Source organism: Salmo trutta, chromosome 25 (genome assembly GCF_901001165.1).
Source record: "Salmo trutta chromosome 25, fSalTru1.1, whole genome shotgun sequence".
NCBI classification, from domain to species: domain Eukaryota; kingdom Metazoa; phylum Chordata; class Actinopteri; order Salmoniformes; family Salmonidae; genus Salmo; species Salmo trutta.
In genome coordinates, this window is record NC_042981.1 from 29,725,726 (window position 1) to 29,786,673 (window position 60,948).

General features: G+C 42.3%; 2 protein-coding genes and 2 pseudogenes across 3 annotated transcripts; 2 read left to right on the top strand and 2 right to left on the bottom strand.

Moving 5' to 3' along the window:
- Nucleotides 1-8,955: 8,955 nt before the first annotated feature.
- Nucleotides 8,956-12,460, bottom strand: LOC115162663 (acid phosphatase type 7-like; annotated as a pseudogene).
- Nucleotides 12,461-13,666: 1,206 nt separating this feature from the next.
- On the top strand, nt 13,667-17,098 carry LOC115162366 (KATNB1-like protein 1). 2 transcript variants are annotated; one of them, XM_029713597.1, is made up of 10 exons: nt 13,667-13,808; nt 14,472-14,598; nt 14,764-14,801; nt 15,293-15,560; nt 15,693-15,808; nt 15,899-15,949; nt 16,037-16,132; nt 16,213-16,311; nt 16,421-16,514; nt 16,613-17,098. In XM_029713597.1, the coding sequence occupies exons 1-10, from the start codon at nt 13,672-13,674 to the stop codon at nt 16,643-16,645; spliced, it is 1,059 nt and encodes a 352-aa protein (XP_029569457.1). In that variant the 5' UTR covers nt 13,667-13,671; the 3' UTR covers nt 16,646-17,098. The 2 variants fall into 2 exon arrangements, with proteins under 2 accessions (XP_029569457.1, XP_029569459.1); XM_029713599.1 differs by having other exon boundaries at nt 14,782-14,801.
- A 645-nt stretch (nt 17,099-17,743) lies between these two features.
- LOC115162367 (fibrinogen-like protein 1-like protein) lies at nt 17,744-28,576 on the top strand (annotated as a pseudogene).
- Nucleotides 28,577-30,429: 1,853 nt separating this feature from the next.
- Nucleotides 30,430-43,808, bottom strand: LOC115162729 (muscarinic acetylcholine receptor M5-like). The gene is made up of 2 exons (XM_029714190.1): nt 43,764-43,808; nt 30,430-32,340 (listed from the first exon to the last, which is right to left on the bottom strand). Exon 2 carries the CDS (start codon nt 32,248-32,250, stop codon nt 30,667-30,669), a length of 1,584 nt encoding a protein of 527 aa, XP_029570050.1. The 5' UTR covers nt 32,251-32,340; nt 43,764-43,808; the 3' UTR covers nt 30,430-30,666.
- Between the last annotated feature and the right edge of the window lie 17,140 nt (nt 43,809-60,948).

The following is a 60,948-nucleotide window of genomic DNA, read 5'->3' on the forward strand; positions in this document are numbered from 1 at the left end:
TTTCACTTATAATTCACTATATCACAATTCCAGTGGGCCAGAAGTTTACATACACTAAGTTGACTGTGCTTTTAAACAGCTTAGAAAATTCCTGAAAATGATGTCATGGCTTTAGAAGCTTCTGATAGGATAATTGACATAATTTGAGTCAATTAGAGGTGTACCTGTGGATGTATTTCAAGGCCTACCTTCAAACTCAGTGCCTCTTTGCTTGACACCATGGGAATATCAAAAGAAATCAGCCAAGAACTCAGAAAAAAAACTGTAGACCTCCACGAGTCTGGTTCATCCTTGGGAGCAATTTCCAAACGCCTGAAGGTACCACGTTCATCTGTACAAACAATAGTACGCAAGTATAAACACCATGGGACTATGCAGCCGTCATACCGCTCAGGAAGGAGACGCGATCTGTCTCCTAGAGATGAACGTGCTTTGGTGCGACAAGTGCAAATCAATCCCAGAATAACAGCAAAGGACCTTGTGAAGATGCTGGAGGAAACAGGTACAAAAGTATCTATATCCACAGTAAAATGAATCTTGTATTGACATAACCTAAAAGGCCTCTCAGCAATGAAGAAGCCACTGCTCCAAAACCGCCATAAAAAAAGCCAGACTACGGTTTGCAACTGCACATGGAGAAAAAGATCGTACTTTTGTAGAAATGTCCTCTGGTGGTCTGATGAAACAAAAGTAGAACTGTTTGGCCATAATGACCATCGTTATGTTTGGAGGAAAAAGGGGGAGGCTTGCAAGCCAAAGAACACCATCCCAACCGTGAAGCATGGGGGTGGCAGCATCATGTTGTGGGTGTGCTTTGCTGCAGGAGGGACTGGTGCACTTCACAAAATAGATGGCATCGTGAGTCAGGAAAATTCTGTGGATATATTGAAGCAACATCTCAAGACATCAGTCAGGAAGTTAAAGCTTGGTCGCAAATGGGTCTTCCAAATGTACAATGACCCCAAGCATATTTCCAAAGTTGTGGCAAAATGGCTTAAGGACAACAAAGTGAAGGTATTGGAGTGGCCATCACAAAGCTTTGACCTCAATCCTATAGAAATTTGTGGGCAGAACTGAAAAAGCGTGTGCGAGCAAGGAGGCCTACAAACCTGACTCAGTTACACCAGCTCTGTCAGGAGGAATGGGCCAAAATTCACCCAACTTATTGTGGGAAGCTTGTGGATGTCACGTCTGCTCCCCATCTTCCCACCCCTGGCACTTGAGGGCGCCAGGCTGCCCTGCATCACGAACTCCTGCCATCTATTACGCACACCTGCCTTCCCTCGTCACGCGCATCAGCGATATTGGACTCACCTGGACTCAGTCATCACCTGTTTATTTCCTCCCCTATATTTGTCAGTTCCCTTGCTCTGTTCCCTGCTGCGGCATTAATTGTTTTTTTGTCTATATTACTTGTTTGCTGATGCTGTTCCTGACTCGTTCCATGTCCGTTCTATATTAATGTTTGACTCCCCGTACTTGCTTCGTCTCTCCAGCATCATCCCATGTACTGGCATTCCGGTTGGTGGTGACATCGGCTCTGGGTCGCCGCCGATGGAACCGGGGGTGCCTAGCCAGCTCGTCGGGCTTCCATGCCCTAGCTGGCTCGAGAGGTTTCCTTGCCCTGGTTGGCTTGGATGGCGCACATCCCACCTCGGGCCTCAGCCGGATCGTCAGTTCTTGTTCGCCCTGCCGGTCCAGGAGTTTCTTTTGTTTTGTTGGTGACGTCGGGGTGGATTCTGCCACCGATGGAACCGGGAGTGCCTAAGTCAGCCCGTCAGGTTTCTACATCCTGGCTGGCTCGAGAGGTTTCCTCGCCTCGGTTGGCTCGGCGGTTTCCATTCCACGTCACACTCCACCGGATCTTCGGGCTCCCTCTCTGCAGCGGGATCGACCGGCGTCTTGCCTCAACAGGATTGTCGGGCTTCCATGCCTCAGCCGGCTCGCCAGGCTCCCACGCTCCTGCTGGTTCGTTGGGCTTCCACGCCCCAACCGGCTTGCCCAGCGCCCGTGTCTCGGCCGGTTCGTCCAGGCGGGATACCGGGTGGCACCCCTAGAGGGGGGGGGGGGGGTACTGTCACGTCTGCTCCCGCTCTTCCCCCCCAGCGCTTGAGGGCGCCAGGCTGCCCTGCATCACGCACTCCTGCCATCTATTACACACACCTGCCTTCCCTCGTCACGCGCATCAGTGATATTGGACTCACCTAGACTCAGTCATCACCTGTTTATTTCCTCCCCTCTATTTGTCAGTTCCCTTGTTCTGTTCCCTGCTGCTGCATTAATAGTTTTTTGTCTATATTACTCATTTGCTGACACTGTTCCTGTCTCGTTCCATGTCCGTTCTATATTAAATGTTTGACTCCCCGTACTTGATTCGTCTCTCCAGCGTCATCCCATGTGACAGTGGAAGGTTACCTGAAACATTTGACCCAAGTTAAACAATTTAGAGGCAATGCTACCAAATACTAATTGAGTGTATGTAAACTTATGACCCACTGGGAATGTGATGAAAGAAATAAAAGCTGAAATAAATAATTCTCTCTACTATTATTCTGACATTTCACATTCTTAAAATAAAGTGGTGATCCTAACTGACTTAAGACAGGGAATTTTTACTAGGATTAAATGTCAGGAATTGTGAAAAACTGAGTTTAAATGTATTTGGCTAAGGTGCATGTAAACTTCCGACTTCAACTGTATATCTCCACACTATGAGGTTGGAATAATACTGTGAAATTGTGAAAATTATGATAATGCCCTTTTAGAAATTTCAGCCTGTTTTGGTGGTGGGATGGAGATTTGGCTTGCCTGGCGACATCACCAGGTGCTAAATTAGTTAATAGACCAATAATAATGAGAGTTCCAAACCTCTCTGCCAATAACACCTAGTTTTGTAGTTTTCCCCTCCCCGCTCAGACCACTTGCAGACAGTCTGAGCAAAATTCTTGCTTGAGAAACTGCTCTTTGATAAGAAGCTATTATTGCTTATTTTTTTACCATTTAAATTTAAAACAATCACCATAAGGTACTTAATTGTTACCCAGAAAATATTTGATATTGAGATAAAAATGGCTGCATTGGCCCTTTAAGTACTTTATCTCAAGATCCTTTTTAAGCCACTCGTATCGCTTGAAGATGAGGTCTACGCCATAATCAAGAAATAAGTAGATTTCATATGTATGTAGTGTGCAATCTAGGTGCCTTAAATATCTCAGTGAGATAATTAGAGTCAGAGACATTCATTTTCTCTTTTCATTTTGTGGTCCTCTTGTCTGTACTCGTAAGCAAATCTAATCTTAGACAGCTATTCAGAATACATTCTGCAGAAAGATTCATTCTATAACACAATGAGACTGTTTTTGTAATTGCTAGACAATTGTGGTCGTTACCTCTCCCTCCCTCCCACCAATCCCACACTCACATTCGTCATGGAGATGACTATCTCTCCTAATGACTACAGAAGTAAAACATCTGCTTTAAACCTGCATGGAATACAGCCATTTATCAGACAGATGTCCACATAAACACTACACCAGTCCCCTGCTACAGCAAGGGGACTCCAGACAGGACAGGATGTGATCAACCGATATTTCCTGAAATGCTACCACCTCTACCGCTGGTAATTTATCAACACTATAGCACAAGACTCATCAGACCGGGACACACACAGATAGAACTGGTTCCTGTATTGAAAGAAGACCCAAACCTGTGCCTTGGAGAGCGTCAGTCCCAGGCGTGCTATCCACCCACCCAAACACGTGCCATTCCCTCAATATTTCAATTGGCCAAACCTGTGTTGACACGCAGCAGTAAAAAGACGGTTACTAACAACGGCAGGCCAAGCCAAGAGCTAGCCGTGTCTTTATTAGTTTAGAGATTTTAATTTCACCAATAAAACTGGGAGCCAATCTTCCTTCCAGTTAAAACAGTAAAGTACGTGGTGAGGTGATGGGGGAGTCTGATACCTCTCCTGGCTTATGTAAGAGGCAGACAGGGTCGAGCAGCCCACCAGGGGAGCCCTGAGTGAGTATGGGTGCTGGAGGTCAGCTGACAGGGTTATTTACCCTTTACCAATTGAGTTAACTGAGAACATACACTGTATTTATTTGACAGCAACAACCTGCGGAAGAGTTACAGAGGGGATGAATGACATCGCATCTTTGTATCTGTCCCATTATGGCGTCTGTGACTGCACAGGCAGCGCCATTAAGGCCATCTCCAGTTTGAAGTAGCCAATTGTCTTCTACTACTACGTCTATAAGTTAGCAAACAAACTGAAAGGGTGCATACTGCCACCTGGAGTGTGTTGTTTGAACAGGTATAAAGTCAAGGTTGGCGATTTAATGCCACCTGCAGTTATGGAATGTTCGCTCACAAGTATAATTAATTGGCTGATCCCTTCTGGTGACCTGGATGGAATTATGTGATCCTTCCTTAACCCATAAGAAGTCCCACCCAGTTGACTACTTCAAAATGGTTTAAGTCCTCAATGGTGCTGTCCAGTGTGCATGCTAAAACAGGCTTTTGGGTACTAGAGTCCACTATGGAACTTAGCCAGGACACCAGGGTTAAAACCCCTACTCTTATGATAAGTGCCATGGATCTTTAGTGACCCCAGAGAGTCAGGACACCTGTTTTAACATCACATTCTAAAGACAGCACCCTATGCAGGGCAATGTCCCCTTCACTGTCCTGGGCATTTGGGATCAGAGAGAAGAGTATCCCCTACTGGCCCTCCAACCCCACTTCCAGCAGTATCTGGTTTCCCATCCAAGGACTGACCAGGACCAACCCTGCTTTGCCTCAGAGGCAAGTCAGCAGTGGGATGCAGGATGGTATGCAGAGTTGGGTAACCAGAGACAGTTCCGGAAAGAGATTAAAAGGAAAGGTCAGGGTCAGGATAATAGAGGATCGCTAGTCAATGGGATAGTGCAACCTTGGGGTTAAGATTACATGGTCAAGGTAAAAGCTATGATAACTCAATAATTGGTGATTAAACAGTTTGTATCAAAAGACCAGTCTACCATTTGCAACAAAGATTCTGACATAATCCTCATTATGCTGTAACATACTTGATAATCACAAACCATCCTGTGTGAGTTAGAATGGGAGCCACAGTATGTGCAGCAGTATGAAGGAGCCTGTGAACCCCTGTGAGCAGCACAGTCTGAGTCAAAGGTACTGTACTTAGTCTGGTTAATACCCCCATCTTGTGGTGGCTAGTTAGGGAAGTCTGCTGGATGGACACGAGACCCAAGGTCTCCTTCTAGGACTCCACTTACCGCATACATCAAGCAATATACATTTTAGGAGACCCTGGACAATACAAATAAAAAAGCACTTCTGTTCAGTTCAATAACATATGGACTTGTTTTGGTCAAATAATAATAAGCAAGTCAGTTAAGAACAAATTCCTGCCTACAATGACGGCCTAGTTGTAACTAGACAGGCTGTTTTCCATGTGTGTTTAATTTACCTAGAAAATAATATCAAGATAAAAATCTGAGGGGAGATGTTCCAACTTTAACCTTGTCAAATGCAATGTGGATGGACTGATTCATAATCCTAATCAACGTTCCCCCCAACGTTAACTGTTTAAAAACCACACATACTAACCAATCTGCTCTGCCCTTTCATGTCACTGTTTCATGTCACTGATGAGACTGTGCTACAAAATGCCAACTTAATCCAGGCTCTTTGAAACGTTAAAGAAACAATTGCTGTCTGAATATCACCAGCTCACGTCATGGCTCATTGTTTTAAATGGCACCAGTTACATCCTATTGCCTCAGACGGGCCAGTGATCTATATGTGCAGAGGAACAAAGGCGCTCTTGATAGTGGCCTTAGCGTCTCATGTGGACACGCTGGTCTCATGCAGCTGGAATGCTAAGGACTCTTGCGGTCAGCCGGGCTTAATTGCCTTTTACTCTGTTGGTTTTGGGCGTAAAAAAAAAGCTGAAGCAAGCTGCCACGAGTTTAGGTTCTGACGAGCTCCACAGAAAAAAAACGCCGTGTTATCTGAGTGAGGGGGGAGGGTACTGATTTTTGATATCATGTTCCAATGTCTGGTGACAAGGCCAAGAAAAACAGGCTACAGTTAACAGTTCCTTAATTGAGGCCAGACAGTAGGCAGACTAGGCACGTTACACTGGGAAAGAGTAAACCAGGCCTGGGGACACAAGGAGCACAAACATTATGGTGCATGATTAGATGTTTTACATTCAATCACCCCTTATGCTAACACACTCACACCTGAAAGCACATTCTCGCATCTGCACACAGAAGAACAAACACAGACACACACGGTATAAGCGTTTGAGATGTGTTAGCAGCTGATCCTCTGGATGTGACACGTCTGAATGGCTGAGCCTGTAAATCTCTGCCCTTTTTATGCAGATCTCTCACTGAGCTAATAGCCTAAACCCAGATCCCAAGGACTTATGCTCTGGAACTCTAATATGTAAGGGGCATCAAGGTTGTCCATCAGGGTTACACAGAGTATGATTAGGCATACCGTTGAGTAATCTGACAAACATTTATCAATAGCTATTATTAACAATCAGGACACACGATCAGGACACACATAAAGAAATATCAAAACAAACTATGAACCAACTATATTAATTTGGGGACAGGTCAAAACACATTAAACATTTATGGCAATTTAGCTAGCTTGCTGTTGCTAACTAATTTGTCCTGGGAAATAATCATTGGGTTGTTATTTGACCTGAAATGCACAAGGTCCTCTATTCCGACAATTAATCCTCAGATAAAAGGGTAAACCGAGTTAGTTTCTAGTAATCTCTCCTCCTTCAGGCTTCTTCTTCTGTGGACTTTATATGGTGGTTGACAACCAACTTTAAGGTGCATTACCACCACCAACTGGACTGGAGTGTGGACCTCAGTTCATCTTTCAATCACCTACGTCGGTATATGCTCCTAAAAACCAATGAGGAGATGTGAGAGGCAGGACTTGCAGCGCATCAAGCATCACAAATAGAACCAAGTTCTATTTTAGCGCCTGGCTACGCAGACGCTCGTTGACGCGCATGAGAAGTGTGGGTGCAATGATTGAATAACATGTATGTATTTTGCAACGCTCGCGCACGAGACGCGGGCGGTATGGTCAGCATGTTAGTCCCCTCCTGAATTCCCTGTTCACCCATGACTGTGCGGCTGCGCACAACTCCAACACCATCATTAAGCTTGCTGATGACACAACGGTGGTAGGCCTGATCACTGATGACAATGAGACAGCCTATAGAGAGGAGGTCAGTGACCTGGCAGTGTGGTGCCAGGACAACAACCTCTCCCTCAACATCAGCAAGACAAAGGAGCTAATCGTGGACTACAGGAGGCCCCCCTCCACATTGACAGGGCTGTAGTGAAGCGCGTCTAAAGCTTAAAGTTCCTCGTTGTCCACATCCCTAAGAAATTCACATTGTCCACACACACCAACATAGTCGTGAAGAAGGCACGACAATGCCTCTTCCCCCTTAGGAGGCTGAAAAGATTTGCATGGACCCTCAGATCCTCAAAAGGTTCTACAGCTACACCATTGACAGCATCTTGACTGGCTGCATCATCGCTTGGTATGGCAACTGCTTGGCATCCGACCACAAGGCACTACAGACGGTAGTGTGTACGGCCCATTACATCACTGGGGCCGAGCTCCTTGTCATCCAGGACCTCTATATCAGGCGGTGTCAAAGACTTCAGCCACCCAAGTCATAGACTGTTCTCTCTGCTACCGCACGGCAAGCGGCACTGATGCAGCAAGTCTGGAACCAACAGGACCCTAAACAGCTTCTACACCGAAGCCATAAGACTACTAAATAGTTAACCAAATAGCTACCCAGACTATCTGCATTGACCTTCTTTGCACTAACTCTTTTGACTCATCACATACGCTACTGTTATTGTTTAGTATTTATCCGGTTGCCTGATCACTTTACCCCTACCTATATGAATATCTACCTCAATTACCTCCTACCCCTGCACATCGACTCAGTACTGGTACCCTGTGTATATAGCCAAGTTATCGTTACTAATTATGTATTTATTCCTTGTGTTATTATTTTTCTATATTTATCTCTCTGTATTGTTGGGAAGGGCTGATAAGTAAGCATTTCACTGTTAGTCTATACCTGTTGTTTATGAAGCATGGGACAAATACAATTTTATTTTATTTGAGCCCAGTAGACTTTGTCTGAGAGTCATTGTGGGGTAAATAGAGTTTCTGTCAGTTGTTTCCATTGGCTTAAACGCAAGATAGGAAACTGATCTGTCTCAGCCAGTGTTTATTTTGGACAAGGATTACTTGTTTAGATGTAGGTGGTTCTTGAACCAGCTCCAGACTTAGAAGCTGAAATAGCTCCCATATGTTCCAATGGCACAGTGGAGTTGACGAAAGTGTTTTCTACAGTGGAAAAGCTGTGGTTGCTCCACTCTGACCAAAAAGTTGTTTTTCTGAGATTCTACCCCTGCCTCACAGTACAGTACAGTAGCACATTATGGATACCAAGTCTGGGGAGGTCTGGCAGTCTGTCTCACCAATATGAAATGCAGCATGTACTGAGTTTTTACCCAAACCATGTAATAATAGCATTGATTAGATGTGACCTATACAGAATGCACCAAAATATGTACCAGGAGCGGAAAGCATTGGCTAATGGGGAGCAGAAAGTAAGCAGACTTGAACCATGTTGACTCACTGTTTATGAAGATTTCATAACACTGTCAGTTTTTATCATCAGTTTAACACTGAATGACTGGTGCCTGTGTGTGTGTGGGTGTGTGTGTGTGTGTGTGTGTGTGTGTGAGAGAGCGAAAGAGCGTTAGAGAGAGAGAGAGAGCACGAGAGAGCGCAAGAGAGAGAGAGAGAAAGAGAGAGAGAGAGTTAGAAAGAGAGAGGAGTAAACAAGTAGAGAGGGTCATGTTAAGGTCCTACTCACTATGCAGCCTCGTGGTTCCCAGGACAGGTCATATAGGGCACGTAGACAGCTATGGACTGGATCTGACGCATGAACTCATCTCCAATCCTACCGTTGTCCTGAAAAAGTTTGATTTAGTAATTTACCACAGCATAATACACAGTATTAGTGCTAATGAAGTCTGAAATAACGCTGACAGAATACATTTAAAAAGCACATTCAATTATCTAAAGCTAAAGTACTGTAAATCTTTCCAGACAACTTTAGGAATGTTCCATTTGCATACCAAACAAAACCCCAAGGAAACCAGAACTGTTAATTTCACAAATATTCTAATGGTGGCAATTGAGCTTATGTACACACTGCGGTGGATGTCATGGCCTTCTTCTGGTTTTCAGTTGCCATTGCCCTTAATGAGCTTTCAGACAGAATTTCTATTTCTGTTTTTCTATTTATAATATCAAGGAAGCCGCGGAACAGAGTCAGACATTCCAGTTCAAACTCGGCATGAATTGCAGTTATTAATTTTTGTGGTTGTCTGCTCATAATGTCCAGCATTTTTCTCCATGTTTGAGAAAAGTATGAAATGAGCCAACTTTGCTTTTTAATTTCAGGGAAACAGCAGCCGCTGAAACCATTGGGGATTAATACCTGTATATGTCATAGTAATTATGAAGAGCGCTGGCCAGTTAGGTTTAGGGAAACATGGCCTCTGTCTCGGCTGAATAGAGCCCTGGTGCTGTACTTCATAGGTGTTATGTCCCTAATTCCAGAGTTCAGCACAGGATTAAGGCATTTCACAGCTATGCAGGTCATTACAGCAGTGTGTCTTAACCATGGCCCAGGCTCTTAAGATCTGCTGATGGAAAGGGGAACAAAAGGGGAGCAGGGGCAGAGTGGCTCTATCTCATATATCATCATGGATCTAGACAGATACCCAGATGGCCTTTAGTGGTCTAGGCTCATGACGACAGAGCCCACTTTTACATCTTACCCTGAGGGTACCATAAGCTTTGAGTGTGCCCCTGTATGCCATAGTTTAACTTCATGAAAATCCCATGAGAAAGTGCTTAGCATAAATGGTATGTGTATCATTCTACCAACTGACCAGTGATGGACAAGCGTGTACAGAAAACAAAAATATTTTGATATTTTATCTCATGCATGTCATATGCAAAGTCCCCTAGAAAACAAAAAAGCACATGTTCGTCATGCTTTGCATAATTTTTCCAAAGTGTACTCCATATTTCACCTAAAGTATCAGGTTTCAGGTAAGACCCAAGTGCAGACTGTGTTGAAGTAACAATGTTTATTGCAACAACAGGGGCAGGCAAACGACAGGTCAAGGCAGGCAGGGGTCGATAATCCAGAGTAGTGTGGCCAAGGTACAGGACGGCAGGCAGGCCCAGGGTCAGGACAAGCAGAGGTCGGTAATCCAGAGTAGGGGCAAAGGCACAGGAAAGCAGGCAGGCTCAGAGTCAGGACAGGCAAGGGTCAAAATCAGGATGACGAGAAAAAGAGAGACTGGGGAAAAGCAGGAGCTGAGACAAAACACTGGTTGACTTGAACAAACAGGAGACAAACGGCTGTGAGACATGGGTTTAGATCTAGACAGATGAAAAGTAGGAAGTGTATGGAGGGTACGGGGAAACAGAGGGCGAACAGCAGAGGGGCTATTTATTTTGGAGCAAGGAGGAAAGGTCTCGGCTTCCAGGGGTATTGCCGCGGGGCTATAACGGCGTGCCAGCGCATCCGGCTTAACCTCCTTGGGTACCGGTTGGTGTTGTGGAAGCGAAGTGGCCTGGGCCTTACTGAACCCCTCCTGGAGGCATTGGTACTCCGCACGAAAGGCGGAGCGGTTCGTGGCAATTTCCAAGCCCCCAGGAAGACGTCCCGGGGCAGGCAGAGCTGATTTCAGGCAATGGGTATGGCAGAACGGGCTCCAGCCCACGATGGCACCAGTAGACCAGTCAATCGAGGGATTGTGTCGCTGGAGCCAAGAGAATCCCTATACCACGGGAATGTGCGGAGACTCAATTAGCAGGAATTGGATCGTCTCGCTGTGATTCCCCAACACTCGTAGGTTGATGGGGGTGGTATGGTGGGTGACCCGGCCTATAGAGCGCCCGTTCAGCGCTCTAACATCCATGGGAATGGAGAGGGGTTGAGTGGGGATGCCCAGCTCGGACGCCAGGGTAACATCCATAAGACTCATATCGGCCCCTGAGTTGATGAGTATCTGGAGAGACTTGGACTGGTCGCCCCACCACAGGGTGGCATAGAGAGTAGGGGGAGAAGCAACATTATCCTTAAGACCCACCAGAGTACTCATTCCTACCAATGAGCTAGGTCTCTTGAAGGGACAGTTAGACACATAATGACCGACAGTACCGCAATACAGACAACTCTGGGTGTTAAGTCTGCGTAGTACTCGTTCGGCTGCATTGGCTCGGGGCAAATCGTCAGTCTTCGGAGGCTCTTGGAGGAACTCGGGTAAGCTCGGATCCTCTTGGGGACGAAGACGCCAGGGACTTCCGGAGTTCATCAGATGCAAGGTGGGATCCTTGAGTGAGCGATTGGGACCGCAATCAGACCTCTTCTCCCTCCTACGTTCCCGTAGCCGACCATCGATCCGGATGGTCGAGATCCGTCGGTAGTTCCTGGGCTGCAAGCTCGTCCTTTACTTCCTCTGAAAATCCGTGCAGGAACGTGTCAAACAGCTCTTCCAGGTTCCAGGCACCCTTTTCAGTGTACCGACACATGTATATATATTTTTTTTACAATTTTAAAGGACAGGTGAAACAGATCAGGGTGTGACACAAAGTGAACCACAATTATATACCACTATGATTGAAGTTATTATGCAACGGCAACATTGATATGCTATTCACTTATGACAATCAGTCGGGAGTTAGCCGCATAACCACTTAGGATGAGATCATAAATGCTGCCGACCTGGGTCTACTACTGCAGTCTGGCCAGAGACTGAGGGTTCTCATTGCCCATGTCCCCATAGATGGCAAACCTGGAACCCCAGCTAGCACTCTCATTCAGAGCAGTAAAGGACAACACATCACTCCAGCCAGCCTCACTGCCACAGTGGTACACTGCAGTGAACACAGGAAAGAAAACACTGTTCTATCAATACTACGATGATGACCGAATGTGACAGGCCATAAACATCCATCATGCTAGTTCGGTGAACATGGAAACCTACCATAAGCAGAGGCAGGTCTCAGGACAGTGAGTGTGACCCCGTGTATGTGGATCTCCCTCCCTTCTGATCCCGTCCATAAAAAATCTGTCGTTCTGGCCCTGAACAAGGCAGTTAACCCACTGTTCCTAGGCCGTCATTAAAAATGAGAATTTGTTCTTAACTGACTTGCCTAGTTAAATAAAGGTAAAATAAAAATTTAAAAAAGGGTAGCGTTGCTCTTGGCGGTCAGCTCAAACAGTCCCCCCCCACAGGCCGTACTCCACGGTGCTCTCCTCTGTCTCATTGATGGTGGTCCAGGTGATCTCCATAGAGGCAGGGAGCCCTGGGGAGAAAAGCCCCAAAGTTATCCAGCGAGGGGGCCTGCTGATCAGACTGCTCACCCTGTCAACCTGGATAGAGTTACTGCCCTGGATACTTACTGATCCACTTACGTAAGCTGGGAGACACTCGCTCAAAAGGCTGATATTGTTCAATAACTCACAAGTCTGTGCTTTTGATCTCCCTGTAGACAGGATTTAATGAATTAAACATTTGGTTAAACTCAATGGACTCTGCTTCCTTTGAACGAAACCCAGCCTTTCAGGATCCAAATTATCTCAATTAGGCTTCAGAAAACTGTGCCAGATATGACTTGTTAGTACAGTAGTGCTAGTGTACTATACAGTAGTGCTAGTGTATTATACAGTAGTGCTAGTGTATTATACAGTAGTGCTAGTGTATTATACAATAGTGCTAGTGTACTATACAGTAGTGCTAGTGTATTATACAGTAGTGCTAATGGACTGTATAGTAGTGCTAGTGGATTATACAGTAGTGCTAGTGTACTATACTGTGGTGCTAGTGCACTATACAGTGGTGCTAGTGTGCTATACAGCAGTGCTAGTGTATTATACAGTAGTGCTAGTGTACTATATAGTATTGCTAGTGTACTATATAGTAGTGCTAGTGTATTATACAGTAGTGCCAGTGCACTATACAGTGGTGCTAGTGTTTTATACAGTAGTGCTAGAGCACTGCACACAGTCAGTCAATCAGTCAGTGTCTCTGATAAGGAAATCAGAATCAGTCTACCAAACTGATGAAACAGCAGCCTGTGGAGTTGACTGTGGAGTCAGCAAATGCAGTGTGGCAAGGCATGATGAGTCAATAAAAGCAGATGATGTTGGTTGTGATTGTTGATGTGTTCTCATTTAAAGGACAATTAATTCACTTTGAGTTAATATGTTCTTGCATTGGCTTTTTAACTGATGAGAACTGTATCACTTTGTGATTGCCTCCATACAATTATACAAGCAGCCTTAACGTTCTATTAAAAATAGTATTTTAGAGTGAAGCAGTGAAAGATCCAATCCACTACGAGAATAGGATGAACCTAAAAGTTACCAAAAATAGATCATTCATTCATTCTGTATTTGAAGCAGTTAAAATGTACATTTTGAATTGTAATGCACTAAACATGTTGAACACTAGGGGGTGCAAAACAATAGTCCAGTATTCCTATTGTACATCGAGTGCATTTATGAATCCCCAACAGTGTCTGGTCATAGTTGAGAAAAGTAACAGGGGCTCGGGTTGGGTTAAGAAACCAAGGCGAAAGGATAGCAAAACCAGCCTCGTGAGATCAGAACATCTTAGAAAGTCTATCAACACTGACAGGTAGGTGATTGCAGCTATAGCAAGCTAGCTATTACAGTAGGTTAGTTCGAGGAAGTTGTAGTTATCAAACAAGCAACGTTAATTGAGCTCATCTGTAGCTATCCTTCCACATGCTATTGCTGTCTCGAGCTCTCTTGCTGCAAATGTTAAAACTACAATGCCGGTTTTACTGGCTGATAACTTCAAGAGAGACATGTATCGTGACAACGGTAAACGGACATTAGCTTCCTATAAATTGAAATGCGCAACATAACCAAAAGTGGCACTAAACATAGCTAGCCAAACTTGCTCTCCTTTTCTGGCTACGTCATTATTAAAAAATAATAAACAACGTGCCCGCGAGGAATTCTGGGTAAAACACGTTTACCCAGCTACATGGTGTAGATAGATCTGTAATTACACATTCTTTCCCTATGCAAACATAGGCCCAAAGAAAGACCTGGGAATAATTTTGCCCCTTAATGTATCTCTGACTTTTTTAAGTGTATGTTCAATGTGATTTAATTCAGGTTCTCACTAGGCTGTCAACCCTTCAAACAGTTGTTGTTATACAGACAGCTGTACATTCTCTCTCTCTGGATATTCCCATACCATTTACAGAGCTTTGTGTTTGTGTGAGGAGTTTTGATGTATATTGATTGCAGTGTGTACTTCACCCCCCAGGATATTGATGATGGACTCGGAGGAGCCCGAGGAGCATGATAGTGACGAGGGAGAATATCAAAGCCTTGAAGAGCAGGACATGGTCCAGTACAGAGTATGCTACTCTCATCCAAAGTACACCAAGGAGGTAAGTTTCGGCAGGGAGGGGTTATGATTCTTCTCAATTGCAGTCTATTATATTACTGTAACAACACATTATAGACATTATAGAACTGTATCAACAATGTTTTGGTAACACCTCCATACAATTCATTGAAATTGATTTTGTAATATGTCTTTCTTTACCTTTGAGTTGGATTTCTGTAAAAAGGAAGACGTTAAGAAGAAGAGGTAGGTTTTTGCCTTTTCCAAAAGTACGGGTTTAAAGGGGCAATCAGCCGTTGCTACATTCATCTTTGTATGTATAAATTAATGATACTATGGATTCTTGAATAGTATAACTTATTTTTGCCTCGTGAGCTTAGTTCAACTATTTTACCCCATCAGAACCAAATATAAGCTTGTCTTACTCCAATGTTTGTAAACAAAGAAAATGTAACAAACACTATATAGCCTCAAAACATGGTTATAACTATAATTTTGATATCATGAAAGGTCAGTCATTGCATCCGTAGCTCTATGAATTTGAGAGTGGTTCAATTTCTCCAGCCCCATCCTGCTTTTTACCAAAACAGGGGCGGGGGTATTGTTCAACTGCTGATTGGCCACTAATGAAATCTCCAACTGGAACAACGTACACTACTGTTTTCATTGTTTCATATAATTTATGATTGAGTGTAGTATTTCTGAGTATTCAGCCATATTTCTGTTTCATACTGTAGATGTCCGGCAGGTCGTTCAGGGAACAACCCTGGGAGACAGAAGCGGGTTGTGTCGTGTAAGAGGAAGACCCACCATCTCAATATCTGTCGAAGGAAGCAGCCAGCCACATGGAAAACTTATGATGTGGCCAACAAGGAGAACGAAATGGCCTGTGTGCAGGACATGGAAGAGATATTCTATATGGACCCATGGGAGTTTCCACTCACTGTCCCTCATCCTAACAAGACTGATGAGGCTGGTTCAAAAAACAGTGACTACTTCACAGAGGTGTGAAATATCAGTAGTGTATTATATTTGTCTAATGTCTTTGGGGTGGGTTGTCTCATTATCTTATCATCGTGATATGCTTGTTGTCACAAATATTTGAATGTATTGCACCACCGCTCTGCTGTTTTTCAGTTGTCAAAAGACCACAACACAATGACAGAGGTGCTCTTTGGAAGAAATCTGAGACTGAGTGTAGCTTTGACCCTGTGGCAAAGAAATGTTGGAGAACTGCTTACGTATTTTTTAAGGTACAGTAGAACTTGTCAAGATTGAAATATCTGAGGCTTTATTGACACAAAGTTGTGATTGTATAATAGCAAAGCTCTTTTCTCCCTCAGGATCCAAGACACTGGTGTGTTTGTTGATTTTCTTCCAGTGATAACAAAAAGGTATATTTCTCATTTTATTTTTAGGGGTAAAAAGCAATGATTACAATTGAAGTTTCATGACATTTATTTTCTATCTTTCACCGATAGCCTTGATGGTGAGTCAGAGTCACCCAGCGTTTCCATTGGCTGTTGTGTTGACCTTTTCCCCCTAGTGAAAGAGGTCCTCACTACTCCATATGAAGAGTGAGTACCACTGTTAATGACACACTTTTCATTACAAATTCTTGAAAATCCAACTAAACTAATTCCATGTTGTCTTGCAGGCACCTGGTAGCTGGTTTACGATTGGTACAATCAGTATTAAGACATTGGTGGCCAGAGCTCTCAGCAAGTGAAGGACCTGACACACATTCTATGGATGGGTATGTTGACTCAACATGCTGACTGGAAGCTATGGAGATGTGTATTCTTTGTGGAGCAGGCACGCCCCATGTGTAACTAAAACTTCTCTGTTTTTCATGATCATTGCAGAAATATCCAAGTGTTCAAACAGCAGCTAAAGGAGTTTTGGAACCAGGAGCCTCATTTGAGTTCAGTTCCAGGAAGTGCAGGTGAAATAGCAAAGGTGGGTTCTAATTTACGGTACATGGTCATTTCAATATATCTAATACAAGTGCAAATAGTGTTAGTGACATTTCTGTTATCTTCGTTCTTGTTTTCTAGGTTATAGACTATTACCTGTTACAATTGCCCTGATCGCAATGGTGGCCCATGCCAAGCTGCAGTCCAGTCCTGATGACTTGTCATTGTAAAGTTGGAAACCACATAAGAACACAATAGACTTGTGATACAATGATCTGCACTACTTTACTTTTGATGTGGGGAAAAGCATTATAATTTGAGGGCTCCTAAACAGTGCCCAAAGAGTGCCTGCTGAAGAGTGCCAGAGAGCCACTCCAGACAATGATTGTGCCTTGTTATTTTTTAAGAATTTGAATTACAATTTGAGATGACCAACCTTTGTCCAAAATTGCTAACATGACTTCACCTCACTAAATTTCAATGGTATGAAATTAATCCAAAGGATGAAAGTGTGTGCAATTGATTGGTTACAGTAGAGAACCAATTGAAGTTGTGTTGGATGAATTAAAATGGTACTTGAAATTGTTTTATTGTAAATTAATAAATTATTTTGAAATTAAAATGCCAGTAATGTTATGTGACACCTTTGTGTTCAGCCAGGCAGTGATGTTTCAGAGTGGAATGGTTGGCTGTTGGTTGATGGAGTCGGAGAGAAAGGGTAGAGAGAGGGAGTACACTGAGTGGTGAGAGAGAAGAGGTGAGTCTCAGTGGGAGCATGTGTTGGCCAGTGCCGACAGCTCCAGAGTGACTGCCAGCCAGGCAGCAGTACAGCACAATTAGTTATTAGCAACCGCCACTGCCCCGAAAGCAAAGCTGAAGTTTTCATGTATTTTTAGTCAGGCTATACTGAAATACTCCAAGCCCTAGTTAGAGCCGATAACTAGGGCTGAGAGTATCACTATGTTTTTATTTGTCAGGTCACATGGTTAGGAAAGATTCCTTCCCCTATTCATAAGGTACTTGTATGTGTTGTCTTAGTGCAGAGGTCCTCCAAAATAATGAAGAAATATGTTTCAATTGTGAGAGCAAAATTGCAAGATTACGTTATAATACTTTTATTGCATCAAATGGTTGTTTTATTCAACAGAATAGAGTATTCTTAACTATTGTGTGTGTGTTCTACTGAGGATGGGCCTCTGGGAGATAACACTGACAGGAGATTTACGATGTCTTTTGGGTGATAAAACCTAAAGAGCATTCCAGAGCATGGGTTAATGTTTCTGTTCTATACCGTACCAGGGAGAGATGGTCTATACAATGAAAACTGTTGGAAAGCCTTTTGGATAATGTATTTAAGGTCATTTGTAATACTGATTTCAAGGTCATTTGTAATATTGATAATTATGATATTTGTGATTTGGACCAATGGAGAGGGCGTTGCCATTGACTAAGGGTAGGTAGGCTGCCTTAAGTCTATTTTCCTACAATCATTTTTCTTTATGGAGTTCTTAAGAGTAGTGATTTTAATTAGATTTTATTATTTGAAATGTTTTATTTTTTGACCAGTAGTAGTGTTTTTGTTTTTACACATTACTCTCATGGAGAGTAATGTGTTAAAAATGGGGAGGGTACAGTCCTCTAAAGTTTTGGATTGAAGTTTACACACCTTGAGTGATGTGTATGGAGTGATATGTGAAGGAGTGTATTGTTGTGTTGTTTGTTCTGTTCCCGATAGGTTATAGGTCTAACTTCCTGATGCTGTGGCTCTGCGATGATGTTGACAGTGTGATGGGGAGTATAAGCCAATTTGAAAGAATAGTTTCAATAGAATGTGTTGTTATTCGCTTTGACATATGTTTAGACATTTGTATTACGAATAATTGGTAGAAGTAATCATGTATCATATAGTTAATGAACTGAACTAAACTGTTGTTCTGATCTGTCCTCTCGAGGTTATCATGAAAAGTGACATCAGACGGTATCTTAATGCATGGAAGAGATAATTAGACCGAACAGTGTGTACCTCAAACAACCCTCTAACTGGCTGAGGAAGAGTGAAAGGCGTTCAATACGGCCCTGTCCGCACCACTTCTACCGAGAGAAATGAGTCCGAGCCAGCAACCGGTGTACAGCATCCAATCTAAGCTATCAACTGCTTTACTCTCATGTCTTTTCTCAGGAGTGTGAAAGGAGTCCACGTGGAGTGAGCATGGGGAGAGATCTGTTCTGAACTTCTCTTATGTTGCTGGTATACTGGTTGACGAATGGACAAGACATAATGGATGGTAAAGGTGATGGCGGCTCAGGTGAGACATTGAAATTGGGACATTATCATGGCCATCTACTTTGAACTGTAAAGCTATCTAAAGAAGACGAAAAGGACGCCAGAAGAATCAGTGCCTGAAGGAGGGGGTTGGTCAACTGTGCCCAAAATTGTTTTAGACTTTTGGGGTATCAGGTTGATTGTAGAGGTCTACACTACATAAAATTATAGTAATTTAGATTAAGAATGCATTGAGATACTGATCTGTATTATAATCGTGATAAAAAAAGTGAATAGTAGAATTATGGGATAATTATACTGGATGTTAATATAAATGTACATTCTGCCAATGTTGATGTGTGTTAAATTTAGTTTTTTTTACTTTGAGTGATAGGACCAATTTGAATCACTGAGCAATGTCATTCAACATTTTGGTTGGATAATTAATTGGGTTTTTAATTATGATTTGGAAACGGAATGATTTTTAAAACTGAAGGATTGATTTGAGTTTAGTATGTTAATAACTATATGAGTGAAGCCATGAACGTTTTAGGGATTGATTGTTTTGATTGTTGTTATGAACTAAAGATGTTGACACTATTCTCACCATGCCCTGGTGAATGGAGAGGGTGAACTCTGATCCGGAGAGGGAAACTGATCCTAGTCTATGTGATCTATAGGCATTGCCTTATAAATAGTTGAATCATGATGCTTGTCTTGGGTCATGTTCATTAGGCACCAATGGAATACATTTTACTTTAACTAGGAGTCACTACCTGGATTTGTCCAACAAGATATGCTAATTTTAGTTTCTGGGATGGAAATAGTCATTTCCACCATACCATGCTGATCCATTAGAGTGTGATAGATAACTAAAGCTTATTTTATTAAAGTCCATTGTTGCATGCACTGCATTATGCATTAAATATGTGCTTTTCACTGTCTGAAGATATAGCTTTGAATCTCATAAACTGTATGCATTTCTTGTTTTTATTCATGGGTTCGTGCAGGTGACTGTATCATAACCTTCCCAGACAAATTGCTAGAATGCTTAGAAAATGTGTTGGTGGTTGAAATAGGAGACAGTGCTGAGTTTCTTGGGAGGAGGCTGAGCCAGTGCTATAGCAGCTGGTCATGTGCAGGAACCCATACAATTAGTTATTGCTTTTATGCTTCTTGGTTTATGTAGAATATATGCATTTTTGACATGTGAATGAATGTTCTTAAATTAGCTGCAGCACTGGTGATCAGTGTGATGGGAGTACACACTGAATCCCTGGTAGCTGAAAACACACGTCTCCTGACCTCTGAAGAGCACAAGGTGGTCCTCAACCAGGGAATTAATGGTATGGACATTCATGTAATGTCATTACTAACAAAATGTAGAGATGGATTCTACAGTGAAACGTGTGGCTGTATCTGTAGCAGACTTGGGTTCAAATATGTGTATTTGATTATTTGATATTTAAATACTTCTGTGCATTTGAATATTATCAAATAATGTGGTCTAAATTGACTACAGCTATTGGAAGTATTTGAAAGTACTTTCAAGTACTTATTTCCAAATACATTATTTCAAATACCAAACAGACCTGGGTTGAAATGCATGGGAGTATTTATTTATATTCAAAAATACAATGCGTATTTGAAGAGTTTCCGTCCAAAACGCTATATATCCATTTTGGTAAAACAGATTATATTGTTTAAAGAACTTATGAAAGAGGTTGGTATGTTTTTTCACCATCTAATCATGCCGTGGGCTTGTTCAATGACAGACGGATGTATTTGTTTGAAATCATGATTTGATTGGTTTCATTTCAAAGACAAATAATCTTACATCCGCAGCTTTAAGTAGTATCGCTAGGTGTTGCACAGTCAAATGTGACAAATAACTACACAAAGAAATGTACAAATGACACATTTCTGACATCAACATTTAAAAAATATATACACAGTACCAGTCAAAAGTTTGGTCACACCGACTCATTCAAGGGTTTTTCTCATTCAAGGGTGAAGACATCAAAACTATGAAATAAGACATATGGAATCATGTAGTAACCAAAAAGGTGTTAAACAAATCAAAATGTATTTTATATTTGAGATTCTTCAAAGTAGCCACCATTTGCCTTGATGACAGCTTTGCACACTCTTGGCATTCTCTCAACCAGCTCCATGAGGAATGATTTTCCAATAGTCTTGAAGGAGTTCCCACATATGCTGAGCACTTGTTGGCTGCTTTTCTTTCACTCTGCGGTACAACTCATCCCAAACCATCTCAATTGAGTTGAGGTTGGGTGATTGTGGAGGCCAGGTCATCTGATGCAGCACTCCATCACTCTCCTTCTTGGTCAAATAGCCCTTACCCACCCTGGAGGTGTGTTTTGGGTCATTGTCCTGTTTAAAAACAAAGGATTGTCCCACTAAGTGCAAACCAGATGGGATGCGTATTGCTGCAGAATGCTGTGGTAGCCATGCTGGTTAAGTGTGCCTTGAATTCTAAATAAATCACAGACAGTGTCACCAGCAAAGCACCCTCACACCTCCTCCTCCACGCTTCATGGTGGGAACCACACATGAGATCATCCGTTCACCTACTCTGCGTCTCACAAAGACATGGCGGTTGGAGCCAGAAATCTCAAATTTGGACTCATCAGACTAAAGGACAGATTTCCACTCGTCTAATGTCCATTGCTCGTGTTTCTTGGCCCAAGCAAGTCTCTTTTTCTTATTGGTGTCCTTTAGTAGTGGTTTCCTTGCAGCAATTTGACCATGAAGGCCTGATTCACACAATCTCCTTTGAACAGTTGATGTTGAGATGTGTCTGTTACTTGAACTCTGTGAAGCATTTATGTGGGCTGCAATCTAAGGTGCCTTTAACTCTGTTTACCACCCCTACCTTGTCATAACACAACTGATTGGCTCAAACGCATTTAATAAGGAAAGAAATTCCACTAATTAATTTTGAACAAAGCACACCTGTTACTTGAAATGCATTCCAGGTGACTACCTCATGAAGCTGGTTGAGAGAATGCCAAGAGTGTGCAAAGCTGTCAGCAAGGCAAAGAGTGGCTACTTTGAAGAATCTCAAAGTAATATGAGATCTGTATGTAAAATATTTGCATTTGACATTTTAGTAATTTAGCAGAGGCTCTTATCCAGAGCTACTTACAGTAAGTGCATTCATCTTAAGATAGCTAGGTGAGATAACCACATATCAAATATACAGGATACGAAAATTCCATTCCAAATTAACAATGGATAGACAATCACTAGTGAAAGTCTACACACCCCTTGCATATTCTTCACATTTTGCTGCCTTATAACTCAACCTAAGTGATTAAATTCTCAAAGTGAAAGAAAAATTATTGAACATTTTCCAAATTACTAAGAAATACAAAATGAGGATGCATTGATTGCGTATGTCTTCACACCCCAGAGATAATACTAGGTGGAAGTACCTTTAGCAGCCATTACAGCTGTGAATCATTTTGAATAAGATTCTAAAAACCTTACATAACTCTTAGGGAAACATACAGTGCATTCAGAAAGTATTCAGACACCTTGACTTTTCCACATTTTGTTACGTTACAGCCTTATTTTAAAATGGATTAAATCCATTTTTTCCTCATCAAATGACACACAATACCCCATAATGACAAAGCAAAAACGTTTTTTTGGTCATTTTTGCAAATGTATTAAAAATAAAAAACAGAAATACCTAATATTCAGACCCTTTACTCAGTACTTTGTTCAAGCACCTTTGGCAGCGATTACAGCCTCAAGTCTTCTTAGGTATTGAAATATGTAATGTACAGTGCCTTCGGAAAGTATTCAGACCCCTTGACTTTTTTGTGTTACAGCCTTATTCTAAAATTGATTAAATTGTTTTTTTTCCTATACCTTTGAATGACAAAGCAAAAACCGTTTTATAGACATTGTTAGCTAATAAAATTTAAAAAATTTAAAAAATGACATATCATTTACATAAGTATTCAGACCCTTTACTCAGTACTTTGTTGAAGCACCTGTCACGACTTCCACCGAAGGTGGCTCCTCTCCCTGTTCGGGCGGCGCTCGGCGGTCGTCGTCGCCGGTCTACTAGCTGCCACCGATCCTTTTTCCTTTTAGTTTAGTCATGTCTGTTTTGATTGTTCACCTGTGTCTAGTTTAGGTTGTTTAGTTGGTGTATTTATCTCGCCCTACCCCTTTTGTTTCGTGCGGGTTTGTTTGCGTTTTCCTGTCATTGGTTTTGGGTGGCGTATATTTTGTTCATTTTTAAATAGGTGTTTTTTCCTAGACTATGTTCTGGATGATTTTTGTGGACTGCTATTTAGTCTGTGCCTGTTGTGTTTGATGAACTGTTAATAAATATGCCTTCTCCGTATTTACTCCTCTCCTGCGCCTGACTTCTACACCCACATGTCCTAGAGAGATTTGACAGCAATTTTGGCAGAAATTACAGCGTTGAGTCTTGGGTATGACGCTACAAGCTTGGCACATCTGTATTTGGGGGGTTTCTCCTCTCAAGCTCTGTCAGGTTGGATGGGGAGCATCATTATTTTTGCTTTGTCATTATGGGGTATTGTGTGTAGATTGATAAGGGGGGGAAATTATTTCATCCATTTTAGAATAAGGCTGTAACTTATCAAAATGTGGAAAAAGTAAAGGGGTCAGAATACTTTCCGAAAGCACTGTGTGTCCATTGTTATTTCAAAATTGCTCAAGCTCAGTAAATTTGGTTTGGAATCATTGATGGACAGCAATATTGAAACCAGTTTTTATGCAGATTTAAGTTAGGACAGAGACTGGACAATTCAGGAACAATCAACAACTCCTGAAAAGCCATTCTGGTGTGTCTTTTGCATTAAAATTGGTGTAATTGTCCCGCAGAAAACTCTATCCCAGGGTTTTCAGAAGACGGAGACGTGTTTCCTTTGATCTTTTTACCTGGACTCTGCTCCTTTCACATTTATTTTCATCCTAACAAACTCCCTAGTCCCTGCAGATGACAAGCATACCCATAACATGATGCTTTCACCACAATACTTGAAAATACAAAGGGATCAACAACATTGCATTCATTCCACATTACAGGCCTGTATTTCACAGAAAATGCCGTACTCGTCACGGAAAATGTCGTACTGGAGAGATGAGGACCAAGGCGCAGCGAGAATGTGAATACTCATATTTAATTACCCAAAAAAGGAGTAAAGCATCCACAGGAAACAATAACACGACAGCAATAGTTTGCAGGCTAGCAAACGCAGTGCAAAACAACTACCCACAAAACCAAGTGACAAACATACTCCTACATATATGACTCCCAATCAGGAACAACGATCCCCAGCTGTTCCTGATCAGGAGTCACAAGACCAACACAGAACATTCACACACACAAGACTGCCACGTCCTGACCCCAAAACTACTACAACAGCTCCATCTGCTGGTCAGGACGTGACAGTACCCCCCCCCCCCCACTCAAGGTGCAGACCCCGGAATGCACCTAACAACAGAAAACACCAACAAACAAAATCCCCAACAAAACCCATAAACAATAACCCCTAAACAATAAGGGAGGGAAGGGAGGGTGGCTGCCGTCACCGACGGCACTGTGCTACACCCTCCCTCCCCAACCCACCTATCCTGGAGGTGGCTCAGGTGCAGGACGTGGACCTTGCTCCACCCTCGGCGTCGCCCACTTTGGTGGCGCCGATAGCTGCGCCGGGCAGACGGGCCACTCGGGCTGGACCGGAGGACAGGAGGGCCCCTCGGGCTGGGCCGGAGGACAGGAGGGCCACTCGGGCTGGGCCGGAGGACAGGAGGGCCACTCGGGCTGGGCCGGAGGACAGGAGGGCCACTCGGGCTGATCCTGACTGACGGGCCACTCTGGCAGCTCCGAACAGGCAGGGCACTCTGGCAGCCCCGAACAGGCGGGCCACTCTGGCAGATCCAGACAGGCAGGGCACTCTGGCAGTTCCGGGCAGTCGGGCCACTCTGGCAGTTCCGGGCAGTCGGGCCACTCGGGCAGTTCCGGGCAGTCGGGCCACTCAGGCAGTTCCGGGCAGTCGGGCCACTCGGGCAGATCCGGGCAGTCGGGCCACTCTGGCATCTCCGGGCAGATGGGCCACTCTGGCGGCTCCTGACTAGCGGGCGGCTCTGGCGGCTCCTGACTGGCAGGCAGCTCTGGCGACTTACGACTGGCGGGCAGCTCTGGCGACTTACGACTGGCGGGCAGCTCTGGCGACTTACGACTGGCGGGCAGCTCTGGCGACTTACGACTGGCGGGCAGCTCTGGCGACTTACGACTGGCGGGCAGCTCTGGCGACTCTTGACTGGCGGGCAGCTCTGGCGACTCTTGACTGGCGGGCAGCTCTGGCGACTCTTGACTGGCGGGCAGCTCTGGCGACTCTTGACTGGCGGGCAGCTCTGGTGACTGTTGACTGGCGAGGCTGGGCTGACGCACTAGACGCCTGATGCGTGGGGCTGGTACTGGATGTGCCAGCCTGGAGACACGCACCTCAGGGCTCGTACGGGGAGCTGGCCTGGGGCTCCATCCTTGCCCCGTCAAACAGCCCTTGTGCCCCCCCCCAAAAAATTATTGGGGCTGCGTCTCGGTTTCCCTTAGCTCCCTTAACTTGTCCTCCCAGGTCCATCCTTCCTCCTCGTTCTTCCGCTGCTTGGTCCTTTGGTGGTGGGTAGTTCTGTCACAAAAATGTCGTACTCGTCACGGAAAATGTCGTACTGGAGAGATGAGGACCAAGGCGCAGCGAGAATGTGAATACTCATATTTAATTGCCCAAAAAAGGAGTAAAGCATCCACAGGAAACAATAACACGACAGCAACAGTTTGCAGGCTAACAAACGCAGTGCAAAACAACTACCCACAAAACCAAGTGACAAACATACTCCTACATATATGACTCCCAATCAGGAACAACGATCCCCAGCTGTTCCTGATCAGGAGTCACAAGACCAACACAGAACATTCACACACACAAGACTGCCACGTCCTGACCCCAAAACTACTACAACAGCTCCATCTGCTGGTCAGGACGTGACAGTGTATGATAAAGTGAAAAGGAAGCCTGTGTTAAAAAGTCCACCTCAGATCATACATTCTGTTTTAAACAAGGCCGTTAAGTAAAACTTCAAGACAACATGGCAAAAACATTCACTTTTTGGCTTAAATTAAAAACGACAGGTTTGGGTCAAATCCAATACAACACAACACAGTGAAACCCTCTGTATTATCAAGTATTGTAGTGGCAGCATCATGTTATGGGTATGCTTGTCTTCGGCAGGGACTGGGGAGTTTGTCTGGATCAAAATAAATATGAAAGGAGGAAAGCCCAAGTAAAAAGATAAAGGAGTCAGTCTTCTGAAAATCTAACCCTGGGATAGCTGTTCATTTTCAGCGAGACAATGACACACATTTTTATGCCAAAGACACACCATAATGGCTTTCCAAGAGGTGTTGAGTGTTCCTGAGTGGTCTAGTCTAAGTCCTGGTTGAAATTCAGAGACAAGGTTTGAATATTACTGTCCATCAATGATTCCCAACCAAATTGAATGAGCTTGAGTTATTCTGACAAAAACAATGGACATATGTTGCCCTAATAATTATGCAAAATTTGTAGAATATTATTCAAAATTATTCACAGCTGTAATGGCTGCCAAAGGTGCTTCGACCAGGTATTAACTCTGACGTGTGAAGACTTACACAATCAAGACATCTTTGTTATTTTATTGTTAATTCATTTAGAAATGTTCTCTAACTTTCTTTCACTTTGAATATGTGGAGTAGGTTTTGTAGATCTATAGGGAAAAAAATTCCATCCTTTAATTGTCCATCCTTTAATCATTTTATTTAGATTTATACCTTTAAGGCAGCAAAATGTGAAGACTGTGCAAGGAGTGAATAGACTTTCACTAGGCACTGTATAGCATTTTGCAACAAAAAACATTTCAATACACATCTTAAATCTATGAATAAAGCATCTGAACAGTACTATTTTACACTCACACAAGAAGGCAATCATAAGCAATCATTTCTGATGAAAAAACACCAATATGAAAAATGTGTGTATATAGCGTTTTGGAACTGTGTATTTCCAAATACATTCATACACTACTTGTGTTTAAAAATAACAATAATGAAAATACTTACTTCCAAATACCTTAAATAGTCTGATCTGTAGTTGTCATGTATCATTTCAGGGGGATTTAATTTGGGCTTTAAATTTTATTGATTGAGAAGGGCTTTACTTCTCTGATGATGTAGAATGAGAAGCCCTACTGTATGTGTGGGCTATGTGTGCTAATTTTAAGTCTTATATCTTTGCTGATAGACAAACAAGTTTTGTTTTGAGTCTCCATTATTCTGGAGATAGTTCAAATGCCAAAGTCTAGACCGAATGACTTATTGACCCTTCTGCATCATCGTTTCTATACACTTGTTACACGTTTCACATTTGTTATCTGCTAATAAGAGCAATAGTGTATCGTTGTGACACAATTTTGTCATACTTAACAGCTGAGAAATTATGTTAGAGCATTGATGTTTGATGACACGTTGAAATCCCATGTGTGTTGGAACTGCCAATTGCCATGAGGATTAGTCCAACGCTGAAAAGACAGGGAGTGGCAGGTTAAAGGGATACTTCGGAATTTTGTCAATGAGGCCCTTTATCTACTTCCTCAGAGTCAGATGAACTCGTGGATACAATTTTTATGTTTCTAAGTCTGCATCCTGTATGAAGAAAGTTAGAGGTAGTTTTAGGTGCCAATGCTAATTAGGATTAGCGCAATGTCTGTAAGTCTATGGTATCTACTAGCATGCTAGCAGTTGCCATAGACTTCCAGTCATTGCGCAAACACTAGTTAGAAACTTCCTTCAAACTGCATGCAGACACATAAACATCTACCAGTTCATCTGAGTCTGGGGAAGTAGATAAAGGGCTTAATTTCCAAAATCCTGAAGTATCCCTTTAATCATCATCATAGTACCTTGAAAAGGTGTAAGTAATGCTTCGAAAAAGCAATCCAGATTATCTGCTTTGATTTACTCAGCTTGTCCTCATGTTACCCATCAACTCTTTGTGTGATCTAAGTACTGTGGGTGTTAATTCAGTTTGTTGCTATTTCACCCTGCAGAGTACCCCAGATACTGTTATGAGATGTTGATGGGTTCAGGGGTTCAAGCCAGAGTTGGAGTGTACCTGATTTAGCCTGGTGACTACCCCATCCTGGCTTACTGCACCATACAAGAGGGTAGTTGGACCTTAGTACAGGACATCACGGTCAACAGCAGCGTGGACTTCAACCGCACCTGTGTCGAATACAAGCAGGGTTCCTGACTGGTGACCACTGGCTGGGGAACGAACTCCTCCACCACCTCCCCCAAGGGCCTGGATGCTACAAGCTGTTTGTCAAGCTAGTGAACAAAGATTGCCATCACCAAGATGGGCGAGTATGTCCTTTTTATGGTGGAGGAAGAGCGGTCTGGGTTCAGGCTGCATCTTGGTCTGTTCCAGGGCTCTACCTTAGACGCTCTCACCCAAGACACAGAGAAATACCTGCATGACAACCAGAGGTTTACCACCATGGACCGAGACAATGACAACTACTTCCAGAACTGTGCCGAACTGAAGTTTTGGGGTGTGGCGGGAGGGGGCTGGAGGTACGACGCCTGTGCTGGAGCCAACCTAAACCGCAGCAACGTCATCTACTGGCAGAAGGACTGCAACAAGGACCACCTGTATAAGTATGCCTGGGTGATGGTAAAACCCTCGGACACAGTGATGTTTGTCAACACTGGGGACTGTAGGAAGAATGAACTGTGAGTGTTGTCTAGAGATTAGGTTGATCAATACCATAGGTGTCACGCCCTGATCTGTTTCACCTGTCCTTGTGCTTGTCTCCACCCCCCTCCAGGTGTCGCCCATCTTCCCCACTTATCCCCTGGGTATTTATACCTGTGTTTTCTGTCTGTCTGTTGCCAGTTCGTCTTGTTTGTTCAAGCCTACCAGCGGTTTGTCTCAGCTCCTGCTTTTCCCTAGTCTCTCTTTTTCTCGTCCTCCTGCTTTTTGACCTTTGCCTGTCCTGACCCTGTACCTGACCACTGCCTGTCTCTAACCCTGAGCCTGCCTGCTGTCCTGTACCTTGGCCTCTGCTCTGGATTGTCGACCCCTGCCTGCCTTGACCTGTCATTTGCCTGCCCCTGTGGTTACATTAAACATTGTTACTTCACACAGTCTGCACTTGGGTCTTACCTTGATTCCTGATAATATGCGGTTGTACTTATGCAGTGGTTCTCAAAACATTGTTTACGTAATAGAGACAACAGTTCAACACGTTTAATTCAGAAATACACAGAGACAAAAATACTGTAATATACTTGTCACACATTTTTTTAAGTAATAAAAAAATCAATTGTTAAGTGTCCTCCTCGACCTTCCCCCCCCAAAATTGCAAGCGCATTTTTTTTGTAGTCTAAATGATCACAGATACAAAACATTTTGTGGTCATGATATGATAGCTTATTACACGTGTAATACAACATCTGCAGTATTTTTACTCACTCACCCAATATCACTGAACGAAAAACCTATGTATGTGTTGGTTGTTGGTAGAAAAAACAATATGTACTGAATAAAATAAGATTCTATACAGTAAATTTACAGTAGATTTTCTTATGATCAATTGCAAGTAGTACTCAGCGATGTCATTATTATTCTTTTTTATGTTATTTCTATCAATGGGTAGATGAGAATGATACAGTCCAATATGGAATGACCAAAACAAAGGCCTGTATCCTGAGGACAGATGGACGTTAAACAGATTGTAATGAATACATGACACAGAACAGTGCATGAATCAAACCCTGCTCTCCCCCTGAATGTAAATGTGTAGAGAGCTGTCACTGTGCTAAGTGAATTATAGTGACCCTGGGCAGATGAAATCACTCCCTGATAAGATTTCATCCTTGGGTCTTAACCGTCAAACAAAGAGGTACCCACTATAATTGATTAAAGGCTAATTCTTATCTGAACTTGATGACATCACAATGACTTGGGTGCAGTGAGATCAGAACAACAAAAACCTGTACACCAAAAAAAGTATATATACCACCCCCAAAAGGGCACTTGGCGAGTGGGAGGGCAAAGGGGCAGGTGGGACGGCACAGGTAGAACCCTATCTGTGCACTTGCCTGGTCAGGTGTATACTTTATGCGGAAGTGTCCCATGAACTATAGCATAAAATCACGTTTTATGAAATGTATGTGCACTTTAAAGCTGCTGAGTCGATAATAAAAGTAATAGTTATTTAGAAGAATTTGATACTGAAACCTCAGCATTTACTTTAATCACATCTCTTCCCCTGTGTTTCTGTGCTGTCTGGCTTCATTTGGACTGTGTGTTTGCGCTTGTGGAAAGATTGGCTGTTGAAGGTTTTATTGTTTGTATCTGACTAAAGTGAATGCCACACGTGAACAAGGCTTTGATGAGTGTACAATCGTTTGTTATCCAGCTCGCTTTAAAACCAAGTCAAAAACTGTGATAGCCCTTAAAGCAAACACAATGTAGTCTAACATAATACCTATAAAACAATCAGAAAACTGTTTTTTTTATAAAATATCTCTCACTTTTTGTGCATGTGAGGTTATTTTTTTAAAAAATATTTTCATATTCAATGATGTATTGGTGTACAGTGTCAACATTTTCGGCAAATCAATTTTGTATTTCTTGTCAGCAGTAAGCAAAGTACTGATTAAAGAACAATACCACAAACAAACTAGTCTTGTCTCTAACCTTTGTACATTTGACACACCCTACCTGTAGGCATAATTCAAGTACCAAACAGAAATATGTCCATGTGTATCTGAGTCATATAGTCTTCATACTTGTTCCTCTGGAAGGACAGAGTGAATGGCTCAAGTTAGTTTGCTGCTCACTACAGGGTTTTGCCCGAACCAGTAGAGTTTCTCTTCCACTCTCTTCTTCTTCCACTGACAAAGCAGCAGCATGCGAAAGGTCTTCTGAAAGGTCTTGTTGCAGAGCGCATAGCACATGGGGTTGACTGTGCTGTTGACATAGCACAGCCAGTAGCCCAGGTGCCAGAGAGATACAGGGATACAGTCAGAGCAGAAGGTGGAGATGAGCACCATGATGTTGTATGGTGTCCACGTCAGGATAAAGGCCAGCAGGATGGCACTGAGAGTCTGAGCAGCCTTCCTCTCCTTGATCAGCACCATCCTCTTCCTCTTGGTCAGCTGGATCTTCAGAGTTGCATCTATTGGCTTGCAGGAAGTGGTGGAGGGTGGGGCACTCATGGAGTCTGCTGAGGAGAAAGATGATGGGACCATGTTGGTGTCCCCGTTCTTGCTCTGCTGGGCACCACTGGTAGTGTCTTTGGGAACTGGTTTAAACTTGTAGGACACACACTTCTTGCTCTTATGGGAGTTGGTCTTGGGAGGGGTGTGGAAGAAGTTGTCCTCGTAACTGCTGAGCTGCTCATTCTCACAGCCCTCTGCACCCGTGCTCGGCCCACATGACTGGTTCCGGTAGGTGGGCTGGAAGACCCCCGGGGACACGGGCCGCTCTTCGTCCTCCGAGGAGGCATAGCTGTTGAAGGTGGTCAGCTGGTCGCTCTTGGACCACTCGTCGTTGGTGGCAGCGGCTGATTTGGCTGCGTGGCTCCTGTTGGAGGAGGACCAGGAGGCCCGGGTTCTGTCCCGGGAGGCAGAGCTGAGCTGGTTGCAGTTGAAGCAGGATCTGATTATGGTTTTCTGGGGCTTGGTGGTACCAGCGTCTGTGGAACTGTTGATGCCCTGGAGCTCAGCGAGGTCCTTTGTGCGACGCTCCGTCTCCTTGTAGATCCGACAGTAAAGGATGGTCATGATGGACACAGGGATGTAAAACGCAGCAATGGCTGTCCCAAATGTTATCACTGGCTCAGAGAAGAACTGGATCTGACACTGCCTCTCAGGGACTGTCCTTTTCCCCACAAAATACTGCCAACACAGTATGGGAGGGGCCCACAGGATGAGGGACACCAGCCAGGCCATGCCTATCATGACCCCAGCCCGTTTGGGGGTGCGCTTGGCTCTATAGGTCAGAGGTCGGGTGATAGAGAAGTACCGGTCAAAACTGATGACCAGCAGGTTCATCACTGACGCATTACTAGCCACGTAGTCCAAAGCCAACCAGAGGTCACAGGCGATACTCCCCAGCGCCCAGTATCCCATCAGTATGTAGGAGGTGTAGAGGTTCATAGAGAACACACCTATAATGAGGTCAGCTACAGCCAAACTCAGCAGATAGTAGTTGTTGACTGTCTTCAGCTGGCTGTTTACCTTAAACGACAGCATCACTAGGATGTTGCCCACTATCGTAATCAGGCTCACGATGGCCGACACAGTTGCTATGGTTATGACCTCCCATAGACTGTGTGTGGCAAGGTGGATGTCAGTCGCATTGCCATTTCTAGATGAGTTCTGTATTCCTTCACTTTCCATGTTGTTTCTCTCACGTTGTCCTTATTGTGGTATCAGTGGTATGACTATGAGAGAGTAGTCTGTCGGGTGCACCATCTTGAGTAGGATATCCTGAAAAGAAGAAATAATAAAGAGAGTTAATAAAAGAACAAATGCAGTTTAGAGGTGATCTCCTGATGCAAACTCAAAACTCCATGTAAATGTACGAGTAGTGCCACAAGAGCCACTAGCCACTAGATGGCAGTAATAATCAACAATCATCAGCATGTGAGTTAGTAGGTAGGGCACCAATGCTTACACTGGCCAAAGATGGGGACCATACACCTGGAAAAACTACTCAGTAAGACTGTTTAGGACCTCAATATAATTAACATGTGATAATAGCACCTACATGTAGTATGCATGTTCGTGCTGTGTCATATAAAAGTGTATGATTACTGCCAAAAAAAGCTAATGTAGAACAATGTCATATATTTACATTTTAGTCATTTAGCAGACGCTCTTATCCAGAGCGACTTACAGTAGTGAATGAATGCATGGCTGAACATGTTAGGGCCATTAGGTCATATAAGCACTCACGTATCCTTTGCTCTAGTTCTTGTTAATTCAGCTAGTATATATGCATAGGTGGCTGTATTGAGGTCTATTACAGACAGTTTGTTACAGTACAGAGGTACATCAGCAGACAACAAGGCTTCACAGATGAGCACACTGTTCATTTTAAGCAGTCTAGCCAAACAGCTGTGACACTTGAAATCCAGGTCATTCAAAAATGAGTCCTTTGCTCATTAATATCAGCAAGCATGTTTATTGTCTGTATTAAATGGATTTAGATGTCACAGTATTGTCTCGGTGGCTCTCTGTAACCAGGGAGATGATGAAGGGATTGCTTCTGGATGACAAAGACTGATATCAGTGGAGCTAGAGGAAATATGCTTGAGTTTTGTACTGAGGGATCAATCAACTAACAGACAAAAGGAGCTGTCATTTCTGTCCCTAGAGCTTGTTTGATTTGTCTAGTGAGATGTAGGTTGTAGCAGGTGTTTGCTCTGCCTCCTGGCTGAGTTCACCCAGCTGAAAGAAGAGCAGCACCCCAGTTCTTAGGTCACTTAGCTTAGAACTCTATGTGTACCGACGGGGATTGATAAAGCACAAATTAACCTGGACCTTTGCAGTTTCTCCACACACCTTTATGTGAGATGAATCCACCTCAGATCACTATGGGGATGCTGGGGGTGCTAAATCCCAATACGTTGGCATATGTCTTTGTTTCAATGTTTCCGTACTGTTATCCTGGCTTCAGTCTCTTCACTATGCTTCTGACTGGGTTGACTGGGTTTTTAAATGTCATCGATGTCATGGTTTGTGATTAAGTAGATTGAAACTGTGCAACAAACAGACAGGCTACCTGAATTGTCCATTAGTTATTTAGCACTTCTTCTTAGGGATAACTCCCTTTTTTTCAATTTTCGCCTAAAATGACATACCAAATCTAACTGCCTGTAGCTCAGGCCCTGAAGCAAGGATATGCATACTCTTGGTACCATTTGAAAGGAAACACATTGAAGTTTGTGGAAATGTGAATTGAATGTAGGAGAATATAACACAATAGATCTGGTAGTAGAAAACACAAAGAAAAAAACAACCTTTTTTTCTACCACCATCTTTGAAATGCAACAGAAAGGTCCTACTTCTAGCCATCACTCTGGTTGTTCCGATGGTGTCCACAAGATGGCAGCAGTGTATGTGCAAAGTTTCAGACGGATAACTTGAAGTATGAGCAACATACACGACATTTAGTGTGAAGTCACCCAGGTACATTTGGGCAAATCGTGAAGGAGACGTTTACATTCACATTACATTTTTCTGCAAGAATATCGTCAAATCTGTATACTTGGACTTTGATTTAGTTTTTTCAGTATTAGTAGCCATATTATAAGTTCAACATTTGCAAAACACCCAGTTTTCATAACTTCATAATGTCATGTTCTGACCAGTAAATGGGTTATTTGTTATTGTAGTTTGGTCAGGACGCGGCAGGGGGTGTTTGTTTTATGTGGTTCGGGGTTTGTTGGGTTATGTGTTTATGTAGAGGGGTGTTTGTTTAGAGTGTTCCGGGGTTTTTGGGTTATGTTCTAGGTTAGTGTATTTCTATGTTAGATCTAGGTTGTTTAGTTCTATGTTTAGGTAATTGGGATTGGCCTTCAATTGGAGGCAGCTGTTACTCGTTGCCTCTGATTGAAGGTCTTATGTATAGGGGTGTGTTTGTAATGGGAATTGTGGGTAGTTGTCTCCTGTTTTGTGTCTGCACCTGACAGGACTGTTAGTGTCGTTTATTGTTTTTGTATACATGATTTGTTTGTTTTCCTTTTTCAACATTAAAAAAGAAGATGAGTATACATATTCCCGCTGCATTTTGGTCTGATCATTACGACACCCGTTACACATAACTCTCCATATTCTTATCATTTTTGTCCAAAAGGAAAAGGCTTGCTGTCGCACAAAGTTAGCAGCTACATTTTCCGAGAGATATGGGGTTTCCCGACACTCCCATAAAGCCCAGCTGATTGGCTATCTAGCTAGCTTTGTTTGACCCCAATTGGTGCTTATTTGACAAAGTTACAGTTGGTGAAGTGAAGACCGCCCGCGTCATCGGCGTGTCATGAAGGCGTTGCTCTCTGACCAAATTTGGTGTCCTATAGTGTATACTACACCCCTAATGATATAGTGAAGTCTGGTTACGTTCTAGGATCTCTGAGGAATATATACGAACGTGATTTGACTGGTTGAAACAATGTTTAGTGTTAGATTTTCACAGATTCCTTTCTTTGCAAATTGAACAAGTGGAAATACAAAATCGATCGTGCATGCTTTATGAACCTTTTTAAGATATGAAAAGGGATTTTATTTAACAAAACGACACTTCGTGTTATCTCTGGGACCCTTTGGATGATAAATCAGAGCAAGGTTTCAGAATGTAAGTACACATTTCACCTTCAGAGGTGAATTTATCAAACCTATTGCGGTGAAAAAAGGGTTTTGTTGTTAGGAGCTCTCCTCAAACAATAGCATGGCACTTTTTTCGCAGTAATAGCTACTGTAAATTGGACAGTGCAGATATATTAACAAGAATTGAAGCTTCAGCCGATATAAGACACTTATATGTACCGACATTTGTTGTTTCTCTAAAATCTGTGATTGTGACACAAGGCGCTGCATGATATACAACTGTCCCGTTGACGGGACGCCGATCCCTACCATGAACACTTTTTCTCCAAAGTCATCTACAGATCCTGATGAGTATGTTATAATGCCTCGATGGGAATTGAACATGCAACCTTGGGACCGGTTCCAACCAAATGGGTTATTACAGTGTCCTAAATCTAGCCCTGGAGACAGGCACTTCAAGAACTCGTTTCAACATTCTGCCTATTTCTTCCTGCCAGGTTATTAAATGTAATGATGAACTCAGGCATATGTCAATGTAATAGCACCCTTAGAGTCTGTGGGAATGAAATAGTGATTGGAGTGATTGCTATCATTTATTCTGCCCTGTGTTTCTCGGTCACATGAAAGCAACGTTTTTTTTCCTATCATTTCTATTTTGTTCTGGACAACACTGCAGGTAGGAAAAGAAAACCATAGCTCTAATGATGGTGAGATGAAAGAATGGTATGGTTATAAGAAATGTGAGCAACATGTAGTGTGTCATATTTGATGTATAGGTTTGACTGTGTCTACTACCATGAACATGGTTGATACTGTACATGAAAATTGGTTGAAGCTCGAAGGTATGTGGATGGTAGCATTTGTAGCGTTTGCCATTGCCAACCCGTGCCTATGTTTGAAACCATGCCCCCACTAGCTAGCCTCGCAAGCCGCCTGATCTTGCCGAGCTGACATGGATGCTCGCTACATGGATATCACAGCGGTAATCAGTCGAAGCCCACTAGCACCCCTGTACAGTATTTCCGTGCTGCCATGAGCCTAAAGTACTCAATGTCCCACGTCATCTGGAGTGCTGCTGGAGAATATCCAACATGGGTAATGTTATTTTCTAGGGCTGGGACAATAGTCATATAATCAATAATCATCAATATTGTCTTATTATATACATTTTAGGAAGGGGGGTATTACACTTTATCTTCAAGTAGATATAGTTTACTCAACAGCAGTTTGTCATTTTTACATGAAAATGGTAAAGTTGGCAGTGTTGGGGAGTAGTTGAACTCAGGGGCGCAACATTCACTGGGGACGGGGGGGACATGTCCCCCACACACATTCTGAAATTGCATTTTTATCCCCCCCAGTTTTATCATTGGAATATGATACAAAACAAGGCAACGGTGTTCTTTAGGAACATGTGGACGCCTCCGAGTGGTTGGGTAGGCTGTTTGGAGTGTTTATCTGACTGGATAAAAAAATATGTCTCCCCCACTTCTAAAACCAAAGTTGCACGCCTGTTTGAGCTACTACATGTAGTTCAACTAACTTAACTACATTTTGCAGTAGCTTGGTGGTAGTTGAACTAAACTCAAATCTTGGTGGCTAATTTTCAGTAGTTAATTACTTTATTGCCATGTAGTGGTGTAGCTAACTACAGGAACTACACAACAAAAATATGTCAAGAAGTAGACAATAATTTCCTTAATTGTTTTCGGCATGAGACCTTTCTAATCCTCACTAGGAACATTGTTTTAGTATTTAATAGGCTAAATTAAACCTTCTGTTAACATCTGATTCCAGTGTGATCTGTTCTTGCAATTTGTTATCTATGATATTTCCGATTTAGATATGATTTTTATCACTGTTTCTTTAGTGGAGCATAACTTCTTCCAGTATGAAGTAATTGGTAGCTTAGTAAACTATATTTTCAGAGTAGCTTCCCCAATGCTGAAAGTTAGTAATCATCTTACGACAAAAATTCACATAATCGTCAAAGTCCTATTATTTTCCAATGTCTATTTTATTGAGAGGGAGTGAAGGTGGCATCACAGTACCTCGTCCATGATACTTAGGATCAATGGGATCACTCAATAATAGACACCTGCTTGGTCGATCCCCTTCTCAAAACATCTCCATTATGAGATCTTTGTCCCAAAATGAATGAAACACAGTATTCATATGGTCTTCAAATACATTTTGAGTCCTGCTGTAAGTTGTAACAATGGAAACATTTACAGTATATGTGTGCAATATCTTGCTCAACTTCTTTCCCAGTTTTAGATTGGCTGTCTCAGTATAACTATTATGATAGACTACCACCTCCTCCTTTTCTGATCCTGGATATCAGAAGATCTCATCTGTTATCATCTCAGCATTGGTAGATGAATCTATAGTCTCTGTCAGTTCACCTTCCAGTAGTATTTGACCCTATTTTGACCTATAATAATAATAATATATGCCATTTAGCAGGCACTTTTACCAAAAGTCATGCATGCATATATTTTACGTGCGGGTGGTCCTGGGAATTGAACCCATTATCCTGGCGTTGCAAGCACCATGCTCTACCAACTAAATTACAGTGACCTATCCTTCTAAGTAACTTCTCCACTCATTGGTATTCTGTTGGCACACTGTGGTAGCCTGAGGCCCACACAAATAACATTCCACTCACCACAGGGAGGCTCAGCGAACCCTTGGATCGCCCTTCAGCTTGTTACTGTGACATTTTATCACTCACATAATCGACATCACAGCACTGGAGAGCCCAGGTAGCACTTGGCAGCTGTTTTTTTCTCTGCACTGTCCTTTTAGATTCTGAACTAATCTCTCTTCTTCTCTCTCCCTTTCTATATTTTTTCTTCAATCTATCGGTCTCTCACGCTGACGCTCTCATTCGCCATGAACTGCTTGCCACGAAGAAATCCATTTTTTATTTGATCATGAGGCAAAATGGCAGACGTAATCAAGTTCAAAGTAACCTTACTGGCCTCCCTCGACAAAGGTACTCTAGGTTGGCACCTCTGTCCATTTTTTACGCCTAGCAAATGGGAATATGTGTGCTTGAGGAGTAAGCCCTTGTGTAGTAGACTGAGGGTCTCCACCAAGAGCTTGTTCTCCTCTTGCAGTAAAAAGGGCTGGAGAGGTAGGCCAGGCCACTCTCTCAGTCAGCTAGTTCCATGCCAGGAAGTGGATGAATTAATTATGACTAGTATGCACGGACACTTGAGTGACGAGGCGTTCTCGAGATCAGTCTCTGACTCAAAAATGACTCTCATGCTTAAATATACACACACACACACTCAGGCAAAAATGCATGCACGTATACAGGTACACACAAACACACAAACACACAGCACGAGACACTAAATAGTAGGGCCAAAGAAAACCATTGTTCCATTCCACAAATATTTTGTAAGCAATTGAGGAGGAAGTGTAGCCTGAGAAAGGCTTGAACAAAGCAAGAACTCACAACTTCCATTTCTCCCCAAAAATGGTGCAAAACATGAGTCATAATGGTCAGACTAACACCAGCAGTGAGTTCAAAGCTTGGGGACTTCAGCGGCTTGCCAGCTCAACGGACCTACACTAAATCCGGAATTGTAGGGGAAACATCTTAACGCTACTGTATGCTCAGTAAGGCAAGCCCAAACATAGCTCCAGTTTTACTAGAAATAATTAATAAATAGTCTGTTTTAGCAATTTTGGGGGGGATGTTTGCAGAACAGCAACAAGCGTGATGCACATGGGGGAATCGTCTGTTATCGTTGTCTTGTTCTGAGGTAAAAGCTTTTTAAATGGGGAAAGATGGGGTGGGAAGTAGTCTAGTCTACTCTCTAACATTATGTCAGAGGCGGAAGTGAGATCTGATCTATTTCTATTTCAATCTGACTATCTACAGTATATTTGTACTGTATATTTGTATCCTTTTTAATAATTTGTCTGCCTTCCGTATCTTTGTGTTTTGAGTGTTAGCGCAGCTCCAATCACAATAAAACCTGTAAGTTACATGGATTCTAAGGGCTGCATTCAATCCGTAGAGCGAAAGATCGGCGTTATAGTGCAATCATAATTTAAAGGTCATTTTAGATTGAACTGACATATGCAGCGTCTTTGCCAATGCAGAACATTGCCTTTAAATCACGCTGGCTATAGTGCGGATCTTTGGCGCTACAGATTGAATGCACGCATAAGGGCTCTATTCAAACAGATCCGCTTTAGCCGACATCCGCATAGGGGTTGTTTTGAAGGTGTCTGAGGTGGAACTGTGTTAGAGCTGTCAAGTCCACAAGTGGCTCCTGGCATTGTATCTAAAGTGAACATTGTAATTGGCTGCAAGGAGTCGCATTACGAGAACTCCCATGCAGCATTGGTTACAAGTTCAAACACTGGAAGGGGACTTGTAATCTACATGTCGATAAGGCTGATAGAAATCCTCATTATTTTGTTCAATGATTTTTAATTTGAGCCTAATTATTTCTATATAGCCTACACTTTCTCCTTCTGAACTTCTAACATGAGTGGGATGGGTGTGCCCTAATGACAGTGATCAAGAGCAGCTGCTCATTGATTTGACAGTTCCAACGCAAATACACCTCCGACACCGCCAAAACATCAGCTATGCGGGTTTTGGCTATCGCCGGTTAACGCTTGATCTGATTCAATCTTGGCTTTCATCTCGTTACATTGGTCAGGTGTACGGTCAGGTGTGTATGAATGAATCTATGGCACATCTCAGAGGTCCAAACTAAAGGATGACAGGCTCATTACCTCTAGGTCCATTGGCAGTCAGCTACCAGCCCTCCATTGCCATGGCTTCTCTGTCCACTAGTCTCCACATGCGCTGGCACTGACCACTCCTCAGAGTCACGCTGAACCTTTCCCTGCACCCTACTGTGGCTGCATGACTCCAGCCCCGCACTGCAGCGCTACTCATGTGTGTGTGCTTGGGTAAAGCTAATAGTGAATGAAGATGAGGATGTGTACGTGTGTGTGGATGAGGTGTGTGTGTGTGTGTGTGTGTGTGTGTGTGTGTGTGTGTGTGTGTGTGTGTGTGTGTGTGTGTGTGTGTGTGTGTGTGTGTGTGTGTGTGTGTGTGTGTGTGTGTGTGTGTGTGTGTGTGTGTGTGTAAGAGAGAGAGAGAGAAAAAGCCAGAGTGTGTGCACACGTTCTGTGTGTGTACTCTGGAGAGCGGCCGAAGGCTTTTTGGCACAGTGTATCCCGCATGCCTCTAGTCATTCCAGTGACCCATGCTTAAGATCCCAGCATATCTGGCATTCTAGAGGAGGACCTATGACAGGATTCCCCTGAGGCAGGGTGCAGTGTAGTAGGTAGAGAGGGGGATGATTATATGAGCAAGGAGAAACATTTCAGGTGGGATGTTGCGACAGTCTTCTTGATTATTGACATTTACTTTGCTCAAGTAAAACCAGTCCTGTAAAGCTTTCCACATACACTCTTATACACATACACTATCAGAAAAAAATAGTTCCTAAAGGGTTCTTCGGCTGTCCCCATAGGATAACCCTTTTTGGTTTCAGGTAGAACGCTTTTTGGTTCAAGGTAGAACTCTTTTGGGAACCCTCTGTGGAAAGGGTTTTACGTGGAACCCAAAAGGGTTCCACCTGGACCCAAAAAGGATTCTTCAAAGGGTTCTCCTATGAGGACAGCCATATAACCGTTTTAGGTTCTAGATAGCACATTTTTCCTAAGACTGTAGCTACTGTTGACATGTTTTTGTCATTAATCTTTTTCACATTTGTTTCAAATCATTCATTTATAGCTATTACTGTATACACATTATCTATCTCCTAATGTTCAATTGAATGAATTTCAGTGTGTACTATTTTTCCCCTTCAGCACTCCAAGTGTCTCTTTTTCAACTGTGAGGACAAACTTTGTAATTGCATTTCTATTTAGATGAGAGACGCTAAGTCTGATCATTACATGCGTTTTATGATCAGTTTGATGGAGATGACAATAGCGGTTTGATGTCTGTTGATGAGAATACTGACTATCCCCCAGGGGATTTCTTTTTCTATCACCACTGGAACATTGCGCTTCTGCTGCATCTCTACTTCATACCGTTATTATTGTTTGACTTAAGTCATTTGTGTTATTAACAGCTCTAACAAGGTTCTAAAACGGCAAAACGTGTGTCTGTGCCCTTAGAGGGTTTTCTGTTGTTTTTATCCCAAGTCCAAAACATGCCAAGTCATTCCAGTCAGAGAATCATGTCTCTATTATATGTGAGTGCCTGTTTGTGTGTGTGCCAAAGTCCTTGGTTTGATTAGGATTTGGGCACACTGATGGGATTATTTGAATGAACCATGCTATTATAAATATCCTCTATGTGTCCTGACTCTCTCGCTCTCACACACACACACACACACACACACACACACACACACACACACACACACACACACACACACACACACACACACACACACACACACACACACACACACACACACACACACAGCACTACCTCTGCCAAGGCCTGTGTGGAAAGAGCTTATGGACATTGTCAACAAATTCAGGTCAATTACTCAATTTCTCAATATGCTCGCAATTTTGCCTGTATGAAAATGGGTGAAATGTGCTCAGGTGTCATTGCTGCCAAAAAGTCAGTAGAACTGAAAGGAAAAATACATATGTAAATACTATGAAATACAATATGAAATACAGTAATACAGGAACCCTATACACTCTCAGAAATAAAGGTTTAGATGTGTTCTTAAAGGGGTACAAACGTCACTGTAGTGGTACCCTATAAGGTACATCCTTTTAGTTCTAGGTACATAATTGTACCCTTGCAGTTCATACCTTAAAAGAGCCAATAGTGCAGCTAAGGGGATAAGATAGTACAAAAATGTACCTTAAGTTCCCATATGTGAGGCTCCACTGGACACAAGGGAAACAACAGCTACCACTAAACCAAGCTCAGCAGATGCTTCCTGTTTTGTGGCAACCTATCCCCGAATATTGGATAGCCTTGTGCTTCCCCACATTTCTTTAACGCTCCACCAAGTTTGAGGGCTCTGCAAGGACTCGTTAAAATCACGCTCCACTGCTTAATCCTTTTTTTTGTAGTTTTCATTCTGTCAAAGAGCAGGTCAGGGGATCGAGGAATGGGTGTATTGGGAGATGGATGAGTGGAACGTTAGGATAAGAGACAGCCTACTGTGGGTTTTACAGTAACTAGTTCCTCAGGACCATTTGGGGACAATTCCACCGTGTACAAAATCCAAATTGAATCTAATCATTTTGCTGTTGACTTGACAAGGTAGCAAGTTCTAGGACTTTAGTGTTGTTCTCCTCATATGCCACTGTTTTTTTTCTGCATATGCTCATTCTTAGTCCTGTGCCTCCAGGGAGAAATGAAAGGTATCTGAAGAGGAGACACGGGGTAAAAGGAGAAATTGATGGAGGAGAGAAGGATAATGAGAAGAGAATAAGAAAGAGCCAGAGTGATGGGATGGGAAGGGAAACAGAAGGAGTTAAGGAGGAAGATGAAGAAAACCTAATAATATGGAAAGGGAGGATGAGAAAAAGAAACAGAAGGATACAGAGTGTGAGATAGGTCAGGGATGTAGAAAAGGAGATGTATGGGTGGGGGTGCACAGTGGGCTGTCAGATGATAATAGAGTGATGGATGAAGGAGAAGATTAAAAGTGATGAATGGGGAGGAAAATGTAGTAAATGTATAGAAATGTGACGTGAGAGTGAGGTACAGAGACAGACATTTCTAGAAAGGTGACCTGAGAGAGAGGTTTGAAGTTTCCATGAGCTGTCTGTTTATGTCATCCATCAGTGATTTACTGCAGAAACCTAAATGTGCTGCTATTTGATACAGTAACCCTATGTGGCTGTACACTGTAATTCTTTCCCTTAGCCCCGTTTATACCTGGTGCTAACATGCATCCTTTGACCTGATCTCGTCCACATTCTGATCGTGCCCACATTTTTGGACAGGTGTATTGGTTTTCGGTATTTTATTAGGATCCCCATTAGCTGTTGGGAAAATAGCAGCTACTCTTCCTGTAGACGATTAAAATACACATTGTGATCGGATTGTCATGTGGTCATCCTGACCACCTCTAGAGGTAGTCAGGGACCCATTGTGTCTGGATATCTTTAGTGTAAACATATCTGGATAGTGAAACCATTTAAATCCTCATTATCCTGTCCTGTAAAATCATTGACAGGTGGCAACATTGACTTATGGCATCAATATGTGTCTTAAAATAAATAAATATTATTTTGAAAGAATATCTGCCAAAAAATGTTCATACAGGGAATGATCATTAAATCTGGTCACAATGTGAACATAGTGGATGGATAAAAGACACATTTTAAAACCATGTGTAAACGCATGCCTGAAAATGTGGGCACAATCAGAATGTGGACAAGAAAAGGACAGGATAAGGCAGCATTAAATATACATGCTATGACCTCTCAGACATGCTTGTAGCAGTTTGCGCTCGCCTTTATTGAGGTCACACGTCTGTGAATATAAAACTTCCAGAAGAATCACTTGGTTTTCTCTAGAGACAACTGAGCTAGCCAGAGAACAGACACATACTCACAGTTGACTTTCACCATCCAGCTTCTCCTTGATGTGCAAAGATTCTCCCAGTTCATGTTGAATCCCTTTGTTTTGCTATGAACTCTCCAGGTAATTTTCAGGGCTGAAAAGTGTTTTCACAACCCTGGGAAAGAGGATGAGGAAGAGGACACAGCTGATAAGAAAGCCCTCTGAACGGATCCCAACATGCTACAGAAGTCCAGATAGACAGATCCCAGAGTGTAGAGTAATAGTAAGACGAGGAACAGAAGGCTTTAGTCATCACCGCTCAAACGCTGACAATAGAAGAGAGGACATCTCTTCGGAGAGCAAAAATGGACAGAAATCAGTCAACGTAGCAGTTCAAGTATCCACGAATTGCATGATATCCTTACTTTATTATTTGTGAATGAATCAATGCTTTGGAGGAGTAGACACGGGTTTCTGATGAGACGAGAGAGAGAGAGAGAGAGAGAGAGAGAGAGAGAGAGAGAGAGAGAGAAAGGAGAGAACTTTCCCCCTGAATTGCTGTGGGCTGTCTGGTGACGCTCCCTCCCTCTCAGTAAAGTGTGAGCTCAGTCAGTGTCTGTGGCAGAGAGGACAGGAGAGGATGCCTGATCCTGCTGCTGCTGCTGCTGCTGTCCTCCCTGACAGACAGATGTAGCTGACGCCAGCTGGGAGGAGAAATTCCCATAGGGCTGAATGGGTCATCATGTTTCGGGACAGTAAGCGTGCAGCCCAGCTGTGGAGCTGAATAGAGAGGGGGGAGAGAGGGAGGAGGATATCTTAAGGGAGGTGTGGAAGGTTAGCGCATAAGCAAGAGAAGGATTGTGACTGGCAGGAAGGGGCGGTGTTACCGGTTTATCTGCATTTCTGTGAGTACGCAGCACTAACGAGCAGAGCAGAGCTGTGTCATACAGAGTGAGCCCTTTAATTGCCCTTAGGGCACAACTATTGTTGCTCCTCAAAGAGCAACAGGGAGACAAAGCCCAGGTTATCAGCTGTGATTGGTGTCCTTGCATTTGAACAGCTTTGGGTGAGTAGCGCCTATCACAGACGGCATCTGTAGCTTTCTATGCCTCTGCACAAATCACGCTGCTTTTCCCCTTTTCACAGGCAGTGTTGACCTGGCCTGGCCAGATAAGGATGCTGCTGAGGCTATGACGTTTCTCCATAGGATCTTTGTGTCTGTGTGCTCCTGCCTGGCTGCCGTGCGGAGAATAATTTGTTTGGCATTATTAGGAGGGAATGATTAGGGCTGTGGCTGTGACCAGGGCTTTATTAGACTAAACCCCTTGTGTCTTTCTAATCCTGGTGAAGGGTGCTGATCTGTCCCATGCGGCCCCACTAAATCACCAGGGGAGTTGCACTGAGATATGACAAGTACATTCAAGAAGGACACAGAGATATCAGTACAGCACGTATAATATACTGTACATTTTTCCTATGTGAACTGAATTAGGTCACTCTCTTTAGGTCCTAGAGCTATCCATGAACAATAACCTCCAAAACCACAAAATGAACATGCTAAATGATTGACCAGTAACTTTGATTTCTAATTTGGAGATAAAGAGCAGTAATATTATGCACTGCAACGGGGTTTACTCAGAAGGTCAGTGCCATTTAAACGCTTTTAAATAGAGTAGCCTACGTCTTGGCATGTCAATATGTACTACTTGTTCCAACTGGAATAATACTGTATAGTCCCCCTGGTCAGAAGATTATTATTCTGGGATAGTACCTATTATACAAGTATTAGTGTTGGTCAGTCGAGACCACTGGCTTTTATCTTCCTGGGGGCAGAGTGAGCTTACCACTGGCCCATGGAGACACATGGCAGTCCCTGAACCCCCCCCCCCACATCACTCTTGCCACATCAGGAATTATGGGATGCTCTGTCTGAGACGATAATGAGGCCATGCCACAGCTATATGCGAACGTCATGCTGTGCGCTTTTGCATGAAATCCTATCGCCACATCTGCTCCAAAGATCCCCCTCAATAATGACTCTGTCAGGCACCAGACCACTGGAGAGTGGACTGGGCTAAACATCTGAGACGTACCGCTGACCTGCTCTTGGTTTATGGCTTGATCTTCATGAGATTACCCTCACCCTACACACAAATATTTTCAGCATTTTCCAACCATTAATGCTGAATGGTTTGTATATTCCACAAAACATCCATTCAAAATGTACATGAACTGCATTATTAACTTTGCCACTAATGCATTGGAAAACAATAATAAATCAATTATTCCAATGTCCAAAACGTACTTTGAGGAAGTCAAATAGAACATCTGATCTTTGTACTATGATAAGAGCAGCAAAACAGCTTTTTCATGGCTCCAGCTAAATTATGCCTTTCCAATACACCAAAACCGTGGGGCTTTTCCTCAGACCCAGTGGGGATGAGTTGTAGTGTGATCATGGCTGGCCTATGTTCTCTGTAACTCTGTGCTTTCTCCCATCGCCTCTGATAATGTATCTATGTTCTCTGTTAGCTGTGCTCTCTCACATCGCTTATGATAATTTGCCCATGTTCTCTATAGCGTGGGGCTTTCTCCTATGGCCTGTGATGATGACGGCTGATGTGTCAGATGCTCCTGTTGCCTGTTAGAGACCCTCTTCGGAACAATTAGCCCTTATCTGACTGTCTCTATCTGGAGGGATTAGATGCAGACACTGTACCTGTTTAGGAAAAATATGGTCTATAAAATGTATGAAAATGGGACCTTCCATGACCATATCACCGATGATAGGTAATCAAAAAGAGTATCCCCTCACATCCAATGAAAAAGGGAGGGATCCTTGTCCATTGAGCCAATTAGTACATGTTGGTCCCCCCCCACCCCCACACTTCTCAGGACTTTGATTAGAGACGAGCATCTCTCTGTCTCTCTCTGTGCCACTAAGCAACAGGTCCTTTTTGACATACTGTATTGACTCAACAATTACTCACCTTGTTTATGTGGATTTACAAATCCCCTCTGAGCGACTAGCTTTCATCTATTAACTTTCTGAGAGACTGAGTTGTAAACAGCCTCACAAACCTTTTTATTTGTTATTCCTAAATTCAAAACGTATTTCTTGTAGTGATGTAATCATTTTATAGCATTTCTATCTCATCTTTGACCATTTGAAGAAGGCTGATTAACAAACCAAAACAACAGGACTAGTGGAATTGTTCATGGATGACAACTGGCTGCACTCACCGTGCCACATGAGTCCTCCCCTTTCCAATGAAACTTTTATGATTTCTTGACAGAAGAGATTAGCTCAGCGGTGGCTCTGATTGAGCTGTTATTGTGAGGTTGTGGTTTGCACTTCTTTAAGGGCCACTTATATCATTCTTCCCCACCAGGCCCTGCGTCAGCGCCAATGACCTTGTCTGGACAAGACTCTGGTTGACGTGTGTGTGGAGGCAGAGATAACTACTACCTGCCTGGGAGAGCCACTAACTGGGCCTCGGCCTCAACCAGCCAATCAGAGACAGATTCTGAAAGGATATATCTGGTTCTTACAGTTCCTGGCTGATACCTTCTATCTAGCAGCAAATGCAGTGTAAAAATATTGTAAAAATATTTGATAGGTTTTTAATGAGGAACACGAAGCCAAAGGTAGTTATCCTTAAATGGCCCTTCAGGAATAAGTCCAGGACATCAAATATGTTTGGTTTGGTCATAACTGAGACATTGGGAAACTGTGTAGCCAGCACGACAAGCACAGCTGATAATAACTTGGTACCAATTCAGGCTCTTTTCAGACACCAGGATTGTAATTTCAGACAGTGAGTGCTGGTCAGGGAGTGCCAACATTACCCTTACAGATGCAGATATGGTAAAACGTATTTATCAGTCTATCTGTGTCCTTGTACATGCAGGTGTGTTGGGGTGAGTGTTCTGACTGTAGCAGACAGTGGGCGGTTGGACTGGACAGAAAATATGTACGGACTCTATCTATCTGGCCACCCAGTATCTGTGTGATTTATTGCCCCCTGCCACGGTGTCAAGGTTCCGGGAGTGCCATGCCAGTGCCATGGAGAGAGCCTTAAAGAGACGGGGTGGGGAGAGAGAGGGGTGGAGAGAGAGGGGGTGGAGAGAGGGGGTGGAGAGTGAGGTGGAGAGTGAGGTGGAGAGTGAGGTGGTGGAGAGAGAGAGGAGGTGGAGAGTGAGGAGACCTCAAATAATTGGTCTGGTGCTATCCTGCCAACATGTAGTGCTGGTATGCCAGGACTGTCTGTGTCTGGGTAATTGGTCTTATTCAGGGACCGCCTGCTTCACGCCTCCATCTGCTTCTCAAAGGTGGAATAGATAGATAGGTCCTTAGGTGACAGAGCAAAGCCACGCCCCTACTGAGAGGTAAAACAAAAACACAACAAAAACAGCTCCGAACACAAGCAACCTATAGGCTATCTATTGCTGAAGTGAGATGTTTACTATTTTTGTATTTTCTCTGGAAACGATTACATCTGTTCGGCCACACATTCTGATTGGCTAAAAAGTGGATTCCAGACACGTATTACCCAGATTCCACTAGTCTTATTATAATGAGCTGTATCAGCTGTGCTGCCTATTAGTCTAATATCAGCCTGTTGCCATGTAGGGAGAAGAGGTCTTGTCAGAGTCCTGAGAACATCATAATCTGCTGTATCTGCATGCTATGTTTGACCCCATCAGAACCTCGTCTCACATGCAAGGTCCTGAAGTAACTTTCACTGAATCACGCTAATGGGAATGGTTCTTTAACTCAAACTCAGGGTAGGGTATGAGCCACTTTTCTGAAGTCACTTATCTGAGCTGATGTTTTTCTCCAGTAGAGGCATAGTAATCCGGGGGAAATGTAATACTATTTTGGAATACTGTTGATTAGAATAGATATCACTACGATAAATTCCCCGTTAAGGGTCTAATATCCCCATACTAATAGCCTGAAAATATAAACTCCTCCAAAGATGCAAACGTGCTCTTTGGTAACACTTACTCCCTTATTGGTCATCCTTTATCAACATTATGTTTTTGTATTTCATGGCAACCATTACATTAGTATTCATGATGTAACCACACCAAACCTGCTGAGTTAAAGTCAATCTCTGACCACTGTGGTTCTTCCTAGAATATACACCTTTAATATTATCCATATTTTCCACTTGCACAGTCACAAGGCCTTGGTCACATTTCTTTCTGCATGACCAGCTGTGGGGCCAGATCTAGCTGTCTATCACCCATGTCGTCTCTCTCCTGGTGAGCACCTCCTAGTCCACACTGTCTGCATCTTCTCCTCTGTTGGGCCTGGACACAGATGTGTTATTTCGAAAAAAGAAAAAAGCTTTGGTTTATGTCAGTAAAAAAAACCCTGGCAAACCTGACTCTCCAGTAACACAGTGTAGCCTAGATATCAGTGTGATCTTCTTATTTAGTGCCTCATCCCAAGAGGCTGTGATGTGTGTTTGTCCAAATCACTCAGCCCAGTAAGCATTATCCTCGGGCTAAAAACAAGCCTGCCCGACACATTCTGTCCTTCTCTCTAGAACTCCAGACTGTTCCACCTGTCAGTCTGTCTTTCTTTTACAGTCTATGATGGTCAAAATCACATGAAGAAAATCTGAAATAATGAATTGTCCAGTATTTGCAGAATATTAACATCTCCCATAAATCAACGATTGAATACGCTAGATATTATTGACTACTACTATGCCTGCTACACTAGCCTACAATGAGGTATTCTGAAGGATTGGGTTCCTGCTGTGTATGCTGGAGGTGTTTTGCATTTGGAACATAGCAGTTGTTCACAGACAGATTGTGGAAGAGCTTGTTAATAAAATATACAATACTGACATTACAAGCGCGATTCAGAAATTAGGGAGAGAGATTTTTAATTAGAGAAGAATGGATTATGCTAGTTAAGGATACTATAGTTATGTTTCAGATCGGATTTATTAACTCCAAAAAGGTAAGATATGTTTTTATTTTAATTCTGGTGCCGCTCTGCACACACAGCCTTGCTAGTTAGCTAGCTGTTCCAACGTTAAGCCAACTCTCAAGTTCAAAGACATTCAAAGTTCCTTCGTAGAAACCGCTCCTCTGTAGGTATAATTCTGTGGGCCTAAATCAGATAATGCAAACAACAAGATGCCCAGCGCTTCAAACCAACACTCCACCATCTTTTGCTTTCTCCCCATCTGCAACATTTGTCACATCTCATTTCAGTCACATTCACTCACATCTCATCTACACTCATCTGTCCAATGCGTGTAAATAGCTTGCCTGGTCCAAGCTGCTCTATCTGAAGTAATTTAATGTCGAACTAAATGTAAAAACAAATGATTTCAGAGGTTTAAAAAGGAACAGAAAGTAACTTTGGTTCGAACCGGTTCAGAACGTTACTTTGCTGGTCAGAACGGTGGAATGTAACAAAAAAATAATAATGGTTCTGTTCAGAATGAAACAATTGGAAAATTATTTTGGTTTCAACCTCTGTTTTGAATAACCTGTATGCATTATGGTCGCATGCTTGTTACAACATGTTTTGCCATTCATAAAATAATTTTCAAAGTGGTGGCTATTTAATTAAATATTGTTTTTTTTCCTATTGTCACAATCTTCTTCATCAGATGATAAAGAAAAATCATTGTCGGACCAAAACGGAGCGGGGTTATTGTTTTACATTACATTTTAGTCATTTAGCAGACACTCTTATCCAGAGCGACTTACAGTAGTGAATGCATACATTTCATACAATTTCATACTTTTTTTTTCTGTGCTGGCCCCCCATGGGAATCGAACCCACAAGCCTGGCGTTGCAAACACCATGCTCTACCAACTGAGCTACATGTGCACTCATCTACTTTTATTGAATTGGCAAAGAAGGAAAAACCAAAATAAACACGTACACAAAACACAATGACGAATAACAGGCCGGTAAGGCATTAAGGCTATACCTAGCACAATCTCCCACAAACTACCAACACAAACACATACCTATATATAGGACTCTCAATCAGAGGCAACTAGGAAACACCTGCCTCCAGTTGAGAGTCCAACACCCAATGACCTAAACAAAGAAATACTAATACTAGAATGAACATAGAAATACAAAACATATAACCTAGCCCAAAACCCAGAAATAATAAATCAAACACCCTTCTAAACAACCAACAACCCCGAACCACATAAAACAAATACCCCCTGCCACGTCCTGACCAAACTACAATACAAATAACCCCTATTACTGGTCAGGACGTGACACCTATGGACATTTTGAATGGTATCCAACAGACTATTTTACCAAAGAAACCTGACCCAGTTTACTATTTCTCTTTCAGCAAGAGAGACTCAATCTTCACATCCTGTCCACGAGCACTTCTCCTTACCCACATTTTCACATAAAGAATGACAGGAGAATCACACTGACGCCTCCACACAAAGTAATTCATATTGCCAAAGAATGGGAGGATTACATTGTTTGAGTATTACCACACACATTGTGTGATTAGGTAATGGTTGTAATAGCAGCCTTTTAGAAGGGAACCTGTTTCTCTATCAGAAAGGGAGACTTTATGGCTGCTCTTCACAGATGACTGCAGTTGCTCACTTAAGTCTTACCTGTTTCTCTGTCAGAAAGGGAGACTTTATGGCTGCTCTTCACAGATGACTGGAGTTGCTCACTTAAGTCTTTTTTCAACATCACTGCCCACATATAAAGAATTGAAGCTGGCTCTTTCTCCTGCTCAGGACAATGGAGGACAGCTTATTCTGACGGTTCCAGTCAAGCAGACGTGTCAGGTGCATGGTGCTGGGCATTAGGAGATACTGTATATCACAGACAGGTGTCTCAGTCAATGTAGCAGGAGTGTGGATGTAGCAATAACATTTTAAAAGTATTGAGGACCTGACATCTTCCAAGTTGGGTTCAGCTCTGCCTCTTCAAAGGCTTGGATTATCTGATATTGGCTTTTAGTTCATTTCCATAAAAGATCCATAGATTCAGAGACAAATACCATCTGAAAGCAGTGTGAAAAACTGTAAATTCACCCATGGAGATCAATGTTAGAGTAAGTCACCTTCAGCCCAGATAAAATCAATCTCAGATACAGTTGTTGCTACATTCAAAGTGCTGCATATTCTGCACATTTACTCTGTTGCATTTCATCCAGGACTAACCAGAACATTTCAAATGCATAAAGATGAAGAGAGAGGCTGAAAGTGCAGCATCAAGTAATAAAGTCAATTATTGATATCCTAATATTGACTTTCAACCACCCCCCCCTCCCCCCACTGTTGAGCATGGAAAACCCAGCAGTGTTGCAGTTCTTGACACACTCAAATCAGTGCGCCTGGCACCTACTACCATACCCTGTTCAAAGGCACATAAATATTTTCTTGCCCATTCACACTTTTAATGGCACACACACAATCCATGTCTCAATTGTCTCAAGGCTTAAAAATCCTTCTTTAACCTGTCTCCTCCCCACCATCTACACTGATTGAAGTGGATTTAACAAGTGACATCAATAAGGGTCATAGACTTACTAGGTGAATCGAGGTGAAAGCTGTCATGGAACGAGCAGTTCCTTATGTTTTGTACACTCAGTGTATACCTGTTACTATCCCAGTACAATTCCCTTGCTTATCAACCTTACTTTAAAGCTGGATTGATTGTATGTTGACCACTAGAGGTCAACCGATTAATCGGAATGGCCGATTAATTAGGGCCGATTTCAAGTTTTCATAACAATTGGTAATCGGCATTTTTGGACACCGATCATGGCCGATTACATTGCACTCCACGAGGAGACAGGGTGGCAGGCTGACTACCTGTTATCCGAGTGCAGCAAGGAGCTAAGGTAAGGTGCTAGCTAGCATTAAACGCATCTTATAAAAAACAATCAATCTTAACATAATCACTAGTTAACTACACATGGGCAATGATATTACTAGTTTATCTAGCTTGTCCTGCGTTGCATATAATTGACGCGGTACCTGTTAATGTATCATTGAATCACAGCCTACTTCGCCAAACGGGTGATTTAACAAGCACATTCGCGAAAAAAGCACCGTCGTTGCACCAATGTGTACCTAACCATAAACATCAATGCCTTTCTTAAAATCAATACACAGGTATATATTTTTAAACCTGCATATTTAGTTAATATTGCCTGCTAACATGAATTTCATTTAACAAGGGAAATTGTGTCACTTCTCTTGCATTCTGTGCACCAGAGTCAGGGTATATGCAGCAGTTTGGGCCACCTGGCTCCATTGCGAACTGTGTGAAGACCATTTCTTTCTAACAAAGACAGCCAACTTCGCCAAATGGGAGATGATTTAACAAAAGCGCATTTGCAAAAAAAGTACAATCGTTGCACAAATGTACCTAACCATAAACATCAATGCCTTTCTTAAAATCAATACACAGAAGTAAACATTTTTTAACCTGCATATTTAGTTAAAAGAAATTCATGTTAGCAGGCAAAATTAAACTAGGGCAATTGTGTCACTTCTCTTGGGTTCATTGCACGCAGAGTCAGGGTATATGCAACAGTTTGGGCCGCCTGGCTCATTGCGAACTAATTTGCCAGAATTTTACGTAATTATGACATAACATTGAAGGTTGTGCAATGTAACAGCAATATTTAGACTTATGGATGCCACCCGTTAGATAAAATACGGAACAGTTCTGTATTTCACTGAAAGAATAAACGTTTTGTTTTTGAAATTATAGTTTCTGGATTTGACCATATTAATGACCTAAGGCTCGTATTTCTGTGTGTTATTATATTATAATTAAGTCTATGATTTGATATTGGATAGAGCAGTCTGACTGAGCGGTGGTAGGCATCAGCAGGCTCGTAAGCATTCATTCAAACAGCACTGCCCTGCATTTGCCAGCAGCTCTTCGCTGTGCTTCAAGCATTGCGCTGTTTATGACTTCAAGCCTATCAACTCCCGAGATTAGGCTGGCAATACTAAAGTACCTATTAGAACATCCAATAGTCAAAGGTATATGAAATACAAATGATATAGAGAGAAATAGTCCTATAATTACTACAACCTAAATCTTCTCACCTGGGAATATTGAAGACTCATGTTAAAAGAAACCACCAGCTTTCATATGTTCTCATGTTCTGAGCAAGGAATATGGCACATATTGCACTTTTACTTTCTTCTCCAACACTTTGTTTTTGCATTATTTAAACCAAATTGAACATGTTTCATTATTTATTTGAGAATAAATTGATTTTATCGATGTATTATATTAAGTTCATTGTTCATTCAGTATTGTTGTAATTGTCATTATTACAAAAAAAATAATATATATATATATATATATATATGTGAACCTCTCCAAAATATATATTTGGACCCAAGTGAGGAGCTGTTCCTGAGAATTACATTTCTCAGCCTTTCAACACTCAGACACAGACAGTCGAGAGTCAGAATGAGTTTTGCCGTTCCTCCTCTTACAGTTTGAAACAAACTCATTACTGTCTGGTGCTCTCAATAGTCAGAAAAGCTACCACAGTTCTTCGAGATTGAGATTCCCACCATAGACTCCCATTGGTTTTACAGAGTAAATCATCTCCTGTGTGTCAGGGTTAAGTCATATGTCATATCCAGGAACATTTTGGGATGGACAGATGTCCATCTGTAATCGTCTCTCCTCAGTGCTCATTTGTTCCTCATTACTGTTTAATCCAAACATGAGCGGAATCCTCTGATAACAGTTCTAACATGGATGGGGTTTACACTGTGAGCAAAATACTCCGTCTGGGCCAGACAGTTTATGTTGCGACGGATTTGCGAGGAGAAAATTGCTTTATAATATATTTTTTTACTGTTTAAATGCTTTATGATGAAAATCATGTACAGCTATACTGACGAGACTTTGAGACTGTCTGTCATGTTTGGAGCTTATGGATATATTAGTGTAATTTATGTTTATGCTGACATCAATGAAAGTGGTTTAACCCTCCTGTTGTGTTGTTTCATGTTAATTAATTCTGTGTTCCCGGTCCAAAATGACCGCCCCATTATAGCTGATTATAAATCCATAATAATACATTCTTTATTTTTACTATTTTCTACATTGTAGAATTGTCACGCCCTGACCATAGAGAGCCCTTGGTTTTCTATGGTGTTGTAGGTCAGGGCGTGACTAGGGGGTATTCTAGTCGATTCGTTTCTATGTTTGGCATTGAGTATGGTTCCTAATTAGAGGCAGCTGATTATCGTTGTCTCTAATTGGGGATCATACTTAAGGTGTCCCTGTTCCCACCTGCTTTTGTGGGATATTGTTTTGTGTATGTGCATGTAGCACCACGTAGGTCACGATTCGTTGTTTGTTTTGCTGTAGTTTCACTGTAAATAAAGATGTGGAACACTCATCATGCTGCACCTTGGTCCGTCCATTATCACGACCGTGACAAGAATAATGGTGAAGACATCAAAACTATGAAATAACACATATGGAATACTGTAGTAACCAAAAAAGTGTTAAACAAATCAAAATATATTTTTGATTCTTCAAAGTAGCCACCCTTTGCCTTGATGACAGCTTTGCACACTCCTGGCATTCTCTCAATCAGCTTCAAGAGGAATGCTTTTCCAAAAGTTTTGAAGGAGTTCCCACATATTCTGTGTGTTTTGGGTCATTGTCCTGTTGAAAAACAAATTATAGTCCCACTAAGCATAAACCAGATGGGATGGCATATTGCTGCAGAATGCTGTGTTAGCCATGCTGGTTAAGTGTGCCTTGAATTCTAAATAAATCACAGCAGTGTCACCAGCAAAGCACCCCCATACCATCACCACTCCTCCATACTTCACGGTGGGAACCACACATGCCGAGATCATCCGTTCACCTACTCTGCGTCCCACAAAGTAACGGAGGTTGGAACCAAAAATCTCATTGCTTATGTTTCTTGACCTAAGCGCGTCCTTTCTTCTTATTAGTGTCCTTTAGTAGTGGTTTCTTTGCAGCAATTCGACCATGAAAGCCTGATTCACGCAGTCTCTGAACAGTTGATGTTGAGATGTCTGTTACTTGAACTCTGTGAAGAATTTATTTGGGCTGCAATCTGAGGTGCAGTTAACTCTAATGAACTTATTCTCTGTAGCAGAGGTAACTCTGGGTTGTCCTTTCCTGTGGCAGTCCTCATGAGAGCCAGTTTCATCTTAGAGCTTTATGTTTTTTGGGGCCGCATTTGAAGAAATGTTCAAAGTTCTTGACATTTTTCCACATTGACTGACCTTCATGTCTTAAAATAATGATGGACTGTCATTTCTCTTTGTTTATTTGAGCGGTTCTTGCCATAATATGGACTTGATATTTTACCAAATATGGCTATCTTCTGTATACCACCCCTACCTTGTCACAACACAACAGATTGGCACAAACGCATTAAGGAAAGAAATTCCACAAATTAACTTTTAACAATTGAAATGCATTCCAGGTGACTGCCTCGTGAAGCTGGTTGAGAGAATACCAATAGTGTGCAGAGCTGTCATCAAGGCAAAAGGTGGTTACTTTGAAGAATCTCAAATATAAAATATATTTTGATTTGTTTAACACTTTTTTGGTAACTACATTATTCCATATGTGTTATTTCATAGTGTTGATGTCTTCACCATTATTCTACAATGTAGAAAATAGTAAAAATAAAGGAAAACCCCTGAATGAGTAGGTGTGTCAAAACCTTTGACTGGTACTGGAAGTATGATGACACACACACACACACACACACACACACACACACACACACACACACACACACACACATTACTGTAGAGTAATCTTTGACTGTGCCCCTTACCCCATAAACCCTCCTGCAATTACATTTTTTTTCAATCACTTTGGCAAATTCTTCAGGATGTAAGTGGTATAAAACTCTAAACGGATAACACTTATAATGCCCTCTATCTTATGTTCAGGACTTTGTGCATTCATTGGCCTTTCACACATCTTTGACCCCTAAATCATTCATGCAAAATCTAAGTTTTCCGTGAAATACCATGAGAGCATTTCGTGTAGTCACCATGGGGGGAATTCCGACCCGAGTTAAGCACATATAAATGGATCTTAATTCCCTTTTTATGCACTTTTCTCTCTACACTTATTCTGTCCTTGAACTTAAACATGAAAATAGCATACTATTCACCCACTATTCATTTGGGGTGGAGATTGGATAAATGAGGGTGTGCGGAGGTGTGTCTACAGATAAGGTCAGAATACAGCTTGACTTAATTCCTTAATAATTCCACCAACTATACGCACGAGGAAACCATGAATAAGGTCTAGCGAACCTACTGGTTCCAAGTGGAAAAGCATCTACTTTATAATCCATTTGGATAAGGGAACTGTAAATATGAAGGACACTTGTTTTAGATCTATTTTATGTTATAATCTGGAGACAAATGTGAAACCAGTCATAGCAAACTGAAGCATACCTACATATCATTTTTCCCACAGTAAAGTTTATGAAATGCGGTACCATTATGCTGAATGTAAATTGTACGGCCTTTTAACTTGCAAGGATGTGCACTCTCGAATGTCTTAATCATAGGCTACCCCGACTTTCTGTCTCCTATTTCTATAGTGTTAAAAATTAGACACTATCAATATTGAGCATCAGTAAGCCTAATAACCACACATATTCAACTGGCAATTTACTGTTAGTTCCCTTCAGTTGGTATAGCCTACATTATCATTCCATTTCCTTCCTCTGTAAATGCCGTCACGGGCATGTGGTCGTTGCTGAGGATCATTAGTAACAGTTGATAATATATTTTAAAGACATGAAGGCTAATTAAATTGCTATTGTTCGGAGGGCAGACCAAGTTGTGACAGTTTGATCCTGATAAAGGGCGCAATACTTGGCCGTGTCATCACACAGTTCCATGGTTAGTGCAGGAAATAGATGAGTGTATAGCCTACTATTGTATACTATTCTCACTATAATAATAATTCTATGTACACTAATCTTCCAACTTTACCATGGGTTGAAGAAGTGAATGTGGCAATTTTCTGAATGAATCAAACCACCGTTTTCTCTCGTACGTAAGGGCTCTCCAAACCAGTTTATGATTCATAAATACTTTACTAAACCTAAATAATCTACAAAATAGGAGTATTTTTTTATATACCTATTGGCGCTGAAATGGAGACGAATGTGCATATGTTTAGATTAGGGATGCACCGATATGACATTTTTGGCCAATATCCGATATTTTCCTTGCCCCAAAAAATCTATACCGATAACCGATATTTACAATTTTTGCGGCTTTTTAAGCATTCTAGTACAGTTAAATAGTTGAAACACACACACACACTGACCAAAAAGTTATTTTGTTGGCATTTACGTATGTCCCCATTACCAGTAAAACATAATCAAAACCTATTTCTTTAATTTACTTGCTGTGCTGTTTCGTTGTTCATTTGTTCAGTCGTTTCATTCTCAACCAGGATTTCATCATACATGTCAAACAGTGAAGTTTCAGCTCTGCCTGTCCATGGCCTCTCTTCCTCTGTGCGCACTGTCACTGTGTCCGTTTCCATCTTGTCCAGCTGTGTATGTAACATTTCACGTAAACCCTGTTTCTTGTCTGCATCGAAGTAACGGTCCTTGTACCTAGCATCGAGTATGGTGGCAACACAGTACAGGCTCAGAGAGAATGTCACCGAATCGCTTGTTCACAGCCTCTAGTAGAGTACTTTTCTAAGTTAACCCAACGGTCTGTGTTGGCATTTTTGTTGAGCAGGCGTTTCAATGTCATGACAGGGTATCACGTCTGCTGCAGACGCAGTTGAGCTAATTTCTCGAGTCAGTTGTTCGAATGGAGCTAGGAGTATTCATGTTTCCAAGTTTCAAACATGTTCTCAAATGCCATTGAAATGGCAGCAGCGGTATGAGAACAGGCACATTCTTGAGCATGCGATACTGCTTTCCTCAGTACGAAATCCTTGTCGACCCACTGTGCTGTTAGACTCATAATGCTCATGGGGCTGACATCGCTGGTCTAAATGTCAGTCGTGAAGCTAATAGCAGTGACGCCCATAGCAAGTAGCTCATGGATGTGAGTTTCAACAATACCGTGTAACTCCAGTATGGCAACATCTGAAAGATAGTGCCTACTTAGTAGTGTGTACCGGTGCTCAACCAGTCGGCGAAAGCCAACATTATCCATGGCAGAGAATGGTTGATTGTCAAGGGCAATGAATTCCATTATCTTGGCGTTAATGGATTTCGCCTTTGAGTTGTCTCGCTGAAATGTTCTTACTCTTTCAAATGACTGCTCGACTTGTTGACTGCACAATCCACACAGCAGCACGTCAGGTATGCACGTCAGCTTTGACATCGGTTTTGCACATCGGCGTTACACTAGACATCGGGCCGATGCTGGCATTTTTAGCTAATATTGGCCGTTTCCGATATGCTTTCATTAATTGATCCCAAATATTATGAACTCGTTCTCTCGATATATTATAGTGAGTCTGTTGACAAAATTCTAACCAAAAGGTACACAATATTTAAAGGGATGGCTTAAGATAAATGTAATGAAAACTCTACAAGAAAATCTGATGGCCAGCAAGTAGGAGGGCTTTCAGCGATGGAATTAAATTTATTCAGAGCGTGCAAGGTAGCCACACTAGCAGAGCATGTTACTGGACTGAATAAGGTAAGTCTGAAAACCAAATACTGAGAAGTACGTAGGAAAGGTGTGCGAAGGAAAGGAGTAAATTACATAGGTCTGAATCGGCCCCCAATACGTCAGATAATTATAGGCTCACCATTTAATCATATTACCTACCATTTAATCCAGCAAAAAATGTAAGATACACATTTCAAGACATTATTTTTGAAGTGCTGAATAGAAATGTCATTTTCCATACAGTATATGACTACAACTTGACATACACTATTTTTTTAAATAATTTTAAATGTGAGAAATATGTCAGTCTTACAGTTTCATTGTCCTTATTCAGTACATACGTAGGGTAAATCATCAGAAATAGGGGTATTGTAAAGCAGTTGGCTAAAACATAGCACAGTGTTGTATCACATTTCTGCCCCATGCAACATTGTACACGATCACCTTTTCCAATTGACTTGTCAATTGATACAGTATCACCTGTCTCGCTGCTTGAAATTCATAAATTTAGGGTAAGGGAAAGGGGGATACCTAGTGAATTGTACAACTGAATGCATTCAACTGAAATGTCTCTACCACATTTACAGTGTTTCAATGAAATTCAGATAATGAGTGGAATACAACTCTGGTATTTCAACAGTGCATTGTACAATACACTATAATTCCAAATGGCAGCACATAGAGTGTCTTACGCTTTGTTCTATTGAAGCACACTGGCTGATTGAATACGATGATGTAGTATTTACAGCCACATCCATATATGATTTGGTTGTACCTTCCAACATAAATTGATGTCAAATTGATACATTTATGAATGTACAGTGCTCAGCAGTTATCAAACTATATACTTTAACTAGGCACTACATCATTTTGGTTCAGTAGTTAACAGTTTTGAGCAGTTTGATTAAGTGATAGTTCATTGGATTGTTGACAAATGACAAGAAACTCATATCAAAATAATATTTAATTTTGAAAAGGAGATACTAAGATTTAATGTGTATACAAATCGAAAGAGTAATTTGATGCAGTGAACAAGGAATTTGTACCACATATGTCAAATAATAGTTCTGCAGGAGGGGTGAAGTCAGGCGCAGGAGACTCAGGTGCGTGAAACACGTAGTTACTTTAATGAAGAAAAAACCAGTAGAAAACTATCAAGCCGACAAGGCCAGGGAAAAATATTCCAACACAGTCTTCTGAATATATCGGGACGCAGCCCAGCAACCCTAACGCCAAAACGCTAAAATATAAATAGACCAGAAAATAAATTCCCCCAACCTACAATAAAAGACACGAAACAATCCCGCACAACCCCAAACACAAAACAGACAGACTAAATACCCCACTAATTACTAAACACAAAACAGGTGCTACCCTAACCAGACATTACCAAACAAAAACAGAAAAGGAAATCGGTGGCAGCTAGTAGGCCGGCGACGACGACCGCCGAGCGCCGCCCGAACGGGGAGAGGCGCCACCTGTGGACGTTGTGACAGTACCCCTGACGCGCGGCTCCCGCAGCGTGCCGACGCCGGCCTCGAGGACGACCCGGAGGGCGA

Excerpts from the sequence above, each read along its gene's own strand:
- LOC115162366 (XM_029713597.1), top strand. The coding sequence starts at position 13,672 with ATGAATCCCCAACAGTGTCTGGTCATAGTTGAGAAAAGTAACAGGGGC. Across the intron at positions 14,599-14,763 it reads ATCCAAAGTACACCAAGGAG|TTGGATTTCTGTAAAAAGGA; the intron begins GTAAGTTTCGGC and ends TTTACCTTTGAG. Across the intron at positions 15,561-15,692 it reads ACAGTGACTACTTCACAGAG|TTGTCAAAAGACCACAACAC; the intron begins GTGTGAAATATC and ends GCTGTTTTTCAG.
- LOC115162729 (XM_029714190.1), bottom strand. The coding sequence starts at position 32,250 with ATGGAAAGTGAAGGAATACAGAACTCATCTAGAAATGGCAATGCGACT.